This window comes from Bactrocera tryoni, chromosome 2 (assembly GCF_016617805.1).
Source record: "Bactrocera tryoni isolate S06 chromosome 2, CSIRO_BtryS06_freeze2, whole genome shotgun sequence".
Classification (NCBI taxonomy): Eukaryota; Metazoa; Arthropoda; class Insecta; order Diptera; family Tephritidae; genus Bactrocera; species Bactrocera tryoni.
The window spans coordinates 26523064-26595152 of NC_052500.1; the positions used below are offsets into that span (position 1 = coordinate 26523064).

The 72089-nt window shown below is 36.9% G+C and overlaps 1 protein-coding gene across 3 annotated transcripts; it reads right to left on the minus strand.

The window, feature by feature from the left end:
* Nucleotides 1-7432: 7432 nt before the first annotated feature.
* Nucleotides 7433-46788, minus strand: LOC120769141. Of its 3 annotated transcripts, XM_040096015.1 has the most exons (10): nucleotides 30830-31628; nucleotides 18034-19897; nucleotides 16643-17000; nucleotides 15971-16576; nucleotides 15561-15895; nucleotides 15298-15498; nucleotides 14422-14713; nucleotides 14122-14361; nucleotides 10164-10471; nucleotides 7433-7451 (listed from the first exon to the last, which is right to left on the minus strand). In XM_040096015.1, the coding sequence occupies exons 2-7, from the start codon at nucleotides 19336-19338 to the stop codon at nucleotides 14705-14707; spliced, it is 2814 nt and encodes a 937-aa protein (XP_039951949.1). In that variant the 5' UTR covers nucleotides 19339-19897; nucleotides 30830-31628; the 3' UTR covers nucleotides 7433-7451; nucleotides 10164-10471; nucleotides 14122-14361; nucleotides 14422-14704. The 3 variants fall into 3 exon arrangements, with proteins under 3 accessions (XP_039951949.1, XP_039951948.1, XP_039951947.1); XM_040096014.1 differs by lacking the exons at nucleotides 7433-7451; nucleotides 10164-10471; nucleotides 14122-14361; nucleotides 14422-14713; nucleotides 30830-31628 and adding exons at nucleotides 46474-46640; nucleotides 46702-46788 and having other exon boundaries at nucleotides 14861-15498; XM_040096013.1 differs by lacking the exons at nucleotides 7433-7451; nucleotides 10164-10471; nucleotides 14122-14361; nucleotides 14422-14713 and having other exon boundaries at nucleotides 14861-15498.
* Between the last annotated feature and the right edge of the window lie 25301 nt (nucleotides 46789-72089).

The window sequence follows — 72089 nt, forward strand, 5'->3', positions numbered from 1 at the left end:
TCAATGACCGATAGAACGAGCAAACTGGGTGCACAACTGCAAAAGTCATGTGTAAAACGGTAGATCGGAACACAAACAACAAAGTTCATATTGGCACTCGATAGAAGAGACCGTGGGAACATGATCGGAATACTAACTGGTCACTGTCTGGTGGCGATACACGCCTGCAAAATGGGGTTGAAAGATTGAGGACATTTGAGGAAATGTCTAAAGCAAGGCACCAAAGAAACAATGGAGCATCTCTTGTGCACTTGTCCCGCATTGGCAAAACTACGCTGTATGCATCTGGGCATCTGCCCCACGGCATGATACAATGGAAGAGGTATCGATAGTGAGGCCGCGGATCCTGTTGAAATTTACGTCAAGCGCAGGCATTCTAAAGGATGACTACTCCTCATGAACCTATGTAGTAACTGAACTCCATCTGCTCTCGCAAAGCACTAAACTGGTCTGTGTGTGGCTCATTGGTCTACCAGACTAACCTAACCTACCGATTCAAGCAGGCTTAGTTCTTTGAACAGTCGTCGGATAAAATCCCTGTCGTTTCCGGTAACGAAGAACAGGCTATTGTGGGAATTGGGTTCATCTCACACTATTTAGGTTTTCCGGCTTGCATGGATTTTGATGCATCAATATTGCACTTGAAGTCTGAAAAAATTTGAAGTTAGTTATGTGCAAGTACACCACATCAAAGACAGTGGAAATATGACTGTTGATGTGGTCCCAGCAAAGCACCTTCCCAGTCAAGAAATCTTGCGAATTAAACTGTTAAACTAATTTCTGTAGACACCTTGTCTGTATAAAATATCATTCTCAAAGCATACCTTAACACCTTTACCATTTTTCATCGCAAGACTCGTACAGAGTTAGTCAAAGAACATTGATAGTTAGAATAATTTCTCGAAGTTTTCGTAACTTGAGCTTAATTTCGCTTTAATTATTGTATCTGACAAATTGGAGCCATATTTAGGGTGATCCATTTCAAGGTTTCCTACTTTTTTTTAAAGAAAAAACACAGAAACAGAAACACAGAATTTAATGGGGAATGTTCATTATCAGAACATTCTTTGGCATTTTTTTTTTTTTTGAAGACTATCTCTTTTAAATATTAGGCGCGGTTATGTCTGAGATAGTCCATCCGATGAGTGCAGTTTTTGCTGAATCGTTCGAGTATTTTGACTGGTAACTAGCAAAAGACACGCGTGATATTTTGTTCCGGGGCCTGAATCGAAGCGTGATTGTCCGCATAAAATTTAGATTTTAAATATCCTCACAGGAAAAAGTCTAATAATCTTGTTGGCCAATCGACCGGCTCAAAAGTGAAAGTATCTGCTCACCGAAGTGTTCTCTCAACAAATCCACTGATTGATGCGTTGTGTGGGAAGTGGCGCCGTCTTGTTAAAACCAAGTGTCGCCGAGATCACGAGCTTCAGTTTCAGTTATCAAATAGTCGGTTATCATGGCGCGATAACGGAACAAAAATAACATGACAGCTTGTGTTCCCAGTCAAGCAATATTCCGAACTGATACGAACGCAGTGAAAATGTACCGTTTCACGAACTACTAAATGACATCAAGTCGATTGGCAATACTATAGCAATTGCTACAAAAGTTCAGAGTATCCGTTAAAAAGCACCAAAAAAGCTCAGAGACTCGTCCAACACAAGCTTTAAAGCTTAAAAGCTCATTTATGGAACTTAAAAATAACTTAATATGAAATTAAATTGAAAGTCAAAGTACAAAAATCAATTAAACTGTCAATGGAGTAATATTTTCCCAAAACGAGAGGCCAATTAATTGTGTATAATTATACATTTCGCAGTTAACTACAACAACTACACAAATATATATTGAAATAAGCGTTTATTAGGCGACTCGTAGCGGCATAGAAATTACAACAAAAAAGCAGGAAAGGCAAAGTGTAATAAAAAACTCGTCAACGCAACGAGTTGTAACAGGAAAAGGATGTAAAAGAAAATAGAGCACAACGATAAGAATCGCAAGGACATTATGCAAAGCGACAAGCAGTGTAATGTAGACGTCAAAACGACAAAGCAGCAGACTCTATCAAAAGGAGGAAATGTAAGAGCGCCAACACAAAACGCATAGCGCACCGATGCTTTGCTCTATATATGTATGTACGTGTGTGTCACCACACTTGGTGCGTACTATAGGCTCACAGGACATTTAACATATATATATACATATGTACGTGTACCGTTTGCCGCCTTTGAGTGCGATGCACTCGACTGATAAGCAAACTGGTCGTTAGACGCGCCCAGCAAAGGCAATAGCCTAAGAGAATAGCTGTGAAATGTCACAACATCTAACGGTGACAGGACACACCGGCATTTGCATAGCAACAATTGCACAAAGCAACGTCATTTTAGTGGGAAATATCTCAAAGTGTCGAGCGAGCACAAGCACCAGCAAGCTGCTATTGTCATTAATAGTGTGTTTAATGGGGAAAAGTCAAAAATAATAATAATAATAGCTGTAAAGGAGTTTGACTTATTAGGCAGCTCATGCATTGGCAGCACATGGTGGTCCTGCTGCGGCGCGACGGGATATATATTTTTGTTGGAAGTAAAATGTATGGAAAAATAAGAAAATTTCATGCAGAGTTGCATACAATGCTTAGTATGCGTAGTTTTCACCGTTATTTGCATGCCACATGCCGGAAAAAGGAATGTAAAAATCCTGGAAATTACGCGGAAAAATTTGAATGCGAAAGAGGTACAAAAAAGAGCTAAAAAATAATAGAGCTGAAGGCACAAAAGTCACTGCATGAAAACAAACGCACAAAAACAACGCCAAACACCGGCAGCAACAATGGCGAAAATGTCAATGTGAAAATAGCAAATTAATGTGAATTTGATTAATGATGACCCCCCAAGACGCGACAGTGATCGAACCGACTTAAGGCCAACAGTTGTAGCCACAGCTAGTGCTTTGATTAACCCTTCAGCGACAGCAACTAAGCGTGTGTTGCACCAAAGTCAATGCAGCTAAGACGCGAGCGCAAGAAAAGCTGCAAAAAAAAAAAAAACAAAAACAAAAAACGTTAAAAGAAAACTGTGAGAAAATCTACGACACATTACACATACATACATTATAATAGCGGTAACTTAGGTTTGTGTGCGTGCTTAAACGGTAAATGAACTGCCGATAGCCCTAAACGTCCGCGCAAGCGAAGCGATGCGATGAAAATCGTGCCGGAAATGGGGTGGAAATGCACCGTCATTAATATCCGCTGATGCGCGCATTATTAAACGCCAAACAGCCACCACAAGAAAGCAAGAACAACAAAAATACGCGCACAATAAGCGAAACTGCAGAAAGGTGAAGAAAGGATTTAAAATCTTTAAGCAAAGCGACAGCGTTGCATGCAGCACGAAAGGGTGGCTAACGCAACCGCTGGCAGTACCTTTTGCACCGACCGCGCTACTAGTCTTGTTAGTGGATTTCGCTTATTATTCTGCGAGTTGTAAGTTGTCGGAATTGTCATTACAAATGTTTGCCGCAGCAAAAGAAATCCTGCAAGAATTGTGGAAAAGAAAGGAAAGAAAAGATGCGCCAGCGAAGCGAAATTGCAGCGTAGAAAATTCAGCTGCACAACTTGCAACAAAGCAAGCGCATAAGACAGTACTTTCACCACAAAGGAACAAAGGTACTGTCGTGCGCTGGAAATTCGATTTCAATAGATACTACTTTGCATTTTCTTGGGTGTTTGGGTGTTGCACGAGCACTCCTCTTCCGCTGCGTTTGCAGGAAAAACTTGTTTCTTGTGAATCTTGCAGCTAGTTAATATTGCGGGAAACTGGTTTCGCATTTAACCCTTTCAATTGATTCTTGAGCGCCTCATGCGCGCAAAAAAAAAAATAATAATCATGAAAAGCGTCTTCTAGTGGCTTTAAAAAGCAAATATGTACTCAAGCCGGCTCGTAATTTACCCACAAATTTGTTGTAAAGTTGCGCACGTTTCTTGAAAATGAGCCTTAACCAATTTGATTTTATTGCTTTCAATTTGCATAAGGACACCTTTATGGCGCTCGACACCAACTCATACATACACGCTTATGTACACTGGTGTGGATTTAGCTGCTTTTTGGTGGGAAAAAGTAGAAAATCTTGTTTATTTTAATTTCTGCAAGGAAGAAAATTTGGAAAATTTATTGGTTTACGCTTTAAGTGATTGGTCAGCTACAAGCTGCTTTTCAGGGAAAGTCGGAATATTGAAGTTTTGGGAGAACAGCAGGCAAGAATATATGTGCCTTTTAGGATTAAATGTTGAGAAAATTGCATCAAAAATAATTAAATTTAAGTAGTTAAAAAAAATTAAAAAAAATAATAATAATTAGAAAAATGGGAAAAAATAATAAATATTTATTTAACAAAGTTAAAAATTTTATTTCATAAAAATAACGATTTTTTAACGATGCGTACAAATAATAATGTTTGATCGTGATGAAATAACAAAACAAAAATTTACAATTTTGAGTCAAAACAATTTATTTTTTTGGGAAAATAAAATGAATCAAATTAAATTAAAATCATATAAAAAAATTTAAAAAAAATTAACGAACTTAAATAAATGCAATTAAGTTAAAAATAAAAATCATAAAATAACCAAGCGACTTTAAAAACTGGAATGTTACTTGAATTTTATGAACAGATAGTATGTAAATTTTTTTGTTTCAAAGATATTGCTTTATGGGCAGAGGGAATAATTGTTTCATATTACTTGAACCATGTTTTATGATTTTTTTTGTGCTCGAATTGGAAGGTGTTGATGAAGACGACCTTTGGTTCCAACAAGTCGGCGCTAGCTGCCATACGGCCAGCGAAATTATTGAAGAAAGCTCTTGGTGAGCGCATTATTTGCCGTCGTGGGCTTAAGGCATGGCCTTCAAAATTGCACTATTTAATACCGCTGGATTATTTTTTGTGCGGTTATGTGAGGTAAAAGGCATTTTAAAGAAAATAATTTGTTCACAAATATTACTGAACTCATATACACGAATAAATTTATTGCCAAGTTTTCTTTTATATATAATAATGATTTATGCCTCACATTTCCATTGCTAAATTTACTCACAAAACTCACATTGGTATCAGTATCAGCAAGCGTCTAACAAAATTTATAGCTACAGCACAACTGATCACTTACATACATATGTATATGTGCGCACACAAACATATTTCCAATTTTAATGAGCATTAAATTGCGCACAGAGGCAAACCATTGTCTCCTTTCTAGCCTGCATTGCCAATTATTCGGGTAATGAATATGCAATGGTGAGCCAAGCTTCAATGTTAACGTCGCCGCGCCGATAAAATTGCACTCGCAGTTGTCATTGCCAATATTAATACGCGTATCGTATCGCCCAGGACCACGTCCAATGTGGCCAATGAATGTTCACTTGGTCAACGCAATGCGAATGAATGGCTTCACACATATGTCCATACATACATACATAAAAATATAAGTGAATGCGAATGCGTGCCGACTGACATTAATAACAAATTGAATTGGCTTTCGGCGCGCTCATTAAACCCGTTTTAGCATAGTTTACAGTTGTTTTTGTTGTAATTGCTGACCAGCATCAAATACGCAGAGCCAACAACAGAAAGCCATTTATCATAATCTTATCATCGATTTGCATTTAATTATAAATCAATCAAAATTACGCCGATTGTCGCTGGAAATTGGAAATGTGATAGTGGAGTGTGCCAATATGTTGGTTTGTATGTACATATGTATGTATTAGTAAATCGATACACTAGTAGAGCAGTAGTTAGCGCTCTAACAGGCTGTAATATTACATAATGTACTGATGTAAGCACTCTTTGGCTAACGAGGTTTACGCAATTAGGTCAAGTATTGGTCCTCAGTGAAGTTGTAGTGCCTGTGCCTATACTACGAGGGTTGCCTTTTATATTTCTGGATTAGAGAACAAAAACAGTTATTAGTCATCGAAAATCGCCTTAATGTTTTTCAAATTATTCCCAAATAAAATCGCTACACTTTTGTGTAGCTGGATAGAAGATAATTGAGGTTTCGCACTGCGATCTATGGTCAAGTGTGCCCTCTGCTTTATCACATATGGTCACAATGGTCCAGCACTCTGATCAATTCCAGGAGCTGCCTGGGCGCGATGGAGGTTACGTTATCCCTGTCCACGGAGATGAATCCAAGAGCTTTGAGTACACTTTTGCATGCGTTCAAACCAATTATCGTAGCACTTTTTGTCACTCTGATTAGGGTATCTCCAAAACATACGTTCTGAACGCATCAACCGCCTCTTCAGATGTCGAAAAATCTTGACCTCTTAGTTTATTTTTTACGTACCGGAATGAAAAGAAGTTATTCGCTCCTAAGTCAAGACTTTGCGGTGGATTAGTCATCAAATCGATGTTTTGAGTGCTGAAAAATACAGTTTTTTCACCGAGTGTAATCCGTCTTCAGGGTTAGGTTTTCCTGATTTCTCGTAAGGCAACTGGCAAACAAGAGGCTGGGCAGCACTCAGAATTTATTGCTCTAGTTCTATGGTGGCGACATGTCCAGCTTTTCCAAAAAACAGCATAGCCAATCATTTACTTGTAAGTGTTCCGTGTGTGAGCAATATTTTGTTAGATGCGGCTCATCTGGAAATACCCATACTGTTGACTGCTGTTTACTTTCAGCCACATACGCGTAAATCTTCGATTCATTACCTGTTAGGATATCATAGACATGCCTATTTATGGGATTGACAAATTGTGTCAGATCAATTTTTCGTTAAGGAGGTATTCTGGGCTAGGATTTTGAAAAAAAATCGATTTTTTTTGCATAGTTTGAAAGTTTAGACTTTCAAAAATATGACCTTGGAAGGATTTTTCAAAATTCGACTTATTTTCGAAGATACAGCCGATTTTGTGACGTAGCGTCCGTGTTCACTAGAATTGTCTCCTAAACTTTCAACGCTTTTTTCTCGAAACTACTTTTTTTGTGGTGGTTGACATGATATCTATAGTTCTACTGAACTGATTCCTTTGAAATTTGGTACATATCTTACATATGCTCTGTCGTGCCTATCTTGGATTTCCAAAAATTTTAATTTGAAGTATTTTTAAAAAAATCGAAATTTCAAGTCGATGCCATTTTGTTATTATTATTTTTTTTTTGAAAATGGTTAACCCGATAACGACATCCTTACTAATGAAGAAGGACGCACCGTTTTTTTGTTTTGAAGCCCCCACTCCACCGGCCCGTATCTCGACGAATTTGGTTTTTTTTTCAATCATCAATAGATTCCGGAACAACAACTGTTTTTGGACGACCTGCACGAAATTCCTCGTGGAGTGATATTGGATTGCATTCATCATACCATCGATAACCACTGGTCCTTGATAGAGCTTCATCACCAAAAACTGAATTAAGTTCATCGATGCACTGCTGCTGAGTTAATCTGCGTCGAATGTTGTAAAAAAATAACGAAAAAAAGTTCCTTATTTAATTCCATTTTTCGGTCAAGATGAATATTTTAAGTAACTGTAAACAACACAAATTGTGGTCAAATCTTAAAACGTTCTGGGTATGTATAACTTCAAAAATGTCAAACTTTTAAAAATGGAAATTGCCAAATACCAAATTGATTACCAAAACGAGAAGTTTAAAGGGCCACTTACGTATAATCACAACTTGTAAGTCGGCACAAGTTCAGTTATCGGAAAGGATAATTGCTACATTAGTCGAGTCCTAAGGGCGCCCATCAGCAATATCATGCAGTTCCTGATACAGGTTTTTGTTCTACAGTATTTTTACTTTGCAGCACATTTCTGTTGCATTTTGAATTTATTTTTATTCTAATTAGAATAATTAAGTTCCACTTTTCTTACATAGGCGTCATTAGAGTCAAGTAACAAGCCATAAAGTTGCTTATTATTAATCACTGATTCGTAGTACATTTGTATATGTGTACACATATTCTTATAATTTACACGATTTCCGAATAACTGTAAATAAGGTGATTAGTTTTTGAACTGCTACACAAGAGTTGACCGGACAACAAATCAAACTGCTCGAGTGCGTAAAGCGATTAAGGTCGAGCTAATTTTTCACAACTTGATTTGAATTAATATTTTATTTTTGCTTTTTTCCGCATTTACAGTTAATCTGTTTGGACATATACCTACACGAAAAGTCGTTCTGAATAACCTGAATTCAATTTTCGGTTCTAGCTAATAAAAAATTATGTTGTGCTTAGTTACATACTTACATATATACATGCATAATGAATATATAAATACTTATATGTATGTATTGGCAAAATATTTTGGACATCATTAATTAACTAACTGTAATTTGGCTTCTGACTGCCTCAAATAGATAAAAAGCCAACAAAACCAAGTCGAATTTAAATTTTTTTTTGAGAATGGTTGCGTTTTTCAATGTTTTTGTTGTCAGTGCTGTACTAAAAACACTTTTTATTTAACAGCTGACTTCATAATTTCTGAGGAGTTTACATATTTCTTGAATGCTACTAAACCATATATAGATTTGGTTGTAAAAATATTTATTTTTTCAATTTATCATAAAAAAATCGATTAATCATAAATCAGTTTTCAAAATTTTCAACTTTTCATGGACAAATTTTCGGCACAAAGATTTCAAGAATAGAAATTTAAAAATCTTTGCAACAAATATGTATCTGATCTGAACAACAATCATTATATAAAACACACATTTACCTATTTTCACATTCAAATTGTAGAAATGTTAACTTTAAGCTATGTCATCTTACGTTTAGAAATGGTCGAAAGCGGATCTTAGCTTATCAATCTCCCAGACACTTAATACGTGACCTTAAGTGCATCTGAATGATTTTTTACAGAAAATAGCGGTCAATCTGCGAGATATAATATAACAATAGAATTTTCTTGAAAACAATGTGTCCTGGTGGTGAGTAAAATCGAATCAATGCTTCTCATATGTATAGCCCTCTATACTCAATATAAGACTTTTGGTGCTTTTTTCAATTTCGACGTGGTTAAATTTGGGAACAGTGCATTAAATTAAATTTTTGGTAATGAAACTCTAGCAAGGTCCTATGTTTATCAATGGTATGGCGAGTTCAATAGAGGTCGTAGATCTCTCCAAGAAAGTTGTTGTTCTGATATTGCAAGGTCACCATGACCATTGCATGAAATTTTGACTGTAAAAAAACAAATTTGTTCCCGTTGGATCCACCACAATTTGTTAATCGCTCAAAAAGGCTCGTGTCGATAGGTCGAGGCAAATGTTAAAAATACGATAGCGGTGCTGATAAATGATGACGAACCGCTTATTTACGCGGAAGAGCCCGAAAGTAAAGATCAGTCGACTAAATGGGTGTTTCAAGATGAGCCGAATCCAAAAAAAGTTGTTCGCGCACGAATCACTTCCAAGTAAATGTTGTTCTTCGATTGGATGAGTCATCCTCCGAGTAGCTCTGACTTGGTATCGAATGAGTTCTTTTTATTCCCATACGTCAAAAATAAACTAAGGGGTCAACGTTTTTCGATACCTGAGATACCTCAATCAGAGTTCCAAAAGTGCTTAGAGGATTGCTTCAGAATTATTTGAAAAACAAATAATGGGTTGTCAAAAAAGTCTTGCAGTATTTTTATTGATTTTTTTTTTATTGAAATTGAAATGAATTTTTGATGACTCATGCCCAGCTCTTGACCGATGCTACGGCTGCTACTATGCCGGTCTCTTTCCACCAATTCAGCGATTTTATCGCAATTTTCGACGACAGGCCTTCCGGATCGTGGCGAATTTTCGACCACCTCTACACCAGAACGAAAACGTTGAAACGCGGGATGCTGACTTCCATCAAGAGAGCAACTAATTATTGAAAGGACAATAGCCAATTGAACGAATGGATTCACGATAAAAAAACTACCAGACTTTTGAACATAAAGCTAACGGTGGTCACCTGGCGAAAATGGAAATCAATGAACCTGGGAAGTAGACTTTCGTAAATACATACATACAGACATATATGGTATGTAGCTTAGTGACTTTAGTGAGTTAAAGCTAAACGATTGCCTTTCGCCTTTTTCAAAAAAATGTAAGGCACACGTGTTTATTTATCGGAGCCCAAATATGTTTTTGGTAACCTTACCCCTTCACTTACCTTTAAACATGCGTACACTATCAACCCTTTTCCTTTTAATTAACTGTTTCTGTTCAACTGTGCTGCATTTTGCTAAGAAATTCGAGAATTTTGTGAAAAGCATGAAAATGACGCCCGAAATGTCCGACGCAGTGATTGATATCAACTAATTGCGATGAAGGTGTGGTGGTGGTAGTTGTCGACAAACAGCTGCCGCTTGTCGCTGGTTTATCGGTTGGCGAATATCGCAAACTTTTTGAGTGATCCAAATCAAAATTAAACGTTTCAGCGTGTGCCAATTAATGCGCTGCGATTTTATTCTGTTTCCTCTGCAAAAAGGTAAAAAATATTGTAACAAAAAATGGGTAAAAAGTGCTGAAAAGAGAAAATAATTAGGTGTCATGAGATATTGCTGCCAGCAACCGAAAAATTAATACGCCCTGCTGGGATTAAGTGATTATGTAAGCGCGTGCGAGGGGCGGCCGGCAGTTGTACATGCGTTTACATGGAAGTTTGTGCGTTTGTGTGCCGCTTTGTGCGAAAATGTCAGCATGGGCTGATGAATGCATGCGCATAAACTGTTTTCAATAAAAAATGTTGGCAAAAAACGAGGAAAAACTAAATCGGATTTCTGTTGAAACGATCAATCAAAATCGATTTTGTATTCAACATTTCATTTGAGTTCTACAATTTGTTGCCTTGGGCGCATTTATGAGCGAATCGTCATTTAATATACAACACGTAGATGGGTATGTATGTAAGTTATGTGTGCCTTTATATGAATATGCGTGAAATATCGGAAATGCCAACGAACTTTATTCAGAAAATTTAACTATAAAAAAAGTTCTTATTTATCGCTTTATATTTTACAGCAGTCAATAAATTGATTCAAGAGATATGGCATAGATTCTGGTATTACTAAAAAACAAGAAAAAACGTTAACTTCGGCTGCACCGAAGCTAATATATCCTGCACAGGTCGATTTGTTTTAGTAACTATGTGTACAGTTTATATGAAAGCTATATGCTATAGTAATCCGATCTGAACAATTTTTTCGAAGATTATATTATTAGCTTAAGCAGTAGTCCATACCAAATTACGTGAAGATACCACGTCAAATGCGAAAGTTTTCCATACAAGCCCTTGATTCCGATCGTTCGGTTTGTATGGCAGCTATATGCTATAGTAAGCCGATCTGAACAATTTCTTCGGAGAATACATTGTTGCCTTGGAAAATAATCTATACCAAATTTCGTCAAATGCGAAAGTTTTCCATACAAGCCCTTGATTCCGATCGTTCGGTTTGTATGGCAGCTATATGCTATAGTAAGCCGATCTGAACAATTTCTTCGGAGATTACATTGTTGCCTTAGAAAATAATCTATACCAAATTTCGTGAAGATACCACGTCAAATGCAAAAGTTTTCCATACAAGAACTTTTTTCCTATCGTTCAGTTTGTATGGTAGCTATATGCTATAGTAAGGCGATCTGTACAATTTCTTCGGAGATTACATTGTTGCCCTAGAAAATAACCTGTGCCAACTTTTGTGAAAATAAATTGTTAAATGTGAAAGCTTTCCATACAAGAACTTGATTCCGATCGTTCAGTTTATATGGCAGCTATATGTTATAGTGGTCCGATATCGGCAGTTCTGATAAATGAGCAGCTTCTTGAAAAGAAAATTATGTTTGCAAAATTTCAAAACGATATCTTAAAAACTGAGGGACTAGTTCGTATATATACAGACAGACGAACGGACAGACGGACAGACAGACAGACGGACATGGCTAAATCGACTCAGCTCAACATACTGATCATTTATATATATACTTTATAGGGTCCGACGGTCTTGGTGTTACAAAATTCGTGACAAACTCCAGGGTATACTATTATTAAAAATAGATTTTTTGCCGAAAAACGGCATTACTTTAAATAATATGAACATTTCAAACTATACATTGAAAATTTAGACAAAATTACATAAGTTGAGCTTTTTGGATTTAAAACTAGGCGTGTATGCAGACAGGTAGACATGGTTATACCGACTCATTTCGTCCCGCTGATAGTTTATATAAACTTTCTATAGGACATTCGACGTTTCTTGTTGGGTGAACACTTCGTGGCAAACTTAATATAGCCTGTTCAGAGTATAAAAACTGTTCGTGAATACCTTCGCATAAATTCTTTCAGATAACAGAAAATAATATCAGGAGAAATTTACATAACTACCAGATCAATGTCAAAGCTTATTCGCAATGATCTTTACGTGAAAGCCTACCATCGGTCAACCGGTCATCATCTGACAACGCGCTTGAAAAAAAGTTAGGCTCAGCAAATGCAAGCGGCATCTTTATTGGCGCGGGGCCAGGAGCCAAGGAATTATACTACGAAACCATTGGTTTTAGGAAAAGCCAAAAGAACGGCAGGTACAATGAGAAATGCCGTGTCGCGTTGGAGAGAAAACAGTCAGACTACCTCGCAACGTTACAATCGATCACAACACGCGCGTGATGAGATAGATACCGAGAGGTAAAGAGGAAAGCTGGCCGACAGGAGTAATGCTCGAAATTTCTACGAAAAGATGCGCCAATTGGCAGAAGGTTTTAAGACCGGAGCGTATTCTTGTAGAACCCCCAGAGGTGATCTAGTAACTGATGCCTAGAGCATACTAAAATTATGGAGGGAACACTTCTCCAGCCTGCTGAATGGCAAGAAAGCATACCATCAGGAGATGGTGAGCCCGATTCTCCAATCGAGAAGATGGAGCGGTCGTTCCATTGTCCGACCATGAAGAGCTTCGAATAGCAATTACCCATCTGAAGAACAACAAAGTTGTGGGAAACCAGTATTAACACTAATAGTAATCTCAGTCTCCAAATTCAACGCAGAATAACTTTTCTAAGCCATGCTACTTCGGAATGAGTAGGCGATTGAGAAGTAAATTCCTCTCTTGACGAACAAAGACGCAGCTCTATAAGCCGCTAATTATACCCGCTCTGCAATATGGTGCAGAGGCATTCAGATGTTGTTCTGATTAGTCGACGTTACGAGTTTTCAAGAGAAAGGTTCTGCGAAAGATTTATGGTTCTTTGCGCATTGGCAACGAATTAAGAGACAGCGGAAACGCCGAGTGAGTGAAAACACACCAGCTTTGAGAATATTCGAAGTATTCGCCGGGGTATATAGGGGAAGAGGAAGACCTCTACTCCGTTGGAAAGACCAGGTTGAAAGGAATCTGGAAGTTTTGGTAATTGGCGCCAAACAGCGAAAATGAAAAACATCTGGCGCGCTACTGCAAACTCGGCTGTAACCGCCTTAGCGGTGTATTTTCTTCTTTTTCTTTACTGGCGGTGTCTACTCCAATAAAAAAGACGAAATGAAATGGAGGACGCAGAACAAACTGAAAGTAGAAGCGAAACATCAAGGAATCTTTGGAAAATTATTCTGAACTTTGGACCCTTCATAAATCATTAGTTCTTAGTACAAGGCGAAGGCTGAATAATGCTATATTTTCCTAAGACGAGCAAAGTTTTTTTTGAATTGCCAAATTTTAGATCTGAAACGGACACTGTCGAGTCGTGGTAAGAAATTAAGTTTGTTTATCCTAAGCCTAATCTACTAATTAAGATTGTTTATCCTAAACCTAATCTACTTTCCAACAAACATTCGCACCTGTTTGGTACATTAATACCCGCGGAATGTCATTGGCAAAGCTTCGCAGAACCAAAAATCTTTCAAAAATACCTACTGTTTTTGCAATCTTAATCTTACTTGATAATTGTATGGGAAATATTTTCTATGCGATTATAATTAGTTGAAATAAAGTTATTTCATTATTTCAACATTAGAAACAAAATTAATCGAAAAGTACGATTAATCGTTTAATATCTTCCAATTAATTGCAAATTTTTTTTGTTCTTGCAACTAAACATTTGATACATTAATCGGGTAAGAAATATGTTCTTGGCATCCTTACCTTTTATCCAGTTTACTTCTACATTTCGTTAATTTACATAATTTCTTGCGTTTTCAATGTTAACACCCACAGGTTCAAAAGTTTTTGATAAAATCGCTTATCGAAGATTTTCTAGATTCGCATTCGAATATGGTATAATTTAATCGTTGAAACTGAAATGGTGATTCTTGTTATCATATGTATATTTCGATTTTTCGTTTACCAGCTATCCAAATAACGAAGCTTGTATCTATATATAACCTAGATAGAAGTCAGATTGGGGAAAGTTAGGTTTTCTCAAGTGAAGTTGGGATTACTTACCAAAGTAACAGCACCATGCTTTAAGTTGTTCTTGTTATATTTATAGCAGACGCAAGGCAATAACATAATACCTTGGATTTTGTTTTTTTTCGTTCTCAAGATAGTCGAGTCTACGTAACCGAAACGGACCCGGATTTTTATCCGGCCATGTATAGTCAATTCGGCAGATTTCTGCCGCTGCAACAACAACAATCTATAAAAGTTCTAAGTTTCTGCGTTTGATTCCAGAGTATGAATAACAGTTCGATAATTCAGGAGTGTAAAGATGACCTAGTCGTATTTCTTACACCATCTAAAAAAGATTTTCTGCTTGTTTTATCTTGTTAAACAAAGAATAACCTTAAGTTATACGAAATACAATATAAAACTAGATTATTTACTTTTACTTTTCGAGTTTATAATAAAATAAAGTTATTTTTTACAGTGTTGAATTTAAAAACATAACCTTAAAGTCAACTACACATGCTAACAACAGTATGAATCAAGGCATATAATACAAATGTCTCTATAAATACGTAAATATTTATATATAACTGTAGTTACAGCTGTAACAATAGAAATAATTACATAAAAAATACTAAAAATATTCATGTTTTTTGTTCAAAAAACAAGCAACGACATAGGTACGCAGTAAATAAGCTAAATCAATTTTCAACACTAAATGTAATGCTTAAATGTAGAAGAGAATATTGGAAAAGTGCAGCCAGGTGAGAATAGAACAACAAGAAAAATACATACTCCTAAAATACTATGTGGAACTTAACAACAATACACACACACACGCGCTGTACAGTTAGATAAAATGGGATGTGTGCAACAATAACGGTTTCAAGTAGCCATTACGTAGTTGTTGTTATTGCAACATTAGGTTTTCACCTTTCTCTTTATTGTCGTACGTGTCAAGGAGCGTTTATCCGTACGTATTGTCGTCGCCGCCGCCGTCGTCGACTGCGTGCGCACACTTCGGCTGCGGCTCGAAGGACCGTCTGTGCTGCTGCGCATTGTTGTTGTTGTCGAGCTGCGCTGCTCCTTGTAGATACACATCAGCTCATCAGCACCATCTGGACAGTCAATTTTCTGCAAATACAATCAACACTTTACCAAGCACTTCACAGTGCATCAGCGTGGCATAAGCTCACCTTGTCGCAGAGTTGATTGACTGTGATGCACTCGCCGCTCACACAGCGCAATTGATGGGGCGCACAAGTATTTGCTGGTTTTTTGCGCTTGCTGTCGTCGTTATCTTTGTCGTCTGCGGATGTGTTGGCCGGTTCGGTAGTGATGCCGATGCGCATTGAGGCTGCCGGTTGCAGGGGTGTGGTGGCACCAAAGGATACTTTATTGCCGCCACTGATCAAGCTATTATTGTTGCGATTTGTTGTGGCGAGGCGTGAGGTGGTGGCAGCCGAGGAGTACTTGAATTTATTCTCCGTGTCGCTGGTCATCATGATTTCCTTGCTGTCACGGAAGTTTACTGCAAATATATTTATATATGTACATTTGTGAGATAATGAACAAAAGAGAGTGGGAGTTAGAGGCAAGAACTCACCGAAACCTTTGGGTCCATCGCCGGGCACACTGTTTGTCACCTCTTCCGTAGATATGCCGCTTGTGCGATTGGTGATTTCATGCACTTGAAACTTCGTGCCGTTCTCGTCATCGGTGGCCGCCGTGATGTAGGTATATAAACCTTCATTAGTTTGATTGGGCGATAGGAAGCTAGCGTATGAGAATATACGTGGAAAAGTATTTAAGGCGGCTTCATCGAAAGTGACCGCTGTTTCATCGCCGGAACCATACTCATCACATTCCTCCTCATCGGAACCATCGAAACAGTCGTATTTCAAATCACAGCGCACCGACTCGGGCACACACTTCTCATTAGAGCGGCAGCGGAACTCATCCTGATGATCGCAAATCAAACAGCTCTCTTCATCCTCACCAGCGGCGCAATCCTTGATGTTGTCACACTGCCACTGCTGCGGTATGCAGGTGCGGTCATAGCAGGCGAACTCATTGTCGTAACAGTAGTCGCGTCTTCTCGTGGGATCCTCACATTTGTGCGGATCATTGGAGTCGGGATAGATATTACAGTCAAACAGTTCGTTTAGCGCGTCCCAGTTGGCTATGACAATGGAGCATGCTTCAAGTACGGCTTTAAGACAAGAAAGAAAGTAGCAACTATAAATTCTATTTTTAATAGCCTTTTGGTGTTAATTACCTTTGCAAATTCTCCGACAAGGTGGCAATATACCAATATGTGAAGGTCTACATTCCGGTTCTAGTGTGACGCAAATGAACTCGAGCGCACGTGTTGAACAGTTCGAATGAACTAGTTGCTGAAAAGCTTGTTGATCGTTAAGCTGTAATTTTGTTGTCGAATTGTATGTTAAATCATAGTCCAGCACACCCTGACACATCGGCAGCGTGGTTGAGTAACAGCCGTTATCTTGTGCGGTGGTGCGAAAACCTGATGACATGGCATGTGTGGGCTTAGACTTTGCAAGCGGTGGTATCGTGGGTGATACTTTAGCCAAAGTCTTGGTTGTTGGGGTAAAGGGTTGATCTGGTGAAAGACCCTGTTGGAAAAAGAATGAGACTGTGTAAATAAAAGGAAGTATTTGTAGACAACTTCAGTTTTTATTAATTAATAGATGTCTTTACTTGGAGGTAACATTTGAAAAGCACCTTTTCCAGCTAGATTCACTTCTCACAAAGATTATTTCAAGCCAAACTGTCGTATGTGGACATACAATTATAACTAATATGTTATGCAAAAGAAAATGATTTGTCCCTAGCATAGCCTCGATACTCGGTAGCTTTCACTGTAACTACAATATTTATACATCTTCGATTCTTAGGCCTTAACCTGTTATTTCATGAATGAGCTGATTTTAGTGCCAGGTCATAACAGAATCGTTAGAAACTATGAGGCGGATGAGTTTGCAAGGACGGATATAGTCCTATTGATTTATTCAGACTTGAAAGAAAGAATATAGTCGTTCCGATTTTTTCAGACTGGGGACGCCTTGGAGTTCCGACGGCTTTTTTAAGTCTAGTACTAGATGGACCGGCCTCACGTAAGTCCGGTGATTCCTGGTCGAGAACTGTGACATGCGCGACTGCGACATGATTCTGCACAATGGAACCCGATAGAGCAGTAGGGAACTATGAGGCCGATGAGCTTGCAAGAAAGGATATACTCCTTCCGATTTAATAAGACTGCGAACGACCCGGAATACCGTCGGCTTCTTGAATGCTATTATTGGACGGATCGGCCTCACGTGAGTCTGGCGCTCCCTAATCAAAAACTATCGCTTGAATAGATGCGAGTTTACTCAGAAGACAATTGTAGAAGTTTGATGGAGGAAGCAAATATCTCGATATTTTCTTCTCAGATGTCGTACCTTAACTGAATCGGACGAATTGATGAATTTCAACTCTTCAAACGGAAACTTCGTGAATTCCGTTCGTGTCTGTACCTCGATCTAACCTTTTCTAATACGAACAAAATCTCAGTCCTATAGCACATGCATTAAGAAAGAACATGAATGTCCACAGACTCAGGACGCATTAGTCCAAAAGCGATTACAATTATGAATTACTACTTACATTATTAAAAAGCCTCAAAATGCGGTGACCCTCTTCGATGGGCACACCAAAGCTGTTCTGATGACCATTAAAACCGCTGTAATGCAGCACGTTAGTGGGTATCAGAGCCGCTTCAGCGCTGGCATATGTCGTGGTTTCGGACATTGTCTCATCTCTGTCCTTATCAACAGCCACTTTGGTGTGCTGCTTCTTGTCGCCGGTGACAACACCTTTCGAAGGCACCACATACTTGAATGTTGTGAGTTGCTGCTGCTTGGGCGGTGGTTGACGCGCTTGAGTGCTAATTGCACGTAAAATCGTCGATTCCTGTAGGTGTTGCCGATTGTGGTCTGTGGTTATAGCTACATTTGAATTGGTGGTGCTGATTGCCGAAGTACTTGTTGTGGTTGCAATGCTTTCATCAACACGTTGCCACACGTCCAACGTGTTTGCAACAAAGTTGATGAGCTGCGCTTCATTATCGGCTAACTGCGCCTCCTTGCTAACTTCCTGCCGTCGTCGCTGGTAACGCTCTCGCGCCACACTCACATCGTGCAGCCAAATGCAATAGGTGATGATACCGAAGAATAGCAATGTGCTCGCCACAAATATAATGGGCCAGCGTAGATATTTCCAACGACCGAAGCGCTGTAGATATGTGCGCAGCACCGGCAGCGGGGGTGGCTGTTTCACGCTCATCGCATCTTGTGTGTCCAGATAGTAGTTGCCGGTGAGTGGATACTTGTAGCGGCGCATTTGCAATTCGGCCAGATTTTCCGGACTACTGATCATACTAATGCGATATTTGCGGTGGCCGTTGTCCGACGTTACCGCTGCATCCCGGCCATGTGAGGTTTGTCTAATGCTGTCATTCAAATCGCTGTTCGTTTGCCGTTTGTCATTGTTGTTGCCACCCCAACTGCTGCGCAGCGTGGAAGCTCGTGAGTAGCCATAATTTGCATTCAGGTCGCTGTTGGCATGCAGACTGCTATTATTATTATTGCTGCTGTTATTGTTGTTGCCATTACTAGTGGTGTTGTGCTGGTGTTCATTAGTGGTCACTGTTTGTATGCTGATATTCAGGCCGTGTGGATATTTGGTCGCTTGCCGACGCAGACCCTCAGCCGTGCGTCCACTCGTATGCCCAAATTTCGCTGATTCTAGTTTTTTGCTCGGCCCCTCACTGTTGCCGTGGGCATCGTGTCGATTTTTTCTGCTGCTGGCCATGTAATTGTTTGTTTTGCCAGTCTCGGCCATATTTATGGCCATTGCAGAAGCGTTGCCATCACATTCAATGGCATCGCGACCGCCAGTCGCGCTAGCCATTATGCCTTCAACTATTCACCTGTTGCTTGCTGTGCTTTTGAAGTTTCGCCGGTGCTAATCGATTTCGCAAAGTTAAATCAGCGATCTGCCGGTGCTTTGCCACACATCCAAACACACACACACACACACACACACACGCGTGCGCACGAAGTCACCAAGAATGAAAATGTCAATTGCACTTCGGGTGAGAAAGAGTAGCAGTTGCAGTCTAGTCAAATGAAGCCACGGCGCGCTTAGCCATGAGCGCACTTATAGGCACGGCTGTGTTAGCGGGAACTGCTGGCTGCTTGCACTTTGATTTCGATTACGTAAGCGAACGCATCTTTTGCACACCAACCAATCAGCTAGACGGTGCGGCTTGGGTATCGGCTCGTTATTTATTGGTGTTCGGCGTAGTTCTGCAGCAGCTAAGATCTCGATTGCAGCTCATTGCTAGCTTTAACCACGCTATTTACTCATTTTATCCACATTTATTATGGGTTTGGTGATCTGCCAGTGCTTTCGAGGGGTGCGTTGCAGTGATAATGGTGTGGCATTAAAGTGTTAGTGGCTCACGTTGCTGTAGAATAGAAAAAAAGGTAAAGCAAACAATAAGACGTTGATTAGATGAAAATGGAAAGTATTAAAAAGTGATAAAACTACAATACTTTTTTTTAATTTACTCAATAAAGTCATGAAAAATCGTAATTTTTAATTGCATATCTCCCATTAACAATGTTTATTTTAAGCTACAGGGTCGGCACCTTGATTGAATCTCATTTCGAAGAATACCGTGAACAAAAGATTATTTGTAATACCTAAAACCAGAAATTAGCGGATCACAAATCTCTCGATTTCATTGAAATTTGAAGAGAAGTTTTGCTTTTACTTGGCCGCACCGCGTGTGATCCTATTGAACAGTGGCCAACAATTGTTGTGATTTACGTGAGTACCTGATGACTACGGCCTTACCTCACGGTGCTTTCTAGAAGCACATAGATAAATACAATGTGTTGATCAGAGCCCCAAAGTATAAATGCATTTTCCACGTACATATATTTTGGTTCCAATTGGTTCAGGTGGTTAGGGACACCTTAGCCGCCTTGGTCGGGTACGAGGCCGATCTAAAACTTCTGCCGTACTTTGGGTCCGGCATCCGGCCGCAATGCGACTCCACATTGGATTGAATTTTTCAATCCTACCTGCCTTTAGGTTTCAACCACAGCCACCACGAATCTCCACAAAGGGCCAAACCCAATGCACAGATTGGAGTAAACTCCAAGGGCTAACTGCTCCCCGTGGTACCAGGTTAAAGTTTCTGGTAAGACCTCAGTCCCTGAGTCCCCAAAACTCAATGACTGGTGACATTTTTCGTTTGAACAACAAATGTCTTTATATCAGGAATAAATATAAAGCCTATAGTATCATATCAAACTGCGTATTATAGCACTATTTCTGACATAGACTATGCTGACATTCCAAGGCAAGCTCAGAAAGAAAGACATAGTGCATATGGATTTTAGTCGCCACTTACGACTGGCATGCCCTACTACGGGTAAATTCTAACCCCTACCCGCAAGGGGATGAACAGTGGCCAGTCAGAACCCCTAAAATTGCAGCGAATATTCACTTTGCTAAGAGCTAGTAGGAGAACCTCTTACGAACAAGTTCTAGTTGGTGACCAGCGCTTGCTGAGCTCGCTGGAGGTCCAAATATCAAACGATAGAATGGACGGAAGAAAAAATTGGAAAACCGACTCTCTTCTTTTTGAATGAAATTGAGGAAAGACTACCCTTTCCATACAAGACTTTACATATATAGATAAAATCGCGTGAATATTTCTGCTAGCTTCCATGTACGAGCCGTAATATAAGGAATCGTATGTAATATAAGGATTCTCAAACATCTGGTTGACTTTATACCGTTAATATTGTTAATTTTGTGTATAAACCACTTCTTCTGGTAATAATATTTTGCGATGTCGAAAAAGGATAAAATATACCAAAAATAGGCATTACAAACTTCTTTATGTCGTACTATCGGCCAATTTGAGATGTTTCCTTATAAAACCCATAGAGATTACTTTTCTGGTGAAAATACATATATCGTGATAACAAAAATTGCCTACATCACGTATATACTATACACATCTCCCATACACCTAATACAAGAACTTCAGCTTCCGATTGACAAGTGTCTTTCAGAAGTGGTAAGAGCTTAAATTTTTCAAAAGTCTCGTTTAAGAATTTGAAACGAGCTAGAAGTATTCTGTGTTTGGAAGGCATTGTTCCAGTATCAGCATATCACAGATATACCATATGCGGGAAATCATATGGATCATCCTGACTAACTTCGCCTATAAAACTGTGAGTCGAGCCAGCCATTTTTAAGGCGAATTTTAAAAATCTGAATAATCGGTTGTATATACATATATGTGATATAGTTGTCCGTACTGGCCAATTCCGACAAATGATGAATAGAATATCCAAATGCGCTTAAGTAGGTATTAAATTCCATTAAAATATCTCAAACACTGACAAAGAAATTCGTATAGTCCCTAAACAACTTTGCCTTAAAATCGATGGCTCAAAAAAAGTTTAAGAAAATTTTAATGGTTCTCACATTCGTTCCACTGTAAGTCCGACGATGTCGGTTCAATCGCGTCAAGGTAGATATCAAACAATATGTAAGATATTTAAGCAAAATTAAATGGAGAAGACGTTTATGTAAGGCCGAAAATGTAAGAAATGGGTATACAAATTACTCCAACATATAATGATTCGCGTTATGCTGACAGATTTATGTAAAATATGTCGATCATTGTGTGAGCTTATTCATAAAACTGCTCGGAAATGTGTTATCAAATATAGTTGGGTAATGTCAAGGACTAATGCCATCAATCCATACCTTCCTTAAGCCTCAGTATGCTTTATATAGTGATATCTGACTTTCCATCTGTCTTTAAACCGTTGGACCAACATATAAGAGGTCAATTGAAAATACCTCGTTGAACCATAGTAAAACATATTTTTTTACAAAATTATTTTTTTTTATTCAACATAGCTCACTTCAATTGTGGCACACTAATTATAGCGACCCTCCAACGTTCCGATAGCATTTTTGTAGAACGATTTATCCTTTGCCTCAAAATAGGCTACTGTTTCGACGATCACCTTTTATTTCGACGAAAATTTATCTGAGGATATTAAATAGTCGCTGGAGGTCAGATCTGGAAAATACGGTAGATTCATGGATTTTGCTACCATTTCCACTGACTTGTGCCACAGTGCATTGTTTTGGTGAATCAGTCATTTTTTTTCTTCAAATGCGGCTACTTTTAGGTGATTTCGTTCTTCAAACGGCCAACCGACTTTTGCATTTTCCACGTTTTGAAGTGGGTTCATCCTGTGCAGTCCACTCGGATGACTGCCGATTGGACTTCGGAGTCAACTGATGGAGCTATTTTCCATCCATTATCAAATATTGACGCAAAGACGCGTTTTTATTATACTTGAACATCTCCAGCGCCTGACATCTCCAACAATTTCACTTTATAGTCATACAAATCCTTTTGTGGACTTTTTTTTTGATGTTTTGGTCGGTAACAATCGCTTTTGGGCGTCAACTGTGTTCACATCTAACCTAAGTATACCCATCAGCCAACAGATTTGGCTCCGTTTAATTTTTTCTTGTTCCTCAAACTGAAATTGCCGCTCGGTGGAGCCCATTTTCAATCGATCGAAAAGATAAAACAAAATTCCATGAAGTAGCTGAAGGCCATCTCAAAATGTGCCTATGAAAAGTGTTTCGTGGATTGAGAGAATCGTTTTATTTACAATTTCAGAGTATTTGTTGGTATGCAATTTTGTATAAATATATTGCTTATTGTCCTACTCTTTGTCAGTATAAGAAGGTTTTCTTTAATTGCTGTGATCTTTGTGTGGAGATCTTGACGGTAGGCGATTCTAGGACCCAATTTTACTGAAAAGACAGCATCTCCTACCCGAATATCCAGTTTGGACCCAAGCGTAATTATGCTTATCGCTGTTTCCCTGTCCATTTCCATACGATTTCGAAATCCGTATACTCTATACTCATATGTATATTCATTTAATTTGTAAAAATCGTTACTACCTACTATGTAAGTATATACTTGTATATTCATATGTAACATGTAATCGAACCGTTGACCATATATCGCAGTTCTCGCTAGTATTTGTTGAAAAGACCTGCCGAAAAGCATTGCCACCACCTCTGCATCAACACAGAGCCCACATACATGCAAATATGTATGTACATATATACCACGACAAATATTTACCCAAACCCTCAACCGTGTACTTCAGCCGGTTACTTTGTCAGACACTTCCATAATAAACAAATCGTCGGAATAAATCGAATCACAATTTCATAGACGAAACGAAATGAGAAGTCAAGTAAAAGGGTCAACCACCAGCCAATTTGGCAGCTAAGCGGCACGGCTGCCAACAATTCCAACAATAGCAACAACGACAGCAATATGTAAAGATTTTATTCGCATACATACATACACAAGCACATACGGATGTACGAAGTACCGAGTGACTACCGCAACCACAGAGCTGTTGACCAGGACAATTGACTTCTTTGCAGCATCATTCATACACACAAACATAGTACATAGGTGCACATGTACATATATACATACATAATCATATATAATTGTATATGTATGTATATATGTAAAGACACAAGTGTTTGCATAGCAAACTAACAATTTTGCAGCTTTTGCAGACGGACAAATCTTCATGGCGAATTCGTGGGTTTTTTTCTGCTTGGCCAATAACTTGGACCAGCATTCGCTCTCGTTGATGGTGGGAACTGTAGGTTTGTTTTGTGTTGTTTTTTTTTTGTTTTTGGTTTTTGGATGATGCAGACAGCGATTCGCCGCAAGCAGTGCTTGTTGTTGCGATTGATGGTCGTGACGGATGCGGTGGTGTTGTCTGCAGCACCGAGCTGATGGAGGCACAAATAGTCAAATAGTTTGACAACCGAGCAGATTTTTATTTGAGATTTTATTTGTTTCATTTTTGTTGTTTCTATTTTCATACTTCTTAGTTATAAGGCAATGAGGAGTTCCAAACCAAAAATTATATCTGCTTGTTGTTGTTGTGCAGTTAACGATGCTTTTGGTGTTTCGTAAGTTGTAATAAAATTGGTTTTTGATAACATTTTGAAATATTCGATAATAAAATTAAAAAAAACAAAGAAAACAACAAAAACAAATACTAACATCGTGAATTTCAGGCAGACATGCTCGTTATTTTGGTGAATAATTGGTTTTTAAAGCTTTTATACGAGCATGTATGTAAGTATATATGTATATGTTTTTGTGCGAAGCGAAACTTAATATGTCGAAGGTGCGCCTAGTGGCAGCATGTGGCCATATGACAAGCATAACGGTATTACATACATATATTACAATAGAAAGGATCTCTAGACTTTAAAGTTTGAAGCGCTAATATTTCATATTGAAAGTAATATGCAAAGAAATAAGGAAGGACTAAGAACGGGTGTAACCGGACATTTCATTCTCTTCAGCGTTCGGAAATTAGTGGTTCATTGCATTTTTGGCTTTAAATTCGGTCACAATCATTGTTCGATGCGATGCTGCATTATAAAGTGTTAAATCCTTGAGTTGCTCTTTCAAATTCATGATGCACCAAACCGCGAATATCGAAAAAAAGACAATCAGCATTAACTTGATTTTTGAGCGGCTTTGGCGTGGTTTTTTTTATTTCGGATCGTTTTATTCCCTCCATTCCAATGATTGTTGACTTCTTTTGTATATCAAACTCATAAACCCGTGTCCCGTAGACAGTTATAATGCTCTCCATGGTAGTTTCATAATGGTACTCTTAAAGACCTAAGTGTGCCCCACTTTACTCAACTAGCTACTGCCAGAATCATGCTTATAGGTTCTAAATTAGTCTTCAGGTGATATCGGAGGTAGATTGTGTAAGGTTTCGAAAATGTATTAGAAATATTGTAATGTAGAAGGGGCACAAATTTCCATACATTCGGAATTGATAACTGTAACTACTTACATTTGGGTGAGACGGGCTACGAAGTTTTTGCAAAAACAATTCGAACAAAGTCCGGCAAAGCAATGACTCTTTCTTTGTACATAGTCTTTGAAAATTTAGTTTTTGACAGCGACTCGATGTGTTTTGAACCAGTTAAGGACGTGGCATTGCAGTATATTTCATTAAAGCGGTCAGTAGGGTAATCTGACCCATTTTTTTGACATTTTTTTCATATAAATTTTTATTCTACAATGGAATTTTTTTCACATATCATGAGATATACTCGTACGAGTATCGTGGAGTGTTTAAACAAATTTTTTCAGATTTTTTTGATGCCATCTGTCGGAGAAATGGCTGGGTGAATGAGATAAACACAAAACCCCAATTTATTCTTAAAAATTACGTGAATGGTTATCGTCCTTAGTAGAATCATAAAAAATTTGATAAATAAAAACATGGTGAACATTAAAAAAAAAAACTAAGCAAATCGGTTTAGTAGTTCGACCGGAATCATGTCCGCCAGTTTAAAAAAGTGTCTTTTGAGAAAAACGCGTTTAAAGTTTGAGGTGTGCACTCCGAGCACTCCGAACGTCGAGCGGTATTATTATTTTTGGGCCTTTTTCGAAATCTTCCAAGGGTAAAGTGGGTTTCTAAATTAATTCTAAGGGTATAAGGGAACAGAAAATGCAAAAAGAAAATCGAAAAAAGATTACTCTACTGAGCCCTAAACAACTGTCAAGCCATCATAGCATCAACTTGTGCTGTAGTTTGCAACAGTGTCACAATAATAACTGATCACAAATAGATGACGTAATTAAACCAATGAGTACTTCATTGAAAATCTTCTCAACTTCAATTCAAACAAAAAAAAAAAAACTACTAATCGTTTCTGATTTTAAGTTTCTTCTTAGTTATATGAGAAAGACATCATTATCTAAGTAACAGTATCCAAGTTGTTTCTAAAATATTTAAGTTCTAATTTTCGTAAACGCTTGTTGGCATATGTAGACCATAAACTTGACGTAGTCTGACAGGAAATAATCTAACGGCGTCAAATCGCACAACTAAGGCGGCCAATTGACTGAACTTGATTTACAATAAATCGATTGAGGCATTCGCTGTGTGGCTTGCGGCGCCGTTCTGTTGGATGTCCTAGTTCATATCACCGAATTTGAGCCAAAAAAATTGGGTTATCAGTGAGCGGTAGCGATTCCCATTCACAGTAACATACCCGTCACGGAAGAAGTACGGCCCAATGACGCCGGAGGTCCATAAATCGCACCAAACCGTAATTTTTTCGGGTTGCAATGGTGACTTATGGACTACGTGTGGATTTGCTGCCTGTTTAATAACTCATATTTTGCTTATTGACGAAGCCGTATAGTTTTCAAGGTGTTGCTCAGTCCAATTAACGAGGATACGACGCTTCTGTCGGTCAAGCGGCTTTAGTTCTTGCGTCAATTTGATCTTTTAAAGATGTAGGCCAAGAAGAATTGGCACTGGAAAGAAAATCCCGTGACGTTTGATTATTTGGTGGACCAGTCGTACTACACAATATATCACAATGTTGGTTGATCGCTATAAGCGGTGCAATGCTCACGGTGGCTCCATAGTTATTAGAATTTTGTTAAGAATAAATTAAAAAAAGTATTAACACATTCTTAAAAGTTGAACAGTCCGATGGAATTCTAAAAATATAACAACTTTGCTCAGTCTCGACTTGTCTCAGCTTTTGCTAAGCCTGCTGAGTTTCGACATGGCAGCTGTATTAAAATACCTCAGTATGCCATCGACCTTCATGCAGCATTTAGATTCAAAACTAATTTCACTCAATAATTATATTTTAATTATTATATAGCATAGTATGTGTATACATACATACATAAAAATATATACTCATACACACTTATGATTTATTACTCGCTCTTGTCTAATAATTTTGTTTAATTTATCATTAGTAGTGTTTAAATTGTCGTGTTTCGAACCTTTTGAATGCGAGTACTCGTATTGGATTTCGTTGCAGCAAACGAAGCGTTGCATGATTTCAATATGTGGCAAGAAAAAAAATCGGCGATTTTCTACAATCATAAAGCAAGCAATTAAAAGTTGTAAAAAGATTTCTTCATATGGTCAGCAGTTGGCAAACGGACGAGCAAACTGTTTGTGCGAACATTTGTGCGCGTTTGCATTAGAATGCAAGTATATTATGTATTTAAGTGCATATGTATTTATATACATATATGCTCGTAAGTACTTCTACATGCTTCGCGCTGTTATTAATAATTATTGTATATAATATATTTTCTACTATATGTAATACCCCAAGTAGCAGCTCAAGTGAATGCATTGATTTACGGCTTGATCCGATTTAAATGATCAGCGCTGGAGCCGCCAATGACGACAACGGCGGCGGGTGGATTATGCTATTTATTACCTAATGCCAAACGCTTATATATATACATATGTATATGCATATTTACACACATTCATACATATATATACATATACATATACATATATAGTACGTCTATACATTTCAGCTATTTTTCGCGTCGATTTTGCTGCATAGCTCACCTTTGGCGCTGTGACTTGACTTATTCACAAGCCTTTTATTGGCAAACGAGCAGCTTAAATTTCGATTTCATTTTATTAGATCTTTGTTAAAGTACTTTATTATAGCTTTATGTATATGTAGTTTTGTGTGTACGAATGTGTGTGGGCATTATGAGCGCTCATATGCGCTTAATAGTTTACAATGACTTGGTGCCTTGCCTATTTGCTTGCTTGCCTATTTTTTTCAAAATTTTCATGTCGTACTATTTGTTGTTGTTGTTTTTATTATTAAACTCAGTGGCGGTGGAGTATGAGTCAATGAATGGTTGTGGTTGGAATTGGTGTCGCGCAAAATAAGATACGTTAATATGGAATTTGTAATTTTTTCTAAAAAAAAATATTTTATAAATATATTTTATAAAATAATGGCAATAATGAAAAAAAATATTTTATGAAATATTTTTATAAAATATATTTATAAAATTAATATGGAATCTGTAATTTTTCTAAAAAATATTTTTATAAAATTAATATGGAAATTAATATGGAATTTGTAATTTTTATAAATATATTATTAAATTATATATGTATATTAATATGGAATTTGTAATTTTTATTTTATAAAATATATTTATAAAATATTTTTTGAAAAAATTACAAATTCCATATTAATTTTATAAATATATTTTATAAAATATTTTTTTCATTATTGCCATTTGTTTTTAATAGTTTTTAGTTATTTATTTTTTTTTAGTTTATTTCTTAATTTTATATTATTTTTTTAATTTTATTTATAATATTTTATAAATTTAAAATTATTTAAATTAAATATTGTTAAATAGTTTTGGAATTAAAAATTTATTTTTAATTATTTTTACATATTTTTCAATTTCATTTAATTTTCTAACTTGTTTTAATTAAAAATAATTTTTATGTTTATTTTTTAATTTTTTTTATGATTCTTTAAATATTTTTTGCATTTAAATAATATTTTTTTCTTATTTCTTAATTTTTTATTTGTTTACATTATTTTATAGTAGCGTAATGATTTTTTTTTAATCTATTATTTTCTTTTTTATTTTTTAATTTCCTTAAACTTTATATTTTAATTATTAATTTTAATAACTTTAAATTTATTAAATTTTTTCAGTTTGTCAAATATTTTTGTTTTCAAATTTTTTTTAAATTTTTTATATGTTTATTAATTTTTTAACTTATTCTAATATTTTTTTAAAATAAATCTTTATTTGTATTTTAAATTTGTTTAAAATATGTTTTAATGTAAAGAATTTATATTTAATGTAAAGAGTTTTTATTTTTAAAAATGTTTCTTTAAACATTTTTTGCATTTAAGTATTCATTTCAATTATTATTTCTTAATTATTTATTTATTTATTTTTGTTTTTAAACTGGTGTAATGATTTCGTTTTTTAATTTATTTATTAATTTAAAACTTTTTACTTTTTCAATTTCTTTGTACTTTATTTATAAAATTCAATAATTTAAAATTTTTTATTTTTTTTAATTTTGTTAAATTATTTTGCATTTAAAATTTTATTTTTATTTTAAACTTTCTAAAATGTTTTCATTAATTATTTAATTCGTTACAATTTTTTAGCCTTTTTGCGATTAAAACTTAAGTTTTATTATTACTTTAAAAAATTTATGTTCTTTAAATATTTTTTGAATTTAAAAATAAATTCCTTAAATTTGTATGTATTTTTTTAATATTTGTTCTACTGTTTTTTTTAATTTACTAATGAATGTAATATTTTTTAATTATTTTATTTATAATTTTTTATATAATTAAAAATTGCTCTTCCGATTTAAGTATTTAATTTTTTCAACTATTTTTGCAATTAAAAAATTTTCTGAAATGTTTTTATTAATTTATTAATTTGTCTTATTGTTTTAAGTTCGAAATTAATTTTAAATTTTATTTTGTTATTTTTACTCTTTCTCTAAATATTTTATATTAATAATTTATAATTTTTTAATAACTTTTAATTTAATTTAAAATTTTTATAATTGAAATATTCTTTAAATTTTTGAATTTTTGTTAACTATTTTTGCAATTAAAAATTTATTTTTATTGAACATTAATTGTTAATTTGTCTTATTATTTATTTTTAATTTTTTATATTTTTTATATTAAAAAAATTAAAAGTTTTAGTTTTTTGTTTTGTTTTAATATATGTACATATGTATGTTCAATTAATTATTTTTTAATTTACTAATTAAAGTAAATTTTTTTAGTTTTTTTAATTTTTTTATAATTTTTAATCATTTAAAAATTCCTAAACTTTTTAATTGTGTTAAATATTTTTGCTAATAAAAAAATATTTTTAATTTTAATTTTTTTATTTAATTTTAATATTTTGCATTTAAAAATTAATTTTTATTTTTGTTTTTTAATTTTACTCTCTTTAATTTTTTTTTATTAATTTTAATGTTTATTCAATTACTTCGTCTTTGACTTCCTTATTAATGTAATATTTTGAAGTTTTTAATTACTTTTATTTTTAGTTATAGTGCTTATTAGTTTTTAAAATTTTTTAACTGTATTAAATATTTTTGTTAGTAAAAATCAATTGTTATTTAAAAATTTTAAACTGTTTCTATTTATTTTATAATTGAATTTTTAGTACTTTTGAGATTAAAAACAATTTTTTTATTTTTAGTATTGTTTTTTGTTGTTTTTTTTTAATTCATTTTTATTATTCAATTGTTTTTTTTACATTTTTTTCTAATGACATTCTTGCAGCATACACTATGTCTACACAATTCAAACCGAATTCCTTGCGCAGCGTTGAACTTACTCACATACGTGCTTTTATACATATACATACATACATATGTATATATGTACATATTTACCACACTTTTTTGCTCACCTGCAATTTTTCCACCACTTAATGAATGCAAATTTTAATTGTTTTCCCATTGAAAGTCTCTGCAGGTTATTGCTGTTGTTGCGGCAGCGAAGCACGGCTTTTTAGGGTCTCACACTTGTTTGGCTTATTTTCACATTTTCGTTATGAATGAGTTTACATTGCTGAATCGTAGCGTGGGTACTTTGATTTTTTATAATCTCTTGTAATTTTTTTGATGTTGTTTTTTTAGTGAGCCCCTGCTAACTAACGGCAGTTTTTATATCTTTATTTTTATTGTTTCTCCACAGATTATTGCGAATTAAGCAACACACTGCACACTTGCTTCAATTAATTAATTTCTAAATCACATTTGATTATTTTTTAAATTTTTCAATTAAAATTTTATAAATTCCACTTTAGTTCACTAACACCTTGTACAAATATTTTCTATGTAAAACCGTTGCGTTTGCGCGCTGCGCCTGCAAAACCGCGACTAAACCCATAAGCGCCAAGCCAAACAAATTTGACTGAAGTGGAGGCATGAATATCTCACCGCATTTTTGTGGCGTTCTTCTGAGCAAATTGCAGACTCACATACACACACACATGTGCTGTTGTTTGGTAGCAGGTTCACATAACTGATTGCTCTGCAGCTATTTTTTACTATTTTCTACGTGTGTATATTTACAATATCCGCACTACAACTTCACTTTTAACAGCGGCTTCAACTTTGCCTTCAGCCAGACTTACGCTTTGCACACACTACACACAGCCGACGGAGCGAGCGCGCGGTCGTCAGTCGTCGAACCGTTCAAGTCGAGTCTCAGCAGTCAGCTGCAGCACTGACTGAGCTGAGCTTCAATTTCGATTTCAGTTTGAGTTTTAATCTTGACTTCGATTTTATTCGGTTTGGCTTTCAGTTTCGTTTTCATTCTTTACAAAGTGCAGAGATGCTTGTGGCAAAAGAGAGAAAAGATGTGTGCATCGATTAATACCATTCACGAGATTTTTGTACAACATGAATATTTATAGATAATACGACAGATTTCTAAGCGTATGAAAGGCCCTCTAGTCTCTACATATTGCTAGGGTTTGGATCGTTCTTAAACGTTTGGTTTCTTTAGTATTTTAAAAGCGTGGTTTCGGCACGATATTGGTTGAATATTTGGCGAAAAACTCACGAAGAATCAATGCAGAATGTGGCGGCGCATTATCACGGTGCCAACACCAAGAGTTGTCGGACCATAATTCCGTCCTCATTTTACAAATAGCGGATAATACTCAAATAGTATTCCTTATTGACAGTTTGGCCGGTCAGAAGAAATTCAGAGTACACCACACCTCGATAATCGAAGAAACCTGTCAACATAGCCTTGAACGGGTAGTACTATTGAGCGCACATAAACCCTGCTCCGAAGCTGGAATGTTCCCTGAACCCTGGAAAAAGCAACAACTGGTGCTAATTAGTCAATTAGTTAAAAGGAGATCCCAACTAGGCATCAGCATACCGTCCAGTATGCATGCTTGAAATACTAGCTTGAAAACTCTGTGAGAGGCTACTTAAAACCGGACTCGGATCGGCTATCAATGAAACTGGAGGACTCTCCCCTAGACAATACGACTTTAAACCCACCAGATCGGCTCTAGAAGCTGCTTCATTGAAAGAGTAGAAATCGCATAGCGTAGATGGCTTAAATACAATAGAATAGCGTTGCTGGCGACTTTAGATGTTCGAAACGCTTTCAACAGTGCTAAGTGGGTGGATATGATTGACGCTCTCGTAAAAACCTTTAAAATAAAATAAGAACTACGGAGCTACCTTAACAACAGAAAACTGCTGTACAAAACTAGAGAGGTATCACGACGTGGGACGAGCTATGCTTGAGTCCGTATCATTACCTAATTAAGCTTTATTCGAACTTCTTTTGTGTCTCTTGCTATAATTTCGTCGCTGCAATGTCGTCCGTGTAGCCAATTAAGTACAATTCGGATAATATTTTGAGTTTTAGTATAGTGTCGTAGTTGCTGTTCCACAAGTCTGGGCCTAAAATGGATTCTTGTTCTGCTCCTGACGTGACCCCTATCTGTAAACTCCAACTCGCTACGGAACAAACAGAGCTATTACTGCTAACATATAAGCACATACCTATCGAAATAAGTATGCAAACGACTACAGATATTCTTAAGACACTAAAAGCAGTAAGCTACTTAGGCGTAAGACTGGACTCCAGACTAGCCTACTGGGTAGAAATCCATCACGTCGGAGGAAAGGCAGCGAAAATCACCTCCCAACTTGCTGTGATGACAGCACTGATGTTGCGAAAGGCATTTTCCACCCTCTCAGCCGCCAAAAAAATATGCAAAAATGTATTGAATATGACAAAATCAACTCTCACTTTTCTTAAATAAATTTTAAAACATTTTCAAATTAATTTAGTTTTTTATTCTAGAAAAAATAACCTTAAAAATTTTTTTTGGAGGTCTTATAACAATTATTTAATTTAAGCAGAGGGTGAAACAAGAAAAAACGTTAACTTCTGTCGAAGCGAATATACCCTTCACAGCTGCATTTCTTTTAGTAACTATGTGTTCAGTTTGTATGGCAGCTATATGCTATAGTAATTCGATCTGAACAATTTTTTCGGAGATTATATTATTGGCTTAAGCAGTAATCCATATCAAATTTCGTGAAGATACCACGTCAGATGCGAAGGATTTCCATACAAGCCCTTGATTCCGATCGTTCGGTTTGTATGGCAGCTATATGCTAGAGTGTGCCGATCAGAACAATTTCTTCGGAGATTACATTGTTGCCTTAGAAAATAACCGATACGAAATTTCGTGAAGATATCATGTTAACTGTGAAAGTTTTCCATACAAGAACTTGATTCCGATCGTTCAGTTTGTATGGCAGCTATATGTTATGGTGCTTTGATATCGCCAGTGTCGACAAATGAGCAGCTTCTTGAAGAGAAAATGAAGTAAAAACTAAGGGACTAGTTCGTATACATACTTATATACAGACAGACGCACAGACAGACAGAAGGACATGGCTAAAGCGACTCAGCTCAACATACTGATCATTTATATATGTATGTATATACTTTATAGGGTCTCCGGCGCTTCCTTCTGGGTGTTCGTGACAAACTTAATATACCCTGTTCAGGGTATAAAAAGAGCTCAATGTAAATTTCCAAAAAATATGGATTAAAAAGTGTTCCGTGAGCGGTATAAACACGAAGCTTACTAACAGTGAGCTTGGCGCCATGCGAGCAACTACAAGCAGCATGTTCAGCAAGCGCTCTCCAGCTGCTGAGTCTTACCTCAACCACTTCTAATTTTATACGCTCACCACACATCGCAGCCGCTTCGAACATGCGCTTCGGCTTAAAATACCAAACAACCGGACAGCTGAGCTACCAACAAATGCATATTGAATGTGGTTTACTGGTGCATTGTGTTAGATCGATCCCTAATGCAACATACATACCATATATACAGCTAAACATACATACATACATTTATACATATGTACACTTGTATTTATGTATACAAAAGTAAATATCTCTGAGCATTTTTTCATGACACCGCGCCATTGTATCACTGCAGCTTGTAATTATATACACTTGCGCTTTTTAATCGGCATTTATGCGCTTGTTGTGTACTGATTGACGCATGCGCATAGCTGAAATTAATTGACACACACACGTACTTATATACATACTAATATATTTCATTATTTAAGCGTTCGTGTGTTGGTTGTAACTTGATTGGCTGGCTGCCTGAGAAATTAAATATTTGATAAGGTTTTCAATAGATTTAATTGAATTATTACGGTTCATTGGTTTTGACCATTAAAACCGATGCTTATCTCTGACTTTGTTTGCCATTAATTACCGTTAAATGCAGCTCCTTAGCCCAAATTATAGTAAAGTATTATTACAGGTTTCCATTATATGTTCGCGGTGACCTTTACTATCTTTTTTATTGTTGTGGAGCATTTTTAATACTTTCGAGACATTGTTTGCACAAAATTTTAAAGGTCAGAGGCTAATTAAAGTGTAACTTTTAATTATGTTTATGTTAAATGCAATAACGGTTCATAAAAATAAGACTAAAATGGTATTGTTAAGGTATGTATTGTTTTGTGAGAAAAAAATAGTTAGACTTTTTGAACTCAAATTTCGCTCGAAACCCCTTTCGTTGAAATATTTTTTTTTATCGGTTGGTATGAGAGTCAGTGATAACAGTACCTTATGTCACATCAAAATAATCACTAGTGCTTAGTATACGCTAGTCTTTTCATGCGAAAATAAAGGAATTCGTGCTTGAGAATCGACGATTAACAGTCAGCGATCTTACTGGCATCATTGGAATATCGGAAGGATCAGCGAAAACGATTGTGAAAGATCACTTAGGCCCAAGAAAAGTGAAAGCACGTTTGGTTCTAAAATCACTCATTTTTTTCGAAAACAGCGACGCATTAATGTCTGTGAAACAGGATGTCATGAAACTTCCGAACAGCCAAACTGTCAATAATAAATACTATTTGAGTGTTATGCGTCGTTTGCGCGAAGCTTTTCGTAAAAAGAGACCAGAATTATGGGCCGACAACAAAGGGGTCTTTGTACCACTATAATGCACTGCACATACTGCATTGATTCTTCGTACCGCAACCACCGTATTCGCCAAGTTTAGCTCCGTGTGACTCCTGGCTATTCAGCAAACTCACAAGACCGCTCCGGGGAAACTGTTTTGAGTCAATTGAAGACATTAAACGTGAACCGATATGCGCATTGAAGACTATTCCGAAAACTGACATTAATAACTGTTTCGAGGATTGGAAAAAACGTTGGCAAAAGTGGAGTGGGGCCAAGAGTGATTACCTTTGAGGGTCATATTTCTTTTTTATAACAAATTAAGGATTTTAAAATTGTGAACAAAGTCTTACTACTTTTTGCTCATAGTAGTATATGTATATGTTAGCTCTATATTTGTCAATAGATGGCGTAACTTGACTCTTGTTTTTATAGTCTGAACAGGGTATATTAAGTTTGCCACGAAGTTTGTAACACCCAGAAAAAAGCGTCGAAGACCCTATAAAGTATATATGTACATATATAAATGATCAGTATGTTGAGCTGAGTCGATTTAACCATGTCCGTCTGTCTGTATATATACGAACTAGCCCCTCAGTTAAGATATCGTTTTGAAATTTTGCAAACGTCATTCTCTTTTCAAGAAGCTGCTCATTTGTCGGAACTGCCGATATCGGACGACTATAACATATAGCTGCCATATAAACTGAACGATCGGAATCAAGTTCTTGTATGGAAAACTTTCACATTTGACAATGTATCTTCACAAAAGTTGGCACAAATTGTTTTCTAAGATAATAATGTAATATACGAAGAAATTGTTCAGTTTGGATTACTATAGCATATAGCTGCCATACAAACTGAATAATCGGAATCAAGTTCTTGTATGGAAAACTTTTGCACTTGACAAGCTATGTTCACGAAATTTGGTATGGATTATTTTCTAAGGCAACAATGTAATCTCCGAAGAAATTGTTCAGATCGGCACTCTATAGCATATAGCTGCCATACAAACAGTATGTTCGGAATCAAGGACTTGTATGGAAACCTTTCGCATTTGACTTGGTATCTTCACGAAATTTTACATGGATTACTGCTTAAGGTAATAATATAATCTTCGAAAAAATTGTTCAGATCGGATTACTATAGCGTATAGCTTCCATATAAACTGAACACATATGTAGTTACTAAAAGAAATGCACCTGTGAAGGGTATATCAGCTTCGGTGCAGCCGAAGTTAACGTTTTTTTTGTTCTTTAATGGCGTAGACACTAAGTTAAGAACAGCGCGCAAGTCGTTTCTTCTTTTAGCAAATTGGGGCCATATTTAGGATACCATGTGCAGCCATGTCCTTCTTCAACTAATTTCTCCAATGGAGTGGAGGTCTTTCTCTGCTTTACACGGGGGGTACTGTGTCGAATACTCTCAGAGTTGGAGTATTTTCATCCATGCGGACGACATGACCTAGCCAGCGCACCCTCTCGCTGTCTCTTAATTTGCTGTGCTATGTCAATGTCGTCGTAGAACTCGTACAGCTCATCGTTCCATTGAATGCGATATTCGCCATTGGCAAAACGCAAAGGACCATAAATCGTCCGCAGAACTTTTTTTTTGTCATCGTCCAAGCCTCTGTACCATATAACAGGACGGGAATGATGAGTGACTTATAGGGTTTGGTTTTTGTTCGTCAAGAGAGGACTTTACTTCTCAATTGGTTACTCAGTCCGAAGTAGCACCTGTTGGCAAAAGTTATAGTATAGTATATAGTTATAGTTTGAAGTTGTGGAACTGTAAACAGTACTCGGGGAAGATTTTTGCCAAGCGCAAGAAAAGCTCACAGAATACTTGCGCGTTATTTAAGCAGCCATTTGTGACTGGTAATGAAAAGTGGATTCACTACGACCACTCTAAAACAAACATTTATATGTGAAACCTGACAAACCCACAAAATCAATGGCAAAGGAGGATATTCATGAACGCCAAGTTAATACTCTGTATTTGGTGGGATCAGAAGGGCGTGCTGTACTAAGAGTTTCTACTCGTAAAGCAAGTTGAAACCGTTAAGGGGGAACGCTCCCGACAACAACTTTTGGAATTAAAGTGAGCGATTGCCAAAAACGTCTAAAAATTGCGACAAGACACAAGGCAATAATTTTCTACCACGACAAAGCTTTGGTTCATACGAGATTACAAGACGGGTTAAAAACTATTCGGACAACAGCGGATGAGAAGTTTAATAATTCAGATTTATAATTCAGATCTTGCTCTTTCTACCTACAATTTGTCCATGCAGAACGAACTAACTCGGGTCGGTTGACATGAAAACAGGATATCAAAAATTGGCTTGACTCATTAGTGGTCGCTAAGTCAGCGCAGTTCTTTTGGGATGGAATCCACAAATTGGCGTATTCGAAAAGTTTTTAACTTCAGGTGGCCAAAACTTGGAATACCAATAATGTGCACCTTCTTCTTTAAAAACATTGAGATATCATTAGTTCTCAATAAAGGATTAAACACACTTTAGACAAATCCCTTAGCTTCTGTATTCCTTGAGCATGGAATCCAAGAGAGAGAGGTATTTGAAAGTATTACAATGAGTTTGAAAATTTTGTATTCAGTAGTTTAAGTAAACTTGTCTTAATTACAGTTTGAGTAGTATTCTTGAGCGCTTCCATTCGGAATATTCTATAAGTCCTAAAAGAGGTTCGAAAATAGCAAGCAGAAGCTACTACTGTGTCTAATGAGAAAAAATTATATGCGTAACTATGAGCAGTTTGACCAATTCTTGAAGTATATTTGGCAAGTGGCTCTTGGTTTGCTCATTTAACACAGTAGCAAGCACAACCATAACATTATACGAGTAAAAAAAGGCGTTTAAATTCTTGTTCAACTTATTTTTACGAGTAAGTAGGTGAACTCTCCTAATAATTATTGCATTGAAGCTCTTCATGGCCAAGCATAAAACATCTTTGGCACGAGCAGAGTGACGTAACCAATATTTGATTATTTTTCCACTTTTTCTTTCCAACGACTAACACACCTCAACGCCGAAAGAACCTTGAAAGAAGTCTAAAAAGCGACTACAAATCTATCATTTAGTTTACAATCGCTTAAAATAATTGCTTAAAAGGCATAAAATTCGAACACAAATCGTTCGAGCCGTCAATCATGGGAAATAGAAAAACAATTAAAAAATTCGTTCGGCAATGGAGTTCTTGGAGCAACAATCATTGAATTATTAATTGATTAAGAGTTGTCAGAACTTCGAAGAACAGAGGCGATAACATTGTCAAACCATAATTGAAATGTACATATAACAGTGGGGGTATATATTTTTATATACATATGTACATACATACCTATATATAAAAGAAGGAAGTAAGGGAGTTGAGGGCTGCGATTGTGTCTTCGAGAGATTTTTTTTCTATACCAAATGCTAAAAAATAATAATAATAATTTATGAAAATTTAATCATAAAATGTTTTTATGTATGTAAGATCATAGTAATATACATATATTCTCAACATAACGGATTGTTATGCTTATTTTAAGCTCTATCTGCCATCCGCCATCTAAACTATTTTTCGGCATACTTCTGCATCATTGCCATAAAAAAAAAAATTCCTGAAAATTATATAATTTTTGTAGCAATTTTCTCTGCAAAATTTGCACAAAAAAATAAATAAACAATAATATAAAATTTTGCATGCCAATATATGTATATTTATATACAGACATGTAGCAGGTAGTTTTAATTGCGCGTGTGAAGTCGCAGAAAGGTGTGTTGGTAATGCCAGAAGAATGAGCAATCAGCTGCCGTTAATCATTGCTTTGACCTTAACCCTTGCATTACAAATTGGCACAAATAATTAATCATTTCGATATTTTTCGATAATATTTTGATGTTTATGTCAGCGAAAGCTCTCAGGGAGATTTATTTACAATTTGAAGTATGCAACAATTTGCTATCTTTTGGGGCTTTGGAAGGAAATATTTTTAAATAAAAAAGTTTGACATCGATTCCGATTGATTTTTTGTGTTTTTGTAGTGCCAAAGCAAGTGATTTTGGGAGTGCTATCAGGTTGAAAATTTTTGGTCAAATATAAACTTAAATATAGGAATATGTGGTCGGGGAGAAATCGATTTAGAAGAGGATTATTGAGTTTATTCACGGAGGAGTCGAAGTTTGAAGAGAAGTATACTGTAAGAAGCTCTCCGTCCAGCATAGCTTTAGGTTACTGGATTACTGCAGTGTCTTTCGGGCTAAATGGCTAAAGTAGCGGTGGACTTCTTGTTCCCAAGTGCAGCATTTTTCGGGGAAGTGAGCATTTATTCCGACAGCAGAGCTGCATTTCTGGCGTTGAACTCGCAAACTGTGCGCTGAACGAAAATGAAGGCGTGTCCTCACTAGAAGTAGGTTCAAGCTACTTCATTATCAGACTCATTTGGATACCTGAACTTAGTGGAATCGCAGGATTTTGTATAGCCAATGAGCTATTTAGAGGTACACGGTTACCCCGCTCACATCTAAATGAGAATGAGTTGACTTTAAGTTGTCATCTTGCGTTCTAGTACTGAACCTATGGACCTCTGGAGATCTCATACACCTAGCAGCCTATGCGCTACTCCGACATCCTTTTGGCATAGAATAGAACGTAGAAGACTTAATAAACTACTAGCCCTTAGCAAAGTCCATCTTGCCACAATCGTAGCAGTTTTACTGGATAATGTCCAATAGACATTCATGCTGTAAGACTAAAAATGTAGTCGGACGCAAACTGTAAAAGTATAGAAGAAGCTGAGATCTAACCATTTTCTTCTTCATTGTCCATTGCCATTGCAACAATGAGCTTGAAATACTTCGGTAGTCATACAATGGGCGAACCTGGAGATAAACATTAGCCCCCGCAACAAATTTGTGAAGGGCTCAAAGCGCTTCGTCAATTTATGAGGGTCTTTACGATCAATTTAATGGGTACAAACGATAGGCTGGATATAGTGGAATCCGAGTGAAATCCCTGTTAGGATCTGACTTTTAACATAACCTAACCTAAATTTAAATCAGTGTCCGTGTTATTATGGTGAGATTGACTTCTTTATTCAGTAAATCATCTTTTGAGTTCTCTGAAGGTTCCCTTTTGTCAAACCTGTCTTCTCAATACTCATCAAAGATATATTAATACTGGCAGATCCATCAGTTATCGAGGTACGGTATTCTATTTCCAGATGTTTTTTCTGATGAATTTTGAACCTTATCACCGAAGTTGTGAATTCTTAAAGTCTCAATTTTGTATAATCTTTTTTGTGTTGTTTCTAACAATTTCGTTTGAAAGATACGGATTGAGATACCAGACAAAACAAAAATGGAATGTGCGGTGTATAGATCTTCTTATAAGTATATTCTTCTTTTTTGGTGGCAATTGGAGATCCCAGTAAAGCCAGATCCTTCTCCACCTGACCTTTCGAATGGACTGGAGGTCTTTCTCTGCTTCTCCAGGTGGGTATTGCGTTGAATACTCTCAGAGCTGGAGTGTTTTAATCCTTTCGGATGACACGACCTAGTCAGCGTAGCTCCTGTCTCTTAATTCGCTTCTTCTTATCTACTCCAGTTTAATTTCCTACCACTTTGATTGACTCAATTGCTTACCCCTATAAAAAACTGTTGATTCCTTCGGGAAAATTGGTACAATAACCAATGTACAATATACAAGTATGTCAATGAGATTCCCCTATGTGACTGAAGTCTAACTTCAAACAGAAAATTGTTTACTTTTTAAAAACTGACAAATTTATACGCCAGCATAACGGTTAATAATATATAGATGCTATAAAAATGTTTATATGTATGTGCATACATAGTTATTTGTACCTCAGTTTGTAGTTAGGTAACTGCAAAAAGTCTGAGTCTAATGCTTTATGCATGGCTCATACAATAAGCATTTGACATTTTTCTTAAGTTTTTTTGTGCGCAAAAGTTGCGGGTTGAAAATGTGGTTGCAACAGTGGCACAATTGTGGTCAAACACGTTTTTATCCAATGCAGTGGTATGTGTGTGCCTTGTAGGGAAATTAGACCTTCAGCCAACAACTTCTATTTTCTTTGGTATAGTTTACTAAATGTTAGTAAAGGCGGAGCATGGCAATTAACTAAACATTGTTAGCCTCTTTAGATGTAAATTCGATGCATTACATTCGAGAGAAATGTCGTCTTAAGATTGCTTGGAAATATTGAGCAGAGAATGAGAATAAAACCAAATATCTGCTAGCAGGTGGGAAAAAGTCCTGGGGGTAGTCGTAAAGATTTATTCTTCTTCTTTATTAGCGTAGAAACCGCATTTGTGGTTAAAGCCGAGTTTACAACAGCGCGCCAGTCGTCCTTACTTTTCACTCTTTGGCGGCCATTGGAGATACTAAGTGCAGCTAGGTCCTTCTCCACCTGATTTCTCCAACGGAGTATTGCGTCGAATATTATCAGAGCTGAGTGCTTTCATTCATTCGGACGAGATGATCTAGCCAGAGTGACTGCTGCTCTCTAATCGTCGTACAGTTCATCGTTCCATCGACAGTGATATTCGCCGTTGCCAATCGAAAACTCGTAACGTTATCGAACCGGAGGTCTCTCATCCGAAGGTGTTTTCTGTTTTTAAAGATTTAATCGACTTAAAACAATCTGGAGTTACAACGAGTACTAATTCTTCCTCTCTTGAAATACACAACCAAATTCCCTTATCGTGATACTTAGTAAACGTGACATATTATGTAGTTATATATGTATGTTTTAAGGGATCTATATGTCCAAAAACCCTAAACGACTTCGTATAGATAGACCGCAGAATACACAAAGGCGTATTTTTGAAATCTTTAGTGGCTTGGAATGAGAGAATTTAGGAACTAAATTGGAAATGACATCTATTCAGCTGTCTTGGCTGAGAGTGCAGCAAGAGTTTATACCAAAAGTGTTTTATCTAACAGAGGCAGCATTAACCTAACACATAGTGATCCGATCTGAATAATTCCTTTGGGGTTTGAACCGATGCCTTGGATAATAACTTATGCGAAATAGCGTAAAGATACATATCTCCTCTAATACAAACATTTGAATTCGATCGTTACAAACTGTTGTATGACAGCTGTGTGCTAAAGTGATCCGATCACAAAAATTTCTTCAAAGATTGCACCGATGCCTTGGACAATCATCCATACCAACTATCTTGTAGGTATCTCTATGCCATAGCGCACGGGTGCCATAGTCCATGTAGACTCGAACCAAGAAAGCGCTGTAAGCAGAAACGTAGAAAAGGAAGAAGAACTTATTCGCACTCCTGAGCTGGTGACCAAGTGCTTAAACTCTGGCAACAAGAGGGGCCACGGAATAAACAAAGCGATGAGGGTTTGAAGGCAAAACCGACGAGACAGCGGTCAGAATATGCAACAATCTCGAAGGCAAGTCCAGCCTAAAGAAAGAAGAGTTGAAACGGCTGGCTTGGGCCAGAGAGGAAGTGAAGAACGTTCGGGCACACTTTGCTACTCGAAAATGGTGTAATGGCTCGGAACCATCGTATGCTAATCGTAACGCATATCGGCCAGAGGAGTCTTGGGATGCAGGGCAGCAGGGAAAAGTGTTGCCAGAAGCAAAGGCATCGAAGGCAATAAAATAGTGGACTGGATAGCCAATAATGGTGTACGACTAACATCCGAAAACGTGACTAACATTGGGAAACCCAATACGACGATCTGGACAGAAGCATGGTAAAGAAAATCAAAACCCGATGGAATGAGTTACCTTTGTGCAAATCTGTAAAAGTCATGTGCAAAACAGTAGATCGGAAGTGCACAAAATTTCTATTGGCACTCGAGAGGAAGGACTGTAGGAACACGATCGGAAACTAGCTGGTTATTGTCTAGTGGCGACACTCGTCCGCAGAATGGGGCTGACAGATCGAGAATACTGCAGGAAGTGTCTAGAGCAAGGCATCAGGCAAACATTGGAGCATCTCTTGTGCACTTGTTCGCATTGGCGAGACCATGCTGTAAGCATCTGGGGTTCCCGCGATATTATACACTGGAAGAGGTACCGATAGTGAGGCTAAAGAGTCTGTTAAAATTAGCGTCCATCGCAGGCATCCTAAAGGGAATTAGTTCTCGTATATATGTACAGACAGACGGACGGACAGATAGACAGTCGTGACTAAATCAACTCAGCTTTTCACACTGATCAATTATGCATATTAATGTTTTATAGGGTCTCCAACGTTCCATTCTGTGTGCCAAACTTATTTTACCCTGTTTAGGCTATAAAAACCCAGATTTTTCTCACTTGGCTTATAAGCAGGCGTAAGTCGAATGGGTGTATGTATGTGTGCGGCTGAAAAAAATCCCTCGGAGTGGCATAATGGTTTGGGGGGCTTGGCGCATTTTTTGGCGCGTGCACTTGCATTGACTGCATTAAGTTGTGGGTGTAAATATGTTACTGTGCCACAAACACGTACACACTGACACACATATACTCACACATACATATTTTATGCACAAACTGAGCCATTTATGTCAGGTAATTTGCGGGCGCTTAGACTTGTTTGCAACTAAGCAAGAAATAAAGTCAACACCAACAACAACAACAACAACGGCATCTTGATATGGCATGAAATGAAAAATGTAGGGGTTCAATACATAAAAAACGCAACATTTTTGTTCCGCATTTGAGCGGTCTACACGCCTATGAATGTATGGATGTGTGTGTATATACATATGTATGTACATACATATATTTTGTCAAAAAGGGAAAATAAACTTTTGCAAACTAAATGGCGGCAATGCACGAATAATTTCTTTGACTAGGAAATTGTCAAATTTCATAAATTTAATTTTCTGCAAGCTAAATTTGCTGAGCCACCACAATAATACTCGTACCGTTATTACACAAAATAATGGCCTGGGCTATAGACCGGCGCACCGATTATACCACCTCCCTTTGACCCAAAATATTCACAATTAATTGTATGTAGCTTGTAATTATCGTTGGCAAATTTAATACAAAAGCTTCGCTGGCATTTAACCGCAATTGTGTGGCTAGATGGATGGGCTTGCACGCCTCGAGATGCATACAAAAATAAACCTACACAAATTAAAGTATATATGTATACTTATATGTATTTACTAATGTCATGCGGCTGGTATTTCTTTATCTTTTGGCGCAAATCAAGAGATTTGTAGCTGTGCGCGGTATTCTGGAGTGGCAGTCATGCGAGCGCATAGCCACCGTCGCCATCACAGATGGCGTAACCTGTCATCGTGCTGTCGCTGATTGTGTGTGCGGGTCTCTAGAGCCAGCGCACACAGCCGCAGCCAAATTCAAAGTATTTTCTCGTAATTTGGTAATTCAAGTCTTCAACATTGTATGAACTCGTACATAATATGCATTTGTGTATGTAAAAATGTGCGCTTATCTCCATTAATTTTGGCTGACGCGCAGTCACACGGATAATAACAAGCACAGAAAGAATATTGTTGTTGCTGTTGATTTTCCACACCTAAAAATTGCAGTTAGCTTTGATGGCATACAAAATGTTGGTACTCACTCACTTACTTAGTCGCGGCAACATTTAGTTTGGCAATTACGGTACAAATACCCGACCTCAGTGCCGTCGTTTCGCAGCAATTGCCAAGGCATTGGTTACAGCAACAAAAAGAAGAATCTTAACGCGAAGATGTCTGCTGCGCAGGCGCAGTCATACTCGCCCGCTACGAATGCATTAACATTTACACAACAACAAAAAGTGACAAATAAACTGAATTTATTTGCACTTTGTAATAGCGGTTTTATGAATATTTAGTGGCGCATGGCAACTTATTAGTCATAATGCACGCCAACGTGTTTCGTGACTTTTTATTTAAACAAACTTTGTGATTAATATTTTGTTATATTAATCTGATTGATATGCTGATTATCTACAGATATGGAATACTAAAGTTTGGTGAACTGTTGAGGGTGGTATTCTAGTCTAAATATAAAAAAAATCGAAATTTTTATATTTTCAATGTTTAAGGGGTTACATGGGTTTACAGGTTTCTAAAAATCGAATTTTGGAATATTGTTCTAAATTCTCAAGTTGATCCGAGTAATAGTTTCGGAGATAAAGCCTTGAGAACTTGTGTGCTCGAGAGTTGATAGGCTAAGTGAGCCGTTTTTGAAGTCGGTTGGCAAGATTTATCGAGAACTACTCAATCGATTTTCATGAAATTTTACACAGGATTTGAGGTACAATTCTTAAAGACTTAAACCAAGGATTTTTTCGATTATAACTATATGAAAACAAAAAATTATGTTGCGAAATTTTCACTGAAATTTTAATTTTTTTTGTAAAAATGTCTGTATGTCCAAGTTCTATGTTAATGTTTTAACTAAAACACGTATTTTTTAACTTTAGATTATCTTGTAAGTAGTTATCCTGCCAACGCGGGCGCATCTTTTTTCCGAGGGGTCACCGAAAATGGCGTCGTATTGGTTTAAAATATTCTTTTCTAAAACTTTCACAAGTTCTTTCTTAATAGTGTATGTTTTAACAATAAAAATTCTAATAAAATATTTCATTTTTTATATGAGAAAAAAATTGTTGAAAAAAGGTTGTTTTTTTACCCGAGGAAGCCCATGTAAAACTTTAATAAAATTTTATGAGATATTACCAAAATTCGCTAAAATTAGTATAAAAAGGTAAGCAAAATTTATCAAAATAATTCATATCTCGTCATTGACGTAGATAACAATTGATTTAAATATACATTATATGTTTATATAATTATATTTGTAAATCCGGATAATACTCAATATATTGGTTGAGTTCTCAAAATTTATACCGGATTCTTCATTACAGTGTTTGACATCAATTATTTTTACACACACAATAAAAATAATCACATAACAATAATATGTTATAAGGATTTTCATTTGCGTTTTTTCCACGAATCCCTTTTTATCTACTTCCGTCATTTTAGATGCTGTTTTTTTCCTTCCATATACTCTAATATTAACTAACCTAGTTTATTTTTATAATTTAAATCACTTGCTTACTTGGTATTGTTGTCATCCTGTTTACTCATAAGCAATTCACTCTTGCGCGAATTCAGCTGCAATAATTTACTTCCACTTTCATAGTTTTTCTTAGCGCATAACTCCATCCAGCCATTCAAATCATTCCAGTTGTTGTTGCTTTGTCATCTGTCAGCCATATTCATTAACTAGTAAAGATTTTAAAAATACATTAGCAATGCCTACTCAAAGAATAAGTCGTTACCTTACTTGGTTTTGTTGTTGTCTTTTATGCTCATACGACAAATGATGAGAGCACTAATTCTCTTTCTTTAAATTACTCACACTCGCTAGTTTCACACAGAATCGTTGCCAAAATTCGCACCCTTAAAAATAAGTGCAATAAGTGCAAACAAACATACATGCACACGCGCGTACATACATTACAAGTATATGTAGGTACACATGTGTGTGCGATCGTAAGCATCACCTAACTAGCGCTCCACTGGCATTTTAGGTTAAGTTCTTGGTTAGCATTTTGCGCAGGCACAGTTTGATGAAAAATTATTTTTAAACACTTTTGTCTCACTTTCATTACTGCTTAAAAAGATATCTTTAAGTAATTTTATAATTGCATTAGTAAAGCAATTTAGGACATATGTATTTGTAATTTAATTTCAAATGTAAATTCACGAACTCCATCGTCTGCCGTTGAACTGCTGAACTCACTCGTTACTTGAAGCGGAACTGACGAGATTTATTGCAAGTAGTGGCTGAAGGGTTGCATATCCCTGCTTAACAATATTTTGAAATTCATAAATTGTCGCAATAAAACTAACAGAAAAATTTTTAATTACTTAATTAAATTATAACGATTTCTGTTAAGCAAAAAACTACCAAAAACACGAAATTAAAACGACCATGTCAATAGTTGGGAGTAAAGCTATACATATTTTCCGTTAAAATATATACATATAAATACATATATACTATATACATGCATAATTTCACATCAACAAATTAGTACATTATTTCCAAAGCAATTTCTTTATATATTTTTGAAAATAATTTCATTTTATGTATAATGTTTAATATATAAATATATATTTTATTGCAAATACAACCCTTTTCCGTTTCCCTTACTATTCTCGCTAGTTCCGTTCTGGCGAATGAGTCAGCTGTTTAGCAATGACAAGTCATTTTAATTTGTGAAATTTAAAATTCTTAACCTGAAATATTGCGCGCAGTGAAATTATCAAAAGTTTTAAGTTTTGCTAATTGTAGTAATCAATTATGTAATAAGCAAGTGCATTAACTACATAATATATAATCTACAAACAATCTAAGTGTACTATGAAAGTAGGTGGGTGCAATAAAGAAAATGTACGAGCTGGCAAACACGCCTTTTTAGGTTAATGGCTTTTAATATAAGTATGTAGGTTTACTTTTTAGTAATAGTAACTAACCAAATTAATGAAAATATTGTAATTTCTTGTTTACGCATTAAAGCAGGCGTATGTTCACGCGTGTCACTATGGTTGCAACTGCAAAATGGAGTAAGCCGGCGCAGTATTGGACGTGTTCTTCTGGTATGTACGAACATACATGTATTTATTCTTTTATTCTTTTATATTAAGCCCTTTTATTTAATATTTGTGTATATATATAATATCGATATAAGCTACTTGCGAGAAAGTTGGCGAATATGTACATACGTATGTTTGAGATAGATCAGTGAACCGCTTCGCCTATAATGTTGTATTGTAATCGAAACTAATGCATACTACAAGTATATTGTCTTATTGCCCTAATGGTGTGTTGTAAATTCTTAAATTAATTGATAATTGATTTAGATAATAGCTAACGTATGTACAATTAAAATGATCACAATGCCGACACGCTGACAGATTTCAAAGAAATGTGATATTGCGAGAATGTTCTAATTCGATAATGAGATTCATATAATATTTTTAAAGAGATATTTCCATCACTCCAAGATTAATTTTCTATGAAATTTCTTATCTCACAAACCGCATGAATAATTTGAAATAAACTTGTTGAATCAAAAAAGAGAAGATCGTTACACAACCACGTTGACTACACTTAGGATGCAATGTTGAATCAACTAAGTGCCTATTAAGGTATCTAAACAATACTAAACATACTTTATATAAAATCATATACTCATATATAAAATACATAAATTAAACAATTTAGATAAGATCTTTTTAAAAAATTAAGCTTTCCGTTCACGACCTTTTCTAGTCTGAAAATAGGTTCTACGTATCCAATTATTTACCTCTCTCTGGTTGTCTTTATATCTTCGCAGGAGTTCTATACCTTTCCTTAGTCCCTTATGGATATCTATTTCTGATATTAAAAATAATACTTAAAGGCAAGTTTTCTTTGTATTAACTTTTTCTTACTTATTCAGAACGCACTTTAGCTTGCTAAATTTATTTTTCAAGCATTTAATGTTTACATGTTGGTTATTTCTTCTTTTATTCTAATAAAAAACATAGTGAAACAAGATCATTTTTAATAATTAATTAATCTCTTAATAAAGATTAACTAGTTTATTACTTGTGAAATACATTTGCTTCGTATTCTATCTTTGAAATACGAGTACACTTTGTTTCATTGCTATAAAAAACATTATATTTCTGTGAAATACTGAAACAAATATGTTCTATAAAAACATTTTTTTCTAACGGTACTTTTCCTACTATTGTTAGTAGTCAGCGAAATGCACAGCAAACGGTGTTTCATTGCCATAATGACAGCCCTTTCAGCACGAAAAAAGGAAAGACACAAATTTCAATTTTGTCTAATAATAGTATATTCTATTATTATTAATAAGTGCGAATACGAGTATTCGATTTGGCATTGAGTTGGTACTGAGAAAGCATTTTTGGGGTTGATAAAGCCCGTGTATCCAAAATAGCTGTTTTCAGCTCAGAAATCGTATTTAGTTGACGATAATTTACGTAAACCTTTCTTAACAGCCATCCTGTTCCATGTTCTTATTAGACGGTCAATCCAAAAGATCGATATTTTTACGTTGAAGCCAGTATTCGTTGACCTGCTCTTATGGGTTCTTGCGTTGTCTTGTTGAAAAGAGAACGATTTTTGCGGAAGACTATGTATACAGGGAAGCAAATTTGCTTCAAATACTTCATATTACTCGGAGCTATACATTCGGCAAGAAGAGAATGCCAACGGTACTGTCTCAGTATCCCAAAAAGCCGTCTAGTCCAGCAAGGTTGAACATTTTCTCATCGGAAAAATCATGTAGCACAGATGGCAGATTATGAAAGCTGCCAAAAAAAAATTATTTGCAAATTGTAACTTTTCTATCCTCATAGAATAATTTCATAACTATTCCACTCGCAAATAATAATTAAACATTATAATTACGATTATAATAACAACGCCTTAAATGTTAAGATTTTAGAAAACTAACTGCAAATTGTATTCATACACAATTTTGTTTATCTAAATATCTTTAACATTATTATATACATAACTAGCTTCACTCCTTACTCAAGCAACAGAATGAAAATTCAGTCAAATGATACGCCCCTCAAGACAATTTGTTCCCAATTACTTTGCTATATTAGATTAATTGCTTGAATGCTATAAGATCGTTAGTTTCTTTAAAGCTGGAAAGACATTCATTATTCAGCTTTCAATAACAAAAGCTTGCAAGAGCGCCTAAGACACCTACAATCAAGACTAGCCAAATTGTTTTGACTCAAAAACGGCATCATTATTATTTAAATCCACTAATTAAACCGCTGTGAGAAATTAGGCGTTGCATAATATGCATAAATGTTTGCTTTGTTGCTTTCATGGAAATTTTTAAAGAGTGCATTTCGAGTACTTCCCAGTTTGTGTTTATTTTTGTATTTACACAAGTGTTATAATATAAGTATTTATCAACTTATATAAGTAATATCAAAATACAGTTGTGATCATATTTTTAGGGAGAGTGTGTGAAAAATAGCTGGAATTCTCGTTTTTTGAAGAAAATATTAATTAATTTTTTCTACATTTATGTTGTCGCCTTCAAATTACTTCTTAATCGATATTATGACTACTGTCAGCGATTGGTAGAACCGTGGAAAAATTCTTTCCAAACTCGATTTTTGGGATAGGAATCCATGCTGGATTGTCCGCATAGACTTTCGGCTTTACATATTCCCACAGGAAAAAGTCTAAGGCTGTGATAACACACACAAATTATCTGCTCATCGAAGTGTTCTCCCAATAAATCCAATGATTGATTCGATGTGTGGGAAGTGGCGCCGACTTGTTCAAACTAAATGTCGCTAAGATCAAGAGCTTCAATTTCAGGCATCAAATAGTCGGTATGGCGCTTTAACGGTAGCCATTGACGGTTACCTTCTCACCGGCATCATTTTTGAAGAAATATACATAGACCGATGATTCCAACGGCCTACAAACCACACCAAACCGTTGTTTTTTTTTGGATAAAATGGCAGCTCTTGAATCTCTTCAAGTTACTCCTCGTCCCAAAAGTGGCAATTTTGCATGGTTACATATCCATTGAGCTAAACATAGGCCTCATTGCCGTACAAAATTTGGCTGGAAAACGTCGGATCTCCTTTGAAATTTTCAAGAGTCCATAGAGCAAAGCGATGTCGCTTGGTAAGTTCGAGCGGCTTCAGTTCTTAAATAAGCTGTATTTTGTACGCTTTCATTTTAAGATCTTTTGCCAAGTTGTTCCATACGTCGCTCCGAATTGCTGCGAACGGCGCTGAGTCGAATCTCCACGGTCTTCGGTTACACTCTCAGCTACCGCTGCTATGTTTTCTTCACTGCTTGGTGGACGTGGTCTATTTGGTCAAATATAATCCAATAATGATTACTGAGTCTCAAGATGGGTGGTGGTGTTACGAATAGTACGTTCAGTAGGCTGATTATGTTGACCACAAGTTGAACAAAGCGCGTGAAACATATTCTTTACAGAATGTGAGTTTTTGTAATGACGTTGTTCAGGCGTAAGTCTTCCCAAGATGAAATGACAAACAATACTGAATTTGGAACAACCGTTAGCTTCACTTCACAAAATACTCCTTACAAGAACTTGATTCCGATTGTTCAGTTTGTATGGCAGCCATAAGCTACTTATAATGGTCCAATTTCAGCGGTCCGACAAATGAGCTGCATCTTGGAGGTAGAGGAGAGGAGGACGTACGCAAAATTTCAGATCGATATACATAAGTGAGGGACTAGTTCGCCAACATGCATACTGACAGACGGACATGCCTGAAGCGAGTCTGCTCGTCAAGCTATATTTACTTATGTCAATACTTTTTAGGGTCTTCGTTTTTTGTGTTACAAACTTCGTAGCAAACCTAATATATGTACCTTGATCATGTTATAAATATTGCTTTTTTACCTTTTCCCGCTAGATTGGACACTCTCTGCCTCTTTCTTGTCATTGACCTTCCGTCGTATTTTTCTAATTATAACAAAATGCCGCCCAACCAAAACAAAGTTATCATATGTAAATACATATAATTGTAGGTGCCAAATTAATACCAAATTAAATAAAATATTGATTCGTTAATGAATTTAAATTTCACGCTGGCATAAATTTAGTTTGTTGCTTCTACATCCGCGCCGCTTTTTAAACTTTCGCCTAAAAAATTTATACCGATAATATTATTATGAACGCCACTCTACATAAAATCGAAACATTTTTTCATTTGCACATACACACATCCATACATGGCCTCGCTGCAGATGAGTCGATAGGCATGTAAATTGTAGGAAACATCACTCCCATTAATCTAAGGAAAGTCGCTTGAGTGCCATTTGTTTCGATCTCATCGCTGCTGCGATTGGAAATAAATCAATTGCATTCATGTGAAGACGCGAAACGCCAATCGGTGGGCTCAATCGTTTCGCGATCGCACTGAATATCATGCAAGTCGGTGCCGCATCGGCGAGACGCGACTTCACTTGTCGGCATGTGTTGATTGGTAACTGCGTAGGGTATGTGTTTGTGTGTGCAGCGCCACGTTGATGATGCCAGTGTTTGAAATGCAATTGTTGTTGCTGCTCAGTATGCGTTTGTTGTTTATGCATGCCTTGTTACCGTTACTATTACTTTAATCGTTAAGTTGTTTTGTTGTTAATTGTGGAAATTTACTTTTATTTCTTATGCATTTATTTTGTTTTTGTTTCGAAAAGTCAATAGTACTTGCTGACTTATTTGGCATATATTTATACACACATACATACATAAGCTTATACAAAACAATTAAAGCGTGATGCTCACGAACAATTGAAGGTGTGTTGCGGTGTTTTCGTTGCTGTGCTTGATTTTTTCTGCAGTTTCTTGTGTGTGCATGTTTGTGCTTGTATTTGACATGAGAAATTTTGTTGCCTGACATTTGAATTGAGACTTAAATCAAGTTGATACTTCCGTTTCAGTGCACTCGCCTCGTTTAGTAAAGATACACAGGTCATGTATTTTTAGTTGTTGGCGCATGTTATATTTTTTCGCATTTGTGTATATTAATGGATCATACCACAGTCTTGGTATAAAGTAACGAAAGCACTGAACGATTAATTTCGATGTGTATATAAAATTATGATTAAATTAACAATTTTACGTAAACAGATTTAATATTTATTTACAAGAAATCTTTTCTCCGTTTACATACTTACATATCTATTCATTTATAATATTTACATGCATACGATATTTATGCACTGAAACGCACAGTAGCAATGTCCGCTTAACAGTGTCAATGTCAATAAAACTACATAATAGGTTGTCAAAAAAGTCTTGCGGTATTTTCGCTAGTTGGCGCAGAAAGCGCGTAGTTCTAGTTTTATACGTCGCATTCGTCGGGTCATGCTATACCTTTTTGGAAAGCTCATTTCACGCGCTAACACGTGTTTGATTGATTGTCGTTTCTTTTAAGTCGTTCGTGAGTTATAGCGTCGCAAACATGGAGCAAAATAGAGAGAAAATACGGCATATTTTACAGTACTACTACGATGAAGGCAAAAATGCATCTCAAGCCGCCAATAAAATTTGTGCAGTTTATGAACCCGATACAGTTTCCATTTTCACCGCACAACGATGGTTTCAACGTTTTCGTTCTGGTGTAGAGGTGGTCGAAGATGCGCCACACTCCGGAAGGCCTGTTGTCGAAAATTGCGATAAAATCGCTGAATTGATCGAAAGAGACCGGCATAGTAGCAGCCGTAGCATCGGTCAAGAGCTGGGCATGAGTCATCAAAAATTCATTTCCATTTCAATAAAAAAGAAAATTTCAATACAAATACCGCAAGACTTTTTTGACAACCCATTATTTTATTGCCACTTTGAAGATACGTAAATATTTTTAAAATAATTAAAAACTAATCACGGCGGGGTTTTAAAATGTATGTACCTTATTTTATAATAATTACTAGACTGCTATACCAAAACAAATAGCAAGTGATCCAAGTATAGGTACTTTTTTAATGGCCATTTTTGACAGATCGCGTGTGAGTCGAGTAAAACTATCATATTCTTGTTCAGTATTGTTTGACATTTCATCATGGAAAGACTTACGCCTGAAAAACGTTTATAAATTATTCACCTTTCGCTCAAATTATGGTCAACTTAATCGGCCTACTGAGCGTACTATTCGCAACCCCATCATCTATCTTGATATCCAACATGCATTATTGGATAATATTCGACCAAATAAACCACGTACAGCACGCAGTGAAGAAAATATAGCAGCCGTAGCTGAAAGTATACACAAGACGATTTGACGCCGTTCGCAGCAAATCGGACTGACGTATGGAACGACTTGGCGCGACCTTCCAAAGCGAAATCGCTTTGTTCTATAGGCTCTTGAAAAGTTCTATTAATATTTCGCCAACTACTTATTTGCTGAAGTGAAATAAACGTGTTCTCTCAAGGATCGAATGTTTTACTTCCTACTTTTAAGGCATCAAGGTATAATAAAAATCGCAGAAAACTACTTTGAAGTCCATTGTATGAATATGTGATTAATATAGTTTCCCCATGCCGAAATTTATACTACTAAGTAGTATTCAATTAGTGGGTTGATGGTTAGCTCCTGCCTTTCATGCGGCCTATTTTTATTTATGAAGCCAGACTTATTATTTCTTAGCCACATTCGGTTTTCTACAAAAATTGCAAGCTATTTACACCCATCCATATCGATAGATAGAAATTAATTGAGGTTTTGTACTGCGACCTATGGTCTATTGTGCCCTTTCCTATATCACGTATGGTCACAAAGGTCCAGCACTGTGAACAATTCCAGAAGCTTGCTGTGCGCAATGGAGGTGATGTGATTCTTATCAACATACATACATATATGGATCCAAAGGCCTTGAGGCTGCTTCTACAAACTGCTGGGCAAACTAGAATCAGATGTTCTGGGGTTTCCGGTTTCACAAAACCGGTGTTGGACAAGTGTTTCTTGAGCCTGCAGTGCCCAGTATAGAGCGCGACAAGGAGACTGAGTATGCCTCGGTAGAGGTTGATCATACATATCCACAAACCTTGCTAGGTTGTAACTTCTCAATAGCAGCTGGCGTGGCGCATTCCCGTTGCCTGCTGCCAGTACCGTACTCTCCCCACTCTCTCCTCCAAACGAACAAACAGCAGAGATGGACCCCGATGCCGGATTTTCGCTGACATATGGTCCCTATTGCAAAGATCGTTGAAGACATGCCTCGTTCTGTACAAACCTTCGTCCTTTTCAACTGATCAAAATATTAAAAAAATTAAAAAATATGGTACTTGAAAATCGTATGGCAAGTGTTACGAGAGATGGCAAGAGGACTCGATATCTCTCGCGAGTCCGTTTCAATGATTTTGGTGGATATTTTGAGTACGAGAAGTGTTCTTGCTTGACTCGTTCCGATAAAACTGAATCAACCACCATGTTTAACAGATTTAGCTCGGTGAGATTTTTTCTAGTTCCTCAAACTGAAATTGCCGCTCCGTGGAATCCGTTTTCAGTCGATCGTAGAGATAATTCGCTGAAGGAGCTAAAGTAAATACCAATAAATGCTTATGAAAAGTGTTTCGAGGACTGGAAAAATCTTTGTCATATGTGCATTAGATCTGGTGGGGATTACTTTGAAGGCGACAAAATAAATATTGAAGAATAATAAATTATTTCGCGTTTTATGTACAATTTTCGGGTATTTTTTGCTAGATTTTGTATAATAAAGCCAAATTCTTGACCATGACATTAAATTAAATGAGTTTATTGCTTCGCATCACTAAAAAACACCCTCTATGTACTATGCTCGTACAAGTAATATTATGTAATCCGAAATGTTAATAAACTGTCACAGAGAAATCCTTATTAATAAAGATAAATTGAGGCTTAACACATACATATGTACATGGTACGTAACTACTTTGGATGACCATTGTCCATTAACTAACCAATTCGAATGGTATTATATAAGCTTATGTACATATATGTATGTATGTGTGCCTAGTTGTCGATGTATTAGTGTAGCGAGGCATTTCGCGTTTTTTAATGAAAAATGTGCATTTTATAATTCTGCATTGAAGTTAGAAGTCATCTATCACAACAGACGTCCTTTTTTGACAGCAGACAAAGGGGCACAATGAGCACGAAAATACAAGTTTGCGTTTAAAACAACAACACCGTTATATGGGGTGATCTAATTGTACATACAACAAACTCAGCTTCTGCAAGCAAGCTGCAGCGCTATGCATATACATATGTATGTATGTGTGCGTTTGTGTTGGTGAAGGTACTTGTGTTTGCATAAGTGCGTGCAAAATTTTTTCAACCCCTTACCAAATCACGAGCATTGCCGATCGGCCAAGCGTGTAAAATATCTGACAGCAACATGCAGATGAGCTTGTTTGTTGTTATTGTTGTTGCACGTAGAACGGCGGTGCATTGAACCGGTGGGCTGATAACCCAGTTTTTGTTTACCCTCAGCACATAAAAAATAAAGGCAAAAAAGCGAGTGCGCATGCGCACAAGCGCACAGACATGCAGCTTGGATGTAGGCAGTGGCGACTGACAGTTACAATGCATTTGACACGAGTTCATCAATTTTCGCTGTGCAAAAGGTGTTTTTTTTTTGTATTTTGGTAAGCGCATGCACAAAATGCCCGTGTGTCGGCGCTGTCAGTTGCGCATGCGCACACACAAAAAGCATTACATTCTAGCCAAGGCAGGCGCAATTTGTCACGCCTGTGGAATTATAATGTTGAAAAAATATGGCACATTTTGAATTTTTTTTTCAAATTCAATCACGTGTGCGCATGTGTGCATACGCGTTCTTGATTTAGGTGTACTCATTGGATTATTAGCTGCTTAGAAGTTGCGCGTACATGTGTGTATGTATGTCTGTACATAAATGTAAATGTTAATGTCAGCTTGCCGGTCATGTAATCTGAGATTTTACCATGCAAATCTCGAACTTTTTTGTAATACCTCAGCTGACGCTGGAAATGGAGCGAATTAATTGTGCTCAGCTTACGAATTAGCTATGCAGAATATCAAGTAGTTAATTAATATTGCACGTAAGAGCGAAGAATTTTGTAATCTAATACATACAGACATACAACTCAGTAAATAAAAAATATGCATGTATAATATAAGTCAGAAAACTAATAGATTTTGCGCCTAACTGAGAAACTGATAACTCAATCACGCAACTGATGGCTTGACTGTGATTGATTTGAACAAGAGCTTAAATGATTATATTTGCATATATGTATGTATGTATAGTACATATATTATACATTCATAAGTACATACCTATATATGTTTGTACATTTAGACTTTTTTGAAAATTGCATAAACAACCATGAGGTGTTGGGCTCACAGGCGAACTCTATATGATTTATTGATTATGAGATGGCAGCATGTTCAGTTGTTGTAAAGTGATAATTTTCGTTCCACATATTAATCCTTTTTTTTATACTCTCGCAACAATGTTGCTAAGGAGAGTATTATAGTTTTGTTCACATAACGGTTGTTTGTAAGTCCTAAAACTAAAAGACTCAGATAAGGGGTTATTTATACCAAAGTGATCAGGGTGACGAGTAGAGTTGAAATCCGGATGTCTGTCTGTCCGTCCGTCCGTCTGTCCGCCCGTGCAAGCTGTAACTTGAGTAAAAATTGAGATATCATGATGAAACTTGGTACACGTATTCCTCGCTCCATAAGAAGGTCAAGTTTGAAAATGGGCAAAATCGGCCAACTGCCACGCCCACAAAATGGCGAAAACCGAAAACCTATAAAGTGTCATAACTAAGCCATAAATAAAGACATTAAAGTGAAATTTGGCACAAAGGATCGCATTAGGGAGGGTCATATTTGGACGTGATTTTTTTGGAAAAGTGGGCGTGGCCCCGCCACCTAATAAGTTTTTTGTACATATCTCGGGAACTACTATAGCTATGTCAACCAAACTCTATAGAGTCGTTTCATTCAGGCATTTCCATATCCAGTTCAAAAATGGAAGATTCGGATAATAACCACGCCCACCTTCCATACACAGGTTATGTTGAAAATCACTAAAAGTGCGTTAACCGACTAACAAAAAACGTCAGAAACACTAAATTTTACGGAAGAAATTGCAGAAGGAAGCTGCACTCAGGCTTTTTTTAAAAATTGAAAAAGGGCGTGGCCTCGCCCACTTATGGACCAAAAACCATATCTCAGGAACTACTCCACCGATTTCAATGAAACTCGGTATATAATATTTTCTTAATACTCTGATGACATGTACGAAATATGGGTGAAATCGGTTCACAACCACACCTTCTTCCAATATAACGCTATTTTGAATTCCATCTGATGCCTTCTCTGTATAATATATACATTAGGAACCAATGATGATAGCGGAATAAAACTTTACAAAAATACGGTATTTGAAAAATATGTAAATGACGTATAATGAAATCTCGATTATCACTTTATCATGCGAGAGTATAAAATGTCCGGTGACACCCGAACTTAGCCCTTCCTTACTTGTTTTAAGATTATATCTTTCAAATGTTGGCCACGGCTAGGACTCAGATGGTCCATCCGTTGAGTCCAATATTCGATGACGCGTTCGAGCATTTCGACTGGTAACTAGCGAATGACACGCGTGATGTCTTGCTCCAAGGCCTGAATCGAAGCGGGATTGTCGGCATAGACTTTAGACTTTACATATGTATCTCCACAGAAAAAAATATTTAGTGTGATATCACACGATACTGGTGGCCAATCACCGGCCCAAAACGTGAAATTGTCTGCTCACTGAAGATTTCTCTCAATAAATGCATTTATTGATGCGATGTGTGGGAATTTCAGGCATCTAATAGTCGGTTATCATCGGTGGTCTACGTGGTGGACGTTTGAATTTTCGTAATAAAGTTGAACGATTTGTTAACAGTGTTCAGACGTAGGTCCTTCCATGATGAAATCCCAAACAATACTGGAAAAATAACCTGACAGCGTGACACGAGGGGGGCCCATTCAGCTAATACCAAAAATGGGCAAATGGGGTTGGTGATGCGATTATATAGCCTATCCCTCCCAAACGTCAACCTCACCTTTGCGCGGTACCCCCTGTTCACTACGAACGAGGCTCTGACGACCGAGTAAAGGCGGTATAACCTGTGAGGAGGAAACTCCTACGCCATTGCCTGCCTATAGGCGAAACCGGCAGCCCCGGAACTAGATGCGGAAGGCTAATCACCTACTAATCTTAAACCCACTGATTACCGAAACCGAAGTGACACGACCCACGCGTGATCTGTCAAAAAAAAGCTATTGAGAAGTGTACCTCTACTTGGATTACCCTTTATATTGTTCAGACTGGACCACTATAGCACAGAGCGATAAAAATCAAGTTATTTTAGAGAAAACTGTGAAGGGTGTTCTCGTTTCAAATAGCTTTTTTTCTTTTTTTCATTAGCTTAAGTTACTAAGTGATTTATAGCAATTTTTTGTTCGTTTCGTCAGTGTCCAAAGTTTGACGTATCGAAGAGAGTTATTATTTCCTTAACACCTAACATAGTAATGTATCCAGAAAGTAAGGTGAACTTATTTATAAAATTTTAAATCTTTATTTATTCTTCCAAATTCCCTTCAAAGTAATCATCATCCGAAAAAACGCACTTTTACTAACGTCTTTCCAGTGCTGTCGGAATAGTTTTTTCCGGTATATCCTGCAAGAACTGCGGTTTTTATCTCCTCGCTCCTCAAAACGGCGGCATCGCATTGATTTTTCGAGTTTTCTGTATAGTCAGAAGTCGCACGAAACAAATTAATTTTGTGAGATTGTTCGGTATCTACAACTGGTGCTCTGCACCATAAGGTCAATTTTAACGATTTTGATCTTTATAGTTCTTATCAGGTCACAATTGACATACATCTGGATTTTGAATTCATTAATATAATCATTCTAATTATAACGAATAAATTTTCAAGCTTTTAATTATAGCCTTAGTGTTTTATTCTCTAATATTGAAAACAAAGCCTATCTGGCTCGTGACAATTTTAGCAAACAGCCTCTGAATGATGGATGCAAACGCGTTCTACGGAAATGTTTCAATCGGGCTGGTTAATGGTTCAAATTAAAAAATTACTTAGAATTCGTAAAAGCATTTCTTCTAGTCATTAAGAGTTTATATATGTTTAGGACAGAATTAAATACATATACATATGTGGAATCCATAGAAAGTAAGTTTTTGCTAAGTTCTCTTCGGCTGGTCTTCTTCTCAACTGAAAGCTTCAATATGAAAGATAATCACAATTATATGAGATACAAACAAATACTCACTTCAGACGATTTTCTAGTTAAAATTCAGGACTGATAGGAGCTCAAAGCGAAGTTAGTGCCTTTGTCCGTAATGTTTGTAAGAGGTAAAACTGTTATCAGTTGCTCTTCACATAGAAGTTAATTTTTTAGCTTTTAAAACTGTGTCTCATTCATAAACTTATGGAAGAGATGAAAAATAAGAAATGAAAATTTATAGCAGTAATTTGTACGGTGTAGCAGGCAACCGCAACTTGCCTTCTAACCCACAAAACTCTTGGAGCAAGATCGATGCAACCGATATTCATTCAACACCAGACAAGATTTCTTCGAACATGTTTGATACCGACAGCAGGTAGTAAGCGCAATAGACAACCGCATTTACATATATTACACAACTCTTTGCATATAAATACATATGTATGTATGTATGTACATTAGATAACTACATATATATGTATTTGTACTACAATATGTAAAATATAAGTAGAAAAGTGGGGTTTATAAAGTGTAATACGTCGCGTACTTAAAGAATTAAGAAAATTAAAATCCTTAATTGAATCTTCAAAATCTATATTTTCCCCTTCAAAGTAATCCTCCTTGCCTCCAATACACTTGTTTCAACGTTTTTTCCAATCCTCGAAATAGTTGTTAAAGTCAATTTCCGGAATAGCCTTCGATTTACGTTTATTGTCTTCAACTGACTCAAAACGGTTTCCCGCAGCTTTCGTTTGAGTTCGCTTAATAGCCCGAAGTCACACAGCTCTAAATCAGACGAATACGATGGTTGCGGCACGATATTGGCCTCCTGTTACGAATAGCTTCGCCCAAACGACGTCCTTGTTGACAGTTTGGACGGTCGGAAGAAATTCGGAGGGCACCACACCACGATAATCGAAGAAAACTGTCACATAAGCTTAATTTTTGAACTGCTTTGACGTGGCTTTTACGGCTCAACTTTGTCACGATATTCGGCTGATTGATAGTCAGTTTCCGGGTCGTAAGCTTAGATCGAAGACTCTACGCTTTTAATAATACGTTTCATGATATAATGGTAGTCGGAAAGCATTGTTCCACAAAGTTAACGCGTCACTGTTTTACGAAAAAATTTAGTGATTTTGGAAGCAATCAAGCTTTCACTTTTCTTAGGCCCAAATTAGCTTTCAAATTGGTTATCACTGATCCTTCCGATATTCCAACGATGCCAGTAAGATCTGTGACTGTTAATGGTTGATTCTTAAGCTACAGTTCCTTTATTTTATTGACGTATTGATCATCAGTTCTTGTTGATGGCCGCCCTGTACGTGGTTCGTTGTCAAGGCGTTCTCGTCCCTCTTTGAATAATTTTTACCAATCAAAGACACTTGCTCGCGACAAACAATTATCACCAAAGGCCTTTTCCAACATTCTGAACGTTCCTGCACCAGAAATTTAATTTCGCTCAAAAAATTTAATGGAGCTTCTTTGTGGAATAATTTCACTCTTTGTGAAAATGCCGAATTTATGTTTTTCAGAAAGACAAGCGTATACTAAACATTAATGATTATTTTGATGTGACCTTTGGCACCGGTGTCGCTGACAGTCATACCAATCTAGAAAAAAAAATATTTCAACGAATGGGTTTTTGCAAGAAATTTTATTTAAAGGGTTTTACTAATTACTAAAATACCATTTATTTCGTTAAAAACCGTCGTTACTTATAGATATAAGACTTGAAGGAGGAAGCATTGAAAGCCAGAGTGCGGAATTTCAATCCGCTAAGCCTGACCCACTCTCATCTCATGTCTCTTCCACGGGATCACTGGACAAAGTATTACTTCAAGGGAGAGAAAAATACATTTAAGTCTCCTCTATTGTACAACTAAAACTTACAAATACTAGATTAACAGACATACATATGTATATTTATATCCTTCGGAGCCTTTCGTAACCAAAATAAAATTTGACGTTTATTATTACCTACATACCTGCGGGAAAATGTTATTGAAAACAACTTTTTCTCTAAACTATGGCTTTACCGCGCGACCCCCAACTTGTGGCTAAGCGCTCAGGCGGTTAATAGAAACTTTTTATAATATTTACCGTATAGTATATTTATGTGCATACATACATATATCCGTAAGAATATTAAAAATATTAGTAGAAAACAAGAAAAAACGTTAACTTCGGCTGCACCGAAGCTAATATACCCTTCACAGGTGCATTTCTTTTAGTAACTATGTGTACAGTTTATATGAAAGCTATATGCTATAGTAATCCGATCTGAACAATTTTTTCGAAGATTATATTATTAGCTTAAGCAGTAGTCCATACCAAATTTCGTGAAGATACCACGTCAAATGCGAAAGTTTTCCATACAAGCCCTTGATTCGGATCGTTCGGTTTGTATGGCAGCTATATGCTATAGTAAACCGATCTGAACAATTTCTTCGGAGATTACATTGTTGCCTTAGAAAATAGTATATACCAAATTTCGTGAATATACCTTGTCAAATGCGAAAGTTTTCCATACAAGAACTTGATTCGGATCGTTCGGTTTGTATGGTAGCTATATGCTATAGTGGTCCGATATCGGCCGTTCCGACAAATGAGCAACTTCTTGAAGAGAAAATAACGTTTGCAAAATTTCAAAACGATATCTTAAAAACTGAGGGACTGGTTCGTATATATATCGACTCAGCTATAACATACTGATCATTTATATATGTATATACTTTATAGGGTGTTACAAACATCGTGACAAACTTAATATACCCTGTTCAGGGTATAAATATTAAAAAAAGTATATTCACAGTTGTAATATCGTGATTTGAGCATTAGTCCAATACTCGCTTCTCCATATTCTGCATTTTCAAAGTCACACCCACGCTGTCCATTCAGAAGACAGCTGTTCAAGGCGACAATTGTTCTTTAAGCACCGCCAAGCAGTTAGTACTTCAACTTAACAACAACTCAATTGGCAATCGGATAGTTTAACAAGTGCACACGCCCACTACCGTTGCCACCTTCGCCGTTATACGACACATAAAATGGTGCTACTTTATGGTCGCTGCAGTGGTCATTTATTAGACACGCCGGCAATGGTTTAAGAGCTTTTATTATTCCATATAAATTGAGTTGGGTACTTACATACACATATATATGTACCTGTATATATAAATATAATGTACGTATATATGTATATGTACATGCCACTTCTAATAAAATTGTCATAACTATATATGAGCTATTATCGGCGTGCAAATTATTTATGGTAAGCAGATTTGAGTGCCAGATTTGACGAAACTGTTATAAAAATACCATAATCTCCTCATCAGCTAATTGCAGAAACCAAGATTTATAGGCATTCCATAAAAAAATATACAATGGACATGCATTGTAGCTGTAATAATCAGCATAAGTCAATGCCCGATTGCCCGTTGCCAATTTATTTTACGCTAATGTCCGTCCAAGCGCTTACCTACTCATGTACATAAGCGTACCTACATACGCGATACGAGATATTTGCATATGCGACGTAAGTAGCCTAGAAACCCTATTTCGAATCGAATTGCCTCAATTGGCGCTAACAATGCAAAACAAAAATCTGTCCACAAAAAAAAACAATGAATTTTTGTACAAAAAATATTTCGTAGTTTTATTTAAATGGTGAAACTGCCAATAATAGAAAAATTGTGGGTTTGCGCGAGTCCGATGCCTGGTCAGACGGTTTGCTAACTACCCTCGGTTAATTGTGGAAAGTTGAGCTATTGCAGTTGCAAAATTAAGGGTGCAAACGTTTAACTTGATGTGTTCATTAGAGCTATTGTTAATTTTTGCATTATTTATGGCTTATCTTGTCATATAAGGTTCGTAGAAATATAATTCGCCTCTACTACGCGACACTTTTATGATCACGATGTTTTCACTTTGATATTTGTTAGTTTCTGTAATGGTTAAAAAAGAAGATATTTTTATGCTATTTGATTATACCAGTATGAATGGCATTTATACCAGTTATCAGTTCGATTCGCCGGTTTCCTCGGTTTGGCGAATATAGTTACAATAGCAGTAACCGTTGTACCTTCTTATTTTTTACTGGCGTAGGTACCGCTTACGAGGTTATAGCTGAGTTAACAACATCGCGCCAGTAGTTTCTTCTTTTCGCCATTTCGAGATATCAAGTGCAGCCAGGTACATCTCCACCTTATCTCTTCAACGGAGCAGAGGTCTTCTCTGCTTCCACCGGCGAGTACTGAATCGAAAACTTTCAAGCTGGAGCGTTCTCTTCCATCCGAACAACATAACCTAGCCCGCGCAGCCGCTGCCTCTTGATTTGCCGAACTTTGTCAATGTCGCCGTATATATCAAACAGCTTATCGTTCCATCAACTGCAATATTCGCCGTCTTCCGCCAAAACTTTCTCTCGAATATTGCTAAGGACGACTCATCAGATGATGTCATTGTTATATAGTAGGATGGGAATTATGAGGGACTTATAGAGTGTGGTCTTTGCGAGGACTTTACTTTGCAACTTCCTACTCAGACCAAAGTAGCGCCTGTTGACAAGAGATATTCTGCGTTGGATTACGAGGCTGACATGGTTGTTGGTGTGAATGCTGGTTCCAAGATGGACGAAATTATTTACGACTTCAAAGTTGTGATTGTCAACAGTGACGTGGATGCCTAGTGGCGAGTGCGAAAACTGTTTGTTTGATGTCAGGAGTTAGATGAAAGTCTTGCCCTAATACCCCACCAGACCTATTTGCTTCGCTGCCTTATGCATTCTAGAGAAAGCAGAACTAACGGCGCGGTTGTTAAGGCCAATGATATCAATATTATCAGCATACGCTGGCAGTTGTACACTCTTATAGAAGATGGTACTTTTTCTATTTAGTTCTACAGCTCGAATTATTTTCTCCAACAGTAGGCTGAAGAAATAGGGAGTCGCCTTGTCTGAAACCTCGCTTGGTATTGGAAGGCTCGGGCCTTCCCGATCCTGACGAAACTTTTGCTGTTGTTTAATGTCAGATTACACAGCCATATTAGCTTTGCGGTGATGCGAAGTTCAAATACAGGTATAGCAGGATAGAGGCCGTTCCTTTTCGTGACGTCGAAGGTGGCTTTAAAATCGACGAAGAGGTGTGTGTCGTTCTTCCTTTGATCGGCCTTAACCAAGATTTGGCGCATGGTGAAAATCTGGCCGGTAGTATATTTTCTAGGTCTGAAGTCACACTGATAAGGTCCAATCAGTTTGTTGACGAAGGGTTTCAGTGTTTCACACAATACGCTCGATAAGACCTTACATGCAATATTAAGGAGGATTATCCCACGGTAATTGTCGCAGATTGTAGGGTTCCCCTGCTTGTAGATTGGGCAGAGCACAAAACAGCTGATTAACTCTTGAATGTGGTTGATATATGTATGTAGGTAGTGTTTTCCTCAAAAGGGTCATACGATATTATGTGATATTGATATGAAAAGTGTTGTTGGAAGTTAATAATGGTTGATTAGAATACATTTAGAGAAAACTTTACATAAAGCGTTAGGAACTAGCTCTACTAGTTCTTAATATTTTTGTAGCAGGAATTTATTTTAAGGATCTTCGTCGCTGGATGTCTTCCATACTGGATATTACACAAACAATTTATGACTTCTACGCTTAACCAATATTGATGAGGTATCCGGTAATCAAGTTCGGTTCTTCTCCCGTCAAAGTTAGTAACACACAACTATTTTAATAACGCAAAGTGACAAACAACCGTTATCACCGCATATAACTTTGGACTTGTGTGGGTAGATGCATACATGGATATGTATGTATGTATGTATGTATTCATACAAGCAAAAATGTGTAATAATACATATGTACATATGTATGTCCCGCCACCCACGAATTTCGTTTTTGCTCGAATTCGCCATTCCCGCAACATTGTAACTTTTTGTTGTCACACTCTCGTTTGTGAGTCGTAACAAATCGTCCTGAACACATTTGCACGCATACGCACACATATATTATTTGTGTGCGTATGTATTTGCCTGAGCAGTGACACACTTTTATGCTTTTGTGCTCGCTCCTTCGCGCTTTGTGTCAGTTTAAGTTTCATTTCTCGCTTTTTATGATTTCAAACATTTTACATCACGCACTTACATAACAGTACACACATGCGTACACATATATTTACACATATTTATAAGTGTGTTAGTAGTTTAGTCAGTTTCGTATGTTTTCTTACAAAACAACAATGCGATGAAGATGTGAAGAAAACTGAGTTTCTAATGCAATCGAGTTTTGTGCGAATCTGTGCCAAAGGAACATTTTCAAGAAAACAGACACAAAAGTGTTGAGCAAGAAATCGGTGAATGGGTGCGTATAAGCACAGGGTGGCAAACTTTGTTTTTCGCATCGCTTTCATATGTGAGTTGTAAACAAGTTTTGTGTTTTATTTTCCTATTTTGTGCTTTATGTCTCCTTTATGCCTTGGAAGCGAAAATTTGCTAAATAGGTTAAGAGGAGTTAAAACGATGCGAGCATAACGGAGCGTCAGCGCAAAATGTTATTCCGTTATTCATCTGTTCGCGATAAGATTAGGTTGTAGTTGATGAGCTGGAAAAGTTTTCGGCTACAATCAAATTAGAAAATTGTATTTCTCTCAACACACAAACATAGTATGTTAGTATGTACATATGTATGTGTGTATGTAACTATGTTTATAAACACACGTCTTTCAAATCAACTAACAATGGCTTACGTAGGCTTTGATTAATTCTGAAACAGTTTAACAAAAGATTTGAAAGTTTTGTTTGATTGTTGTAAATTAGAAAACCAATGAAACTTCTGTTTCGTCAGCGAAAATAATCTTAAATTGGCAAACTTTGCGGATTAAATATAAATTAATTTAATCGGGTGTTGAAAATTTTACTTAAACTATCCTTAATCCGTCGTTCAGATTGCAAAATGTCTCACTGAGATACATATCGCTAGCAACCATTGTATAAAATTTTATTATACTTATATATAGGTAACTCTCGAAGCCCGATAAAAGCCCTGTTAGTTTGCTATACTGATACGTTATGTTAAATCAGCTGGCCGATCAAGAATCAGGAAGGATCTCTCTTCAACACCTAAGAATGCCAGTCCTTTGTGCTGCCAAATCCTCATAAATTGTCAAAGCTCTTTAAGCCTATCACGAGCTTATTGTGAAGGCTAACGACAATTTCAGCCGATTCGTCTGGTGCGCTGAAGGTCTGGTTACCGAGATGTTTCAATCTTACACTAGCAAAAGCTGGTCAATGGGGAAGATAGTGTTTCCACCTCGCCATCTTCCATACTACTTTGAAAGTTGGAATCCGGCATGATTCTGTTTATTAAGTAGTAAAAAATACTTGATTGAATTATCATTGTTATTGTGTGTTCTTGAAAATTGTAATGTAAATTGTATTGGAAAAGTACTATTCAATACTGTTTAAACACAGTGAAAAATTTGGTAAACCAGCTTCAATGTAAGTCTCCTCGTTTTTTGATGATCCACCCTGGGTACTGCGAAAATGGCTAACACGGAGGACAGGTGTTCAAGATTTTGTAGTTGCTCAACGACAATTGAAGATTAGTGAGATAGCTAGGACCATAGGCGTCTCAAACGACAACGGGTCACAACCTTAATGAAATATAGGGCACAAGAACGATATCTGCACAATGGTCGCGCAAGCTCCGTCAAATCATCGGCCTCAACACCCGCGCCGTTAGTTCTGCTTTCTCCAGACTGGACAAGGAAGCAAAACAAATGGGTCTAGCAGTGAACGAGGGCAAGACGAAATATTTCCTTCATCAAACAAACCGTCGTCGCACTCGCGACTTGGCTCTCACGTCACTGTTGACAGTCATAACTTTGAAGTTGTAGATAATTTCGTCTATCTTGGAACCAGCGTAAATACCACCAACAATGTCAGCCTGAAAATCCAACGCAGGATCACTCTTGCCAACGGTGCTACTTCGGACTGAGTAGGCAATAGAGAAGCAAAGTCCTCTCTCGACGAACAAAAACCAAACTCTATAAGTCACTCATAATTCCCGTCCTGATATGGTGCAGAGGCTTGGACGATGACAACAACTGATGAGTCGACGTTGCGAGTTTTCGAGAGAAAGACCAGGTAGAGAAAGACCTGGCTACGCTTGGAATATCCAATTGGCGCCATGCAGCGAAAAGAAGAAACTACGGGCGCTTTGTTAACTCGGCTATATCGCGTAAGCGGTGTCTACGCCAATTAAGAAGAGACGGTCGGAAAATAATTGAGAATATGACCGATAAAAGTAGACAATGACTAGATCGGATGGGGGAAGTTTCTACGAAAGTTTTTTTCTTTGCGGATGAGGGGGTCGAAAAAGCCTTCCCCATCATAAGTACTGTCGTCACAGCAACGGTATGTGCTGCTGCAGGTTCTAAGAACCTGTTCAGCATAGTCTTCTGTCGCGTCGTTGTATAGGAATGGCGGTTTTCCGACTTTTCCCATTCTGACGAGGTACTTTTTGAAGAATCCGTGAAGAACCTGTTCAGCGTGGACTTCTGTCGCGTCGTTGTATAGGCATGACGGTGCTTCGACTTTTCCCATTCTGAGCAAGTGCTTTTTGAAGTATCCGTGATCGGATAACAGCTGGGCTGTGTAAAAATCGACTTCTCCAAATTTACGGCTTTTCCATAAATCTAGATCTTTTATTAGTCTGGCTGGCTTCTACCGCTAATAGCTCTGTTTTTTCCGTAGCGAGCTGGAGGTTGTGTGAGTCGAGCCATGCTTGCGTATGTACATATGTATTACGAACTGTTCAAGCATACTTCGCGTTTCTGTTGTGTCTCTTGCTCTAACTACTGCTGCAATGTCGTCCACGTAGCCCATTAAATGCGATTCGCCTGGCATTTCGAGTTTTGATATACCGCCGTATTTGATGTTCCACAAGTCTGGTCCCAGAATGGGTCCTTGTGCTGCTTCTGACGTGACCGTTGTCTGTGATCCCTTTCCATTTTGGCACAGCAGTTTTCTGTTGCTTAGGTAGCTCCGCGTCATAGCTTTGAGGTAGTCAGCAACCTATTCTTTTGTATTTGTGCCATCTGTGACTTCTACACCTTCAATGACGCATTTTATAGCTCCTAGAGTTAATCTGCCGGGTCTAAAGCCGTGTTGTCTAGGAGAAAGTTCTCCAGCTTCGTTGAAAGCCGCTTCGATTTTGGGTTTAAGTGGACTTTCATATAGCTTTCCCGCTGTGTCAAGCATGCATAGTGGACGGTATACTAATGACAAATTCGGATCTCCTTTTCTCTTACTGATTATAACCAGCCGTTGCTTTTTCCAGGGTTCAGGGAAATTCTACGAAAGTATTAGGTATATTAAGGTGGAACTTTATGTACACTAAGTATAGTAAGAACGTTTGAAGAGATGTATACTCTCCTACACTTAAGTACTCAATATGTGACAGCAATGGTAGATTAAGCGCGGCTCTGTTCTGGAAGGACTAACTAGCGGATCATGTGGTTGCACTTTTTTACTGAAGCATTTTGTGAAGCGTTGAAGCAAATGAAACAGAAGGCATATTTTCTTACGATATTCTTAGACTCATAATTAAAGTGAGCAATTTTTTCATTATTCTTTGCCTCATAACGATTATCCTAAAGATTCATCTGCCAAGAATGAAGTTGTTTTCATATCCTCGACGTTACTTCATTCGGTAATCGAAGGTAATTGGAACTAATTTGTGAAAACATCGAGGAACAGTCGTAAATAATGTAATATTCGACTTTCTTAAGTGTGAATAATCAACAGGCAGTTTTTTATAATTTTATCCCGCGTCACATTACGTATTAATGAGTACCGTAATGATGATATTCACATGACATGCACGTTTTAAATGTTTGCAAACCGCATTTATTAATAGTTTCAACGCCTACGAACTTGTTCCTAAACTCGCCTGAATGTAGCAAATGTCAAAGGAAATGAAAAAGAAGGAAAAGGACGATTGTAAAGAAGAACTAAAAACCGAAGCAATTAAAATGCAGTGTCGCTAATGACTAGGAACGTTTTAATCCACCAACACATGGCACATTCCTGACACGTGCTCATTTCTACGCACACACACACACACATACATACACACGAACACGTGGTTGCATGCAAGCGGGAAGCAAGCAGGAAGTTGCGCTCAACAGTTGCGCACTTAAGTAAATGAATGGCAGGACTTATCCGGATAGTAGATGCCTTCGCAACGATAAGTGTGACACTTAGTAACGGTTCGCTGATAAAACGAAAAGGTGCTGAAATGTCACTCTTATGGTATAACATGGCTTCTCTTTATTTCCAGGGAGGATACCTGACTACCTTTTAAACAATTTAATTACAACAGGACATATTTGTATTTATTGACAACTTAATTTTCATTGGGGTAGGCTTTTATGGACTATTATATACATACATATGTATGTAGATATCGATACTTTATTGCATTGTCCTTTTGATTGTGAATATGTTTTGATATGAACCTTGCAATTTGAATTTCAACTTTCGGAATAATAACTTTTGCAATACTGCGTGGATCTTCCTTACCAAACTTAGACCTGAAGCTTAAATTGTCCCTATCCCTCATATTCTCCGAAAGTCACGCGATTATACAGGCTTTGAGTTGAGCGCATAGTCAGCTCAAATCCAGTTATTAGCGAAGCTACAAGTTTTTTCCATATTGGATTTGTATGGGTGGCCGGTCACAGAGGAATCACCGGAAACTGCAGAGCCGATGAGTTTGCTAGGGCACCCTTACTTAAATTTCATCCATTTGGAGCGAGTCGATTTTCCAATATCCTCTTGCGTTGTAGCACTAATAATCTCAAGAGAGCTCCGCAAATGCTGCTCAATAATCAGAGTTTGTGCGACTGCGAGATACTTTTGGCCGAAAGTGACCCGTTAGAATACCTACTCCTCTGTATTACTTGAACTTAGCAGTTTGAAGTTTAAGCGACAAATGTCACCAGTCACTGAGTTCGAGGAAGGCTCAACTGGTAGTAGCAAAAGCTGCAAGGTCTGACCGGAGATATATGTAAATATGGTATCACGGGGAGCAGTAAACCTTTGGCGTTCGCTCCAATCTGCTCATTGGGTTTGGCACTTTGGGGAAATTCGTGGTGGTTGCCGTTTAAACCTAGATTCCGGTAGAACCTTCAGTTTAGTGTGGAGTCACAACTCGGGCGGGTGCCGGACCCACAGCACGGCAGAGGTTTTAGATCGGCCTCGACCTCAGCAAGGTGAAACAGTTGTCTCTTCCATCTTACCAATTGAAACGAGATAATGCTTGCAGAAAGCTTCCATTATTTGTACTTTTACACCCGTGAACTTTTAACACCGTGACGTTAGTCCATCGATGGCAGGTATTCATGTGAAACACACCGGACATTGTACACTGTTCAATAGGTGCACAGGCAGAGCGACTAAATATTTTGAAATTCGCTCTTTGCCAGAGCTGTAGATGAAGGCGAGCTGTAATTATTTACACAGTCACTTTCTCCTCCATAGGTCACCATTTGCTGGACTGAGATTGAAATACTATATGTCGGAGAACCGATCTGGTTGGGATTGATATCGACCGCTCTAATAAATTTGTGATAAACTCAAAACGTTTCGTCGTTCTATGAGATGATACACTTGAAGAAGCTTTTGGATAAATATCTTTCCAAGTGTGATCCATTAATTTTTGGCTATTTCATTACCTACTCAAGTTAAACTTAACAAAACGTAACCTTAAGGTATCTCCATGAGAGCCAATTTTGAACATCGCCCTTGGAGCTCAATCACTTCATATCCAATTTTTAATTGCAACCTCT

What these genes read in the sequence shown, in the direction of transcription:
- LOC120769141 (XM_040096014.1), bottom strand. Translation starts at nt 19,338, where the DNA reads ATGGCTAGCGCGACTGGCGGTCGCGATGCCATTGAATGTGATGGCAAC. An exon ending in TTTTGAGGCTTTTTAATAAT is followed by an intron (nt 17,001 to 18,033) that starts GTAAGTAGTAAT and finishes TTTTTCCAACAG; the next exon opens with GGTCTTTCACCAGATCAACC. An exon ending in TTGTCGGAGAATTTGCAAAG is followed by an intron (nt 16,577 to 16,642) that starts GTAATTAACACC and finishes CTTGTCTTAAAG; the next exon opens with CCGTACTTGAAGCATGCTCC.